Genomic DNA, 60,948 nt, shown 5'->3' with positions numbered 1-60,948 from the left:
TTCAAAATCTGAAAGACATAAGGGGGCGCTAGAGAGCCAACATGCCACGCCCAAGGAAAATTTCACCACTAAAATTAAGTAATTACTAGTTTGGATGTGTGTGTAAAGTTTCATAAATTTTTGTGCATCCTAAAGTCTTCAAATATGCGTTCGTAAATTCTAAAATCACGCAGGAAGTCCAACATGGCTGACTTCCTGTTTGCCGGAGAAATCTCAAAATCATTTAATCCAGGTATGAGGGCGTGAGCAATGACATACTTGAATTTCGTGAAGATCGAAGAAACTTTCTCTGAAAAACTGCGTACTCTAGGGGGCGCTATGGAGCCCCCTGGAGACACCCGAGCCCAGTCACTCCAGAACATTGAATTTCCCACCAGTTCTGACGCATACTCCACTTTTCGTGAGTTTTGGGGATGGCTAAGGTCGTCAAAAACGCGATCTAGTGGCAGAAAAAGAATAACGAGAGCTGCACGCAGCTATGAAAGGGCCCTCGCCCCCGCTCGCGGGTCGGGGTTGCTGGCGGGACGCCGACCGACGCGGCCGGGCACCGCGAAACCGAAACTCTGACGAGCGCCACGACGCCTGCCGCAAGGCTCTACGACAAGCGGTTCACGAGTTATGTAGGGGGGTGTGGCTAATGTGTAGGGGGCGGGCATAACATTCACCAATGAAACAGGCACTCTCTGCTGAGTGATATGACACATCCCACAAGACTCTACGACAAACGGTTCATGAGATATGAAAGGGGGCGGGGCTAATGTGTAGGGGGCGGATATAACATTCACCAATGAAACAGGAACTCTCTGCTGAGTGATATGACACATCCCACAAGACTCTACGACAAACGGTTCATGAGATATGAATGGGGGCGGGGCTAATGTGTAGGGGGCGGGCATAGCATTCACCAATGAAACAGGCACTCTCTGCTGAGTGATATGACACCTCCCGCAAGACTCTACGACAAACGGATCATGAGTTATGAAAGGGGGCGGAGCTAATGTGTAGGGGGCGGGCATAACTTTCACCAATGAAACAGGCACTCTCTGCTGAGTGATATGACACCTCCCGCAAGACTCTACGACAAACGGTTCATGAGTTATGAAAGGGGGCGGGGCTAATGTGTAGGGGGCGGGGCTACCCTTAACCAATAAAACAGGAACTCTCTGCTGAGTGATATGACACTTCCCACAAGACTCTACGACAAACGGTTCATGAGTTATGAAAGGGGGCGGGGCTAACATCTTAGGGCGGGGCTATGAGTATAATTTTTCATATACATGTCCTCAAGACTGTACCACCATCATACCTGAGAAATCTGGGGCAGATCGGACTATGTACAGTTGAGTTACAATAACTCCCTGTTTCGTGGCGAATGGCTCAAAATGGCCACCACGCCACGGTCCGCTCGTTAAGTGAACACTCACCATTTTAATAACTTTTCATCCTCGAGGTCTTGAGATGGTCCTGACCAAATTTCAAATCGATATGATCAAATCTGTAGGAGCAGTTGGTTAAAGTACGCGGCCAATAAAACGCAAAAATGACATAAAAATCCAATATGGCCGACTTCTGGGTGGGCGGAGCTCATTGAGTATGAGTATATTTTTTCATATACATGTCATCAGTACTGGAGCAACATCATACCTGAGAGATTTGGGGCAGATCGGACTATGTACAGTTGAGTTACAATAACTGGCGAATGGCTCAAAATGGCCGCCACGCCACGGTCCGCTCGTTAAGTGAACGCTCACCATTTTAATAACTTTTCATCCTCGAGGTCTTGAGATGGTCCTGACCAAATTTCAAATCGATACGATCAAATCTGTAGGAGGAGTTCGTTAAAGTACGCGGCCAATAAAACGCAAAAATGACATAAAAATCCAATATGGCCGACTTCTGGGTGGGCGGGGCTAATGAAACCCAATGAGGAATATGTTTCAAATGATGAGTGGGATATGCATACCAAATTTCGTGAATATCGGATCAACTTTGACAAAGTTAAAATTTCAACGCGTTAGGGGGCGCTATAGAGCCGTATAAAAACAAACTGAGCCTAATGGCTATGCAGTTACATAAAGTTCACAGGTGTCTATCACGTTGCCAAATTTCATGCGTCTACGAGTATGCCAAGGCATACGAATGGATGTTCAAAGGCAAAAAGGACATAAGGGGGCGCTAGAGAGCCAACATGCCACGCCCAAAAAAAATTTCACCACTGAATCAAAGGGATTACCTGTTTGGATGTGCGTGTAAAGTTTCATGAGATTTGGTGCATCCTAAAGTCCTCAAAAATGTGTTCGTAAATTTTAAAATCACGCAGGAAGTCCAACGTGGCTGACTTCCTGTTGGCCGAAAAAACCTCAAAAATATTTAATGTGCCATTGAAGATGTGAGCAATGACATACTTAAATTTCGTGAAGATCGAAGTAACTTTTTCTGGAAACCTGCTTTCTATAGGGGGCGCTATCGAGCCCGCTGGTGCACCCGAGCCCAATCACTACAGAATATTGCAATTTTCGCCACTTCTGACGCATATTCCAATTCTGGTGAGTTTTGGGGATGGCTAAGGTCGTCAAAAACGCGTTCTTGCAGCAGAAAAAGAATAATAACGAGAGCTGCACGCAGCTATGAAAGGGCCCTCGCCCCTGCTCGCGGGTCGGGGTTGCTGGCGGGACGCCGACCGACGCGAAACCGAAACTCTGACGAGCGCCACGACGCCTGCCGCAAGGCTCTACGACAAGCGGTTCGCGAGTTATGAAGGGGGGCGTGGCTAATGTGTAGGGGGCGGGCATAACATTCACCAATGAAACAGGAACTCTCTGCTGAGTTATATGACACTTCCCACAAGACTCTACGACAAACGGATCATGAGTTATGAAAGGGGGTGGGGCTAATGTGTAGGGGGCGGGCATAACTTTCACCAATGAAACAGGCACTCTCTGCTGAGTGATATGACACCTCCCGCAAGACTCTACGACAAAAGGTTCATGAGTTATGAAAGGGGGCGGAGCTAATGTGTAGGGGGCGGGGCTACCCTTCACCAATGAAACAGGCACTCTCTGCTGAGTGATATGACACATCCCACAAGACTCTACTACAAACGGTTCATGAGATATGAAAGGGGGCGGGGCTAATGTGTAGGGGGCGGGCATAACATTTACCAATGAAACAGGCACTCTCTGCTGAGTGATATGACACCTCCCGCAAGACTCTACGACAAACGGTTCATGAGTTATGAAAGGGGGCGGGGCTAATGTGTAGGGGGCGGGGCTACCCTTAACAAATAAAACAGGAACTCTCTGCTGAGTGATATGACACATCCCACAAGACTCTACTATAAATGGTTCATGAGATATGAAAGGGGGCGGGGCTAACGTCTTGGGGCGGGGCTATGAGTATATTTTTTCATATACATGTCATCAGTACTGGAGCAACATCATACCTGAGAGATTTGGGGCAGATCGGACTATGTACAGTTGAGTTACAATAACTGGCGAATGGCTCAAAATGGCCGCCACGCCACGGTCCGCTCGTTAAGTGAACACTCACCATTTTAATAACTTTTCATCCTCGAGGTCTTGAGATGGTCCTGACCAAATTTCAAATCGATATGATCAAATCTGTAGGAGGAGTTCGTTAAAGTACGCGGCCAATAAAACGAAAAAATTGGGAAAATCGTACATAAAATCCAATATGGCCGACTTCTGGGTGGGCGGGGCTAATGAAACCCAATGAGGAATATGTTTCAAATGATGAGTGGGATATGCATACCAAATTTCGTGAATATCGGATCAACTTTGACAAAGTTAAAATTTCAACGCGTTAGGGGGCGCTATAGAGCCGTATAAAAACAAACTGAGCCTAATGGCTATGCAGTTACATAAAGTTCACAGGTGTCTATCATGTTGCCAAATTTCATGCGTCTACGAGTATGCCAAGGTATACGAATGGATGTTCAAAGGCAAAAAGGACATAAGGGGGCGCTAGAGAGCCAGCATGCCACGCCCAAAAAAAATTTCACCACTGAATCAAAGGGATTACCTGTTTGGATGTGCGTGTAAAGTTTCATGAGATTTGGTGCATCCTAAAGTCCTCAAAAATGTGTTCGTAAATTTTAAAATCACGCAGGAAGTCCAACGTGGCTGACTTCCTGTTGGCCGAAAAAATCTCAAAAATATTTAATGTGCCATTGAAGATGTGAGCAATGACATACTTAAATTTCGTGAAGATCGAAGTAACTTTTTCTGGAAACCTGCTTTCTATAGGGGGCGCTATCGAGCCCGCTCGTGCACCCGAGCCCAATCACTACAGAATATTGCAATTTTCGCCACTTCTGACGCATATTCCAATTTTCATGAGTTTTTGGGGATGGAAAAGGTCCCAAAAACGCGATCTCGCAGCAGAAAAAGAATAATAACGAGAGCTGCACGCAGCTATGAAAGGGCCCTCGCCCCTGCTCGCGGGTCGGGGTTGCTGGCGGGACGCCGACCGACGCGAAACCGAAACTCTGACGAGCGCCACGACGCCTGCCGCAAGGCTCTACGACAAGCGGTTCGCGAGTTATGAAGGGGGGCGTGGCTAATGTGTAGGGGGCGGGCATAACATTCACCAATGAAACAGGAACTCTCTGCTGAGTTATATGACACTTCCCACAAGACTCTACGACAAACGGTTCATGAGATATGAAATGGGGCGGGGCTAATGTGTAGGGGGCGGGCATAACTTTCACCAATGAAACAGGCACTCTCTGCTGAGTGATATGACACCTCCCGCAAGACTCTACGACAAACGGTTCATGAGTTATGAAAGGGGGCGGGGCTAATGTGTAGGGGGCGGGGCTACCCTTAACCAATGAAACAGGAACTCTCTGCTGAGTGATATGACACATCCCACAAGACTCTACTATAAACGGTTCATGAGATATGAAAGGGGGCGGGGCTAACGTCTTAGGGCGGGGCTATGAGTATAATTTTTCATATACATGTCCTCAAGACTGTACCACCATCATACCTGAGAAATCTGGGTCAGATCGGACTATGTACAGTTGAGTTACAATAACTCCCTGTTTCATGGCGAATGGCTCAAAATGGCCGCCACGCCACGGTCCGCTCGTTAACTGAACGCTCACCATTTTAATAACTTTTCATCCTCAAGGTATTAAGATGGTCCTGACCAAATTTCAAATCGTTATGATCAAATCTGTAGGAGGAGTTCGTTAAAGTACGCGGCCAATAAAACGCAAAAATGACATAAAAATCCAATATGGCCGACTTCTGGGTGGGCGGAGCTAATGAAACCCAATTTGGAATATGTTTCAAATGATGAGTGGGATATGCATACCAAATTTCATGAGTATCGGATGAACTTTGACAAAGTTACGATTTCAACGCGCTAGGGGGCGCTATGGAGCCAGCTGGCGACGCCCGTTCCGAAACACTACAGAACATTGCAATTTTCGCCACTCCCGACGCATGTTCCAATTTTCGTGAGTTTTTGGGGATGGGAAAGGCCTCAAAAACGCGATCTCGCAGCAGAAAAATAATAATAACGAGAGCTGCACGCAGCTATGAAAGGGCCCTCGCCCCTGCTCGCGGGTCGGGGTTGCTGGCGGGACGCCGACCGACGCGGCCGGGCACCGCGAAACCGAAACTCTGACGAGCGCCACGACGCCTGCCGCAAGGCTCTACGACAAGCGGTTCACGAGTTATGAAGGGGGGCGTGGCTAATGTGTAGGGGGCGGGCATAACATTCACCAATGAAACAGGAACTCTCTGCTGAGTTATATGACACTTCCCACAAGACTCTACGACAAACGGATCATGAGTTATGAAAGGGGGCGGGGCTAATGTGTAGGGGGCGGGCATAACCTTCACCAATGAAACAGGCACTCTCTGCTGAGTGATATGACACCTCCCATAAGCCTGTACGACAAACGGTTCATGAGATATGAAAGGGGGCGGGGCTAATGTGTAGGGGGCGGGCATAACATTTACCAATGAAACATGAACTCTCTGCTGAGTGATATGACACTTCCCACAAGACTCTACGACAAACGATTCATGAGATGTGAAAGGGGGCGGGGCTAATGTGTAGGGGGCGGGCATAACCTTCACCAATGAAACAGGAACTCTCTGCTGAGTGATATGACACTTCCCATAAGCCTGTACGACAAATGGTTCATGAGTTATGAAAGGGGGCGGGGCTAATGTGTAGGGGGCGGGGCTACCCTTAACCAATAAAACAGGAACTCTCTGCTGAGTGATATAACACCTCCCGCAAGACTCTACTACAAACGGATCATGAGATATGAAAGGGGGCGGGGCTAATGTGTAGGGGGCGGGCATAACATTTACCAATGAAACATGAACTCTCTGCTGAGTGATATGACACTTCCCACAAGACTCTACTACAAACGGATCATGAGTTATGAAAGGGGGCGGGGCTAATGTGTAGGGGGCGGGCATAACATTTACCAATGAAACAGGCACTCTCTGCTGAGTGATATGACACCTCCCGCAAGACTCTACGACAAACGGTTCATGAGTTATGAAAGGGGGCGGGGCTAATGTGTAGGGGGCGGGCATAACCTTCACCAATGAAACAGGAACTCTCTGCTGAGTGATATGACACTTCCCATAAGCCTGTACGACAAATGGTTCATGAGTTATGAAAGGGGGCGGGGCTAATGTGTAGGGGGCGGGGCTACCCTTAACCAATAAAACAGGAACTCTCTGCTGAGTGATATAACACCTCCCGCAAGACTCTACTACAAACGGATCATGAGATATGAAAGGGGGCGGGGCTAATGTGTAGGGGGCGGGCATAACATTTACCAATGAAACATGAACTCTCTGCTGAGTGATATGACACTTCCCACAAGACTCTACTACAAACGGATCATGAGTTATGAAAGGGGGCGGGGCTAATGTGTAGGGGGCGGGCATAACATTTACCAATGAAACAGGCACTCTCTGCTGAGTGATATGACACTTCCCACAAGACTCTACTATAAACGGTTCATGAGATATGAAAGGGGGCGGGGCTAACGTCTTAGGGCGGGGCTATGAGTATAATTTTTCATATACATGTCCTCAAGACTGTACCACCATCATACCTGAGAAATCTGGGGCAGATCGGACTATGTACAGTTGAGTTAGGGTTAACCCACTCTCTGCTGAGTGATATGACACATCCCACAAGACTCTACTATAAACGGTTCATGAGATATGAAAGGGGGCGGGGCTAACGTCTTAGGGCGGGGCTATGAGTATAATTTTTCATATACATGTCCTCAAGACTGTACCACCATCATACCTGAGAAATCTGGGGCAGATCGGACTATGAACAGTTGAGTTACAATAACTGGCGAATGGCTCAAAATGGCCGCCACGCCACGGTCCGCTCGTTAAGTGAACACTCACCATTTTAATAACTTTTCATCTTCAAGGTCTTGAGATGGTCCTGACCAAATTTCAAATCGATATGATCAAATCTGTAGGAGGAGTTCGTTAAAGTACGCGGCCAATAAAACGCAAAAATGACATCAAAATCCAATATGGCCGACTTCTGGGTGGGCGGAGCTCATTGAGTATGAGTATATTTTTTCATATACATGTCATCAGTACTGGAGCAACATCATACCTGAGAGATTTGGGGCAGATCGGACTATGTACAGTTGAGTTACAATAACTGGCGAATGGCTCAAAATGGCCGCCACGCCACGGTCCGCTCGTTAAGTGAACGCTCACCATTTTAATAACTTTTCATCCTCGAGGTCTTGAGATGGTCCTGACCAAATATCAACTCGATATGATCAAATCTGTAGGAGGAGTTCGTTAAAGTAGGCGGCCAATAAAACGCAAAAATGACATAAAAATCCAATATGGCCGACTTCTGGGTGGGCGGGGCTAATGAAACCCAATGAGGAATATGTTTCAAATGATGAGTGGGATATGCATACCAAATTTCATGAATATCGGATCAACTTTGACAAAGTTAAAATTTCAACGCGTTAGGGGGCGCTATAGAGCCGAATAAAAACACACTGAGCCTAATGGCTATGCAGTTACATAAAGTTCACAGGTGTCTATCATTTTGCCAAATTTTATGAGATTCCGAGTACCTAAAGGTATGTTCAAAATCTGAAAGACATAAGGGGGCGCTAGAGAGCCAACATGCCACGCCCAAGCAAAATTTCACCACTAAAATTAAGTAATTACTAGTTTGGATGTGTGTGTAAAGTTTCATAAATTTTTGTGCATCCTAAAGTCTTCAAATATGCGTTCGTAAATTCTAAAATCACGCAGGAAGTCCAACATGGCTGACTTCCTGTTTGCCGGAGAAATCTCAAAATCATTTAATCCAGGTATGAGGGCGCGAGCAACGACATACTTGAATTTCGTGAAGATCGAAGAAACTTTCTCGGAAAAACTGCGTACGTTAGGGGGCGCTATGGAGCCCCCTGGAGACACCCGAGCCCAGTCACTCCAGAACATTGAATTTCCCACCAGTTCTGACGCATACTCCACTTTTCGTGAGTTTTGGGGATGGCTAAGGTCGTCAAAAACGCGATCTTGCAGCGGAAAAATAATAATAATAATACTGACAAAAACAATAGGTTCCTTGCACTTCGTGCCAGGACACCGTTGGGTCCTGGCACTTTCGTGCTCGGGCCCTAATAATCTGCAGAAAAACAATAGGTTCCTTGCACTTCGTGCCAGGACACCGTTGGGTCCTGGCACTTTCGTGCTCGGGCCCTAACGAGAGCTGCACGCAGCTATGAAAGGGCCCTCGCCCCTGCTCGCGGGTCGGGGTTGCTGGCGGGACGCCGACCGACGCGAAACCGAAACTCTGACGAGCGCCACGACGCCTGCCGCAAGGCTCTACGACAAGCGGTTCGCGAGTTATGAAGGGGGGCGTGGCTAATGTGTAGGGGGCGGGCATAACATTCACCAATGAAACAGGCACTCTCTGCTGAGTGATATGACACATCCCGCAAGACTCTACGACAAACGGTTCATGAGATATGAAAGGGGGCGGGGCTAATGTGTAGGGGGCGGGCATAACATTTACCAATGAAACAGGCACTCTCTGCTGAGTGATATGACACTTCCCACAAGACTCTACGACAAACGGATCATGAGATATGAAAGGGGGCGGGGCTAATGTGTAGGGGGCGGGGCTACCCTTAACCAATGAAACAGGAACTCTCTGCTGAGTGATATGACACATCCCACAAGACTCTACTATAAACGGTTCATGAGATATGAAAGGGGGCGGGGCTAACGTCTTAGGGCGGGGCTATGAGTATAATTTTTCATATACATGTCCTCAAGACTGTACCACCATCATACCTGAGAAATCTGGGTCAGATCGGACTATGTACAGTTGAGTTACAATAACTCCCTGTTTCATGGCGAATGGCTCAAAATGGCCGCCACGCCACGGTCCGCTCGTTAACTGAACGCTCACCATTTTAATAACTTTTCATCCTCAAGGTATTAAGATGGTCCTGACCAAATTTCAAATCGTTATGATCAAATCTGTAGGAGGAGTTCGTTAAAGTACGCGGCCAATAAAACGCAAAAATGACATAAAAATCCAATATGGCCGACTTCTGGGTGGGCGGAGCTAATGAAACCCAATTTGGAATATGTTTCAAATGATGAGTGGGATATGCATACCAAATTTCATGAGTATCGGATGAACTTTGACAAAGTTACGATTTCAACGCGCTAGGGGGCGCTATGGAGCCAGCTGGCGACGCCCGTTCCGAAACACTACAGAACATTGCAATTTTCGCCACTCCCGACGCATGTTCCAATTTTCGGGAGTTTTTGGGGATGGGAAAGGCCTCAAAAACGCGATCTCGCAGCAGAAAAATAATAATAACGAGAGCTGCACGCAGCTATGAAAGGGCCCTCGCCCCTGCTCGCGGGTCGGGGTTGCTGGCGGGACGCCGACCGACGCGAAACCGAAACCCTGACGAGCGCCACGACGCCTGCCGCAAGGCTCTACGACAAGCGGTTCACAAGTTATGAAGGGGGGCGTGGCTAATGTGTAGGGGGCGGGCATAACATTCACCAATGAAACAGGAACTCTCTGCTGAGTTATATGACACTTCCCACAAGACTCTACGACAAACGGATCATGAGTTATGAAAGGGGGCGGGGCTAATGTGTAGGGGGCGGGCATAACATTTACCAATGAAACAGGCACTCTCTGCTGAGTGATATGACACCTCCCGCAAGACTCTACGACAAACGGTTCATGAGTTATGAAAGGGGGCGGGGCTAATGTGTAGGGGGCGGGGCTACCCTTAACAAATAAAACAGGAACTCTCTGCTGAGTGATATGACACATCCCACAAGACTCTACTATAAACGGTTCATGAGATATGAAAGGGGGCGGGGCTAACGTCTTAGGGCGGGGCTATGAGTATAATTTTTCATATACATGTCCTCAAGACTGTACCACCATCATACCTGAGAAATCTGGGGCAGATCGGACTATGTACAGTTGAGTTAGGGTTTACCCACTCTCTGCTGAGTGATATGACACATTCCACAAGACTCTACTATAAACGGTTCATTAGATATGAAAGGGGGCGGGGCTAACGTCTTGGGGCGGGGCTATGAGTATATTTTTTCATATACATGTCATCAGTACTGGAGCAACATCATACCTGAGAGATTTGGGGCAGATCGGACTATGTACAGTTGAGTTACAATAACTGGCGAATGGCTCAAAATGGCCGCCACGCCACGGTCCGCTCGTTAAGTGAACACTCACCATTTTAATAACTTTTCATCCTCGAGGTCTTGAGATGGTCCTGACCAAATTTCAAATCGATATGATCAAATCTGTAGGAGGAGTTCGTTAAAGTACGCGGCCAATAAAACGAAAAAATTGGGAAAATCGTACATAAAATCCAATATGGCCGACTTCTGGGTGGGCGGGGCTAATGAAACCCAATGAGGAATATGTTTCAAATGATGAGTGGGATATGCATACCAAATTTCATGAATATCGGATCAACTTTGACAAAGTTAAAATTTCAACGCGTTAGGGGGCGCTATAGAGCCGAATAAAAACACACCGAGCCTAATGGCTATGCAGTTACATAAAGTTCACAGGTGTCTATCATTTTGCCAAATTTTATGAGATTCCGAGCACCTAAAGGTATGTTCAAAATCTGAAAGACATAAGGGGGCGCTAGAGAGCCAACATGCCACGCCCAAGCAAAATTTCACCACTAAAATTAAGTAATTACTAGTTTGGATGTGTGTGTAAAGTTTCATAAATTTTTGTGCATCCTAAAGTCTTCAAATATGCGTTCGTAAATTCAAAAATCACGCAGGAAGTCCAACATGGCTGACTTCCTGTTTGCCGAAGAAATCTCAAAATCATTTAATCCAGGTATGAGGGCGTGAGCAACGACATACTTGAATTTCGTGAAGATCGAAGAAACTTTCTCGGAAAAACTGCGTACGTTAGGGGGCGCTATGGAGCCCCCTGGAGACACCCGAGCCCAGTCACTCCAGAACATTGAATTTCCCACCAGTTCTGACGCATACTCCACTTTTCGTGAGTTTTGGGGATGGCTAAGGTCGTCAAAAACGCGTTCTTGCAGCGGAAAAATAATAATAATAATAATAATCTGCAGAAAAACAATAGGTTCCTTGCACTTCGTGCCAGGACACCGTTGGGTCCTGGCACTTTCGTGCTCGGGCCCTAACGAGAGCTGCACGCAGCTATGAAAGGGCCCTCGCCCCTGCTCGCGGGTCGGGGTTGCTGGCGGGACGCCGACCGACGCGAAACCGAAACTCTGACGAGCGCCACGACGCCTGCCGCAAGGCTCTACGACAAGCGGTTCACGAGTTATGAAGGGGGGCGTGGCTAATGTGTAGGGGGCGGGCATAACATTCACCAATGAAACAGGAACTCTCTGCTGAGTTATATGACACTTCCCACAAGACTCTACTACAAACGGATCATGAGTTATGAAAGGGGGCGGGGCTAATGTGTAGGGGGCGGGCATAACATTTACCAATGAAACAGGCACTCTCTGCTGAGTGATATGACACCTCCCGCAAGACTCTACGACAAACGGTTCATGAGTTATGAAAGGGGGCGGGGCTAATGTGTAGGGGGCGGGCATAACTTTTACCAATGAAACAGGCACTCTCTGCTGAGTGATATGACACCTCCCGCAAGACTCTACGACAAACAGTTCATGAGTTATGAAAGGGGGCGGGGCTAATGTGTAGGGGGCGGGGCTGCCCTTAACGAATAAAACAGGAACTCTCTGCTGAGTGATATGACACCTCCCATAAGCCTGTACGACAAACGGTTCATGAGATATGAAAGGGGGCGGGGCTACCGTCTTAGGGCGGGGCTATGAGTATAATTTTTCATATACATGTCCTCAAGACTGTACCACCATCATACCTGAGAAATCTGGGGCAGATCGGACTATGTACAGTTGAGTTACAATAACTCCCTGTTTCATGGCGAATGGCTCAAAATGGCCGCCACGCCACGGTCCGCTCGTTAAGTGAACACTCACCATTTTAATAACTTTTCATCCTCAAGGTCTTGAGATGGTCCTGACCAAATTTCAAATCGATATGATCAAATCTGTAGGAGGAGTTCGTTAGAGTACGCGGCCAATAAAACGCAAAAATTGGGAAAATCGTACATAAAATCCAATATGGCCGACTTCTGGGTGGGCGGAGCTCATTGAGTATGAGTATATTTTTTCATATACATGTCATCAGTACTGGAGCAACATCATACCTGAGAGATTTGGGGCAGATCGGACTATGTACAGTTGAGTTACAATAACTGGCGAATGGCTCAAAATGGCCGCCACGCCACGGTCCGCTCGTTAAGTGAACGCTCACCATTTTAATAACTTTTCATCCTCAAGGTCTTGAGATGGTCCTGACCAAATATCAACTCGATCTGATCAAATCTGTAGGAGGAGTTCGTTAAAGTACGCGGCCAATAAAACGCAAAAATGACATAAAAATCCAATATGGCCGACTTCTGGGTGGGCGGGGCTAATGAAACCCAATGAGGAATATGTTTCAAATGATGAGTGGGATATGCATACCAAATTTCATGAATATCGGATCAACTTTGACAAAGTTAAAATTTCAACGCGTTAGGGGGCGCTAGAGAGCCGAATAAAAACACACTGATCCTAATGGCTATGCAGTTACATAAAGTTCACAGGTGTCTATCATTTTGCCAAATTTTATGAGATTCCGAGTACCTAAAGGTATGTTCAAAATCTGAAAGACATAAGGGGGCGCTAGAGAGCCAACATGCCACGCCCAAGCAAAATTTCACCACTAAAATTAAGTAATTACTAGTTTGGATGTGTGTGTAAAGTTTCATAAATTTTTGTGCATCCTAAAGTCTTCAAATATGCGTTCGTAAATTCTAAAATCACGCAGGAAGTCCAACATGGCTGACTTCCTGTTTGCCGGAGAAATCTCAAAATCATTTAATCCAGGTATGAGGGCGCGAGCAACGACATACTTGAATTTCGTGAAGATCGAAGAAACTTTCTCGGAAAAACTGCGTACGTTAGGGGGCGCTATGGAGCCCCCTGGAGACACCCGAGCCCGGTCACTCCAGAACATTGAATTTCCCACCAGTTCTGACGCATACTCCACTTTTCGTGAGTTTTGGGGATGGCTAAGGTCGTCAAAAACGCGATCTTGCAGCGGAAAAATAATAATAACGAGAGCTGCACGCAGCTATGAAAGGGCCCTCGCCCCTGCTCGCGGGTCGGGGTTGCTGGCGGGACGCCGACCGACGCGAAACCGAAACTCTGACGAGCGCCACGACGCCTGCCGCAAGGCTCTACGACAAGCGGTTCGCGAGTTATGAAGGGGGGCGTGGCTAATGTGTAGGGGGCGGGCATAACATTCACCAATGAAACAGGAACTCTCTGCTGAGTTATATGACACTTCCCACAAGACTCTACGACAAACGGATCATGAGTTATGAAAGGGGGCGGGGCTAATGTGTAGGGGGCGGGCATAACCTTCACCAATGAAACAGGCACTCTCTGCTGAGTGATATGACACATCCCACAAGACTCTACTACAAACGGTTCATGAGATATGAAAGGGGGCGGGGCTAATGTGTAGGGGGCGGGCATAACATTTACCAATGAAACATGAACTCTCTGCTGAGTGATATGACACTTCCCACAAGACTCTACTACAAACGGTTCATGAGATATGAAAGGGGGCGGGGCTAATGTGTAGGGGGCGGGGCTACCCTTAACGAATAAAACAGGAACTCTCTGCTGAGTGATATGACACCTCCCATAAGCCTGTACGACAAACGGTTCATGAGATATGAAAGGGGGCGGGGCTAATGTGTAGGGGGCGGGCATAACATTTACCAATGAATCATGAACTCTCTGCTGAGTGATATGACACTTCCCACAAGACTCTACTATAAACGGTTCATGAGATATAAAAGGGGGCGGGGCTAACGTCTTAGGGTGGGGCTATGAGTATAATTTTTCATATACATGCCATCAGTACTGGAGCACCATCATACCTGAGAAATCTGGGGCAGATCGAACTATGTACAGTTGAGTTAGGGTTAACCCACTCTCTGCTGAGTGATATGACACATCCCACAAGACTCTACTATAAACGGTTCATGAGATATGAAAGGGGGCGGGGCTAACGTCTTAGGGCGGGGCTATGAGTATAATTTTTCATATACATGTCCTCAAGACTGTACCACCATCATACCTGAGAAATCTGGGGCAGATCGGACTATGTACAGTTGAGTTACAATAACTGGCGAATGGCTCAAAATGGCCGCCACGCCACGGTCCGCTCGTTAAGTGAACGCTCACCATTTTAATAACTTTTCATCCTCGAGGTCTTGAGATGGTCCTGACCAAATATCAACTCGATCTGATCAAATCTGTAGGAGGAGTTCGTTAAAGTACGCGGCCAATAAAACGCAAAAATGACATCAAAATCCAATATGGCCGACTTCTGGGTGGGCGGGGCTAATGAAACCCAATGAGGAATATGTTTCAAATGATGAGTGGGATATGCATACCAAATTTCATGAATATCGGATCAACTTTGACAAAGTTAAAATTTCAACACGTTAGGGGGCGCTATAGAGCCGTATAAAAACAAACTGAGCCTAATGGCTATGCAGTTACATAAAGTTCACAGGTGTCTATCATTTTGCCAAATTTTATGAGATTCCGAGTACCTAAAGGTATGTTCAAAATCTGAAAGACATAAGGGGGCGCTAGAGAGCCAACATGCCACGCCCAAGCAAAATTTCACCACTAAAATTAAGTAATTACTAGTTTGGATGTGTGTGTAAAGTTTCATACATTTTTGTGCATCCTAAAGTCTTCAAATATGCGTTCGTACATTTTAAAAAAACGCAGGAAGTCCAACATGGCTGACTTCCTGTTTGCCGGAGAAATCTCAAAATCATTTAATCCAGGTATGAGGGCGTGAGCAACGACATACTTGAATTTCGTGAAGATCGAAGAAACTTTCTCGGAAAAACTGCGTACGTTAGGGGGCGCTATGGAGCCCCCTGGAGACACCCGAGCCCAGTCACTCCAGAACATTGAATTTCCCACCAGTTCTGACGCATACTCCACTTTTCGTGAGTTTTGGGGATGGCTAAGGTCGTCAAAAACGCGATCTTGCAGCGGAAAAATAATAATAATAATCTGCAGAAAAACAATAGGTTCCTTGCACTTCGTGCCAGGACACCGTTGGGTCCTGGCACTTTCGTGCTCGGGCCCTAATAATACTGACAAAAACAATAGGTTCCTTGCACTTCGTGCCAGGACACCGTTGGGTCCTGGCACTTTCGTGCTCGGGCCCTAATAATCTGCAGAAAAACAATAGGTTCCTTGCACTTCGTGCCAGGACACCGTTGGGTCCTGGCACTTTCGTGCTCGGGCCCTAATAATAATAATAATCTGCAGAAAAACAATAGGTTCCTTGCACTTCGTGCCAGGACACCGTTGGGTCCTGGCACTTTCGTGCTCGGGCCCTAACGAGAGCTGCACGCAGCTATGAAAGGGCCCTCGCCCCTGCTCGCGGGTCGGGGTTGCTGGCGGGACGCCGACCGACGCGAAACCGAAACTCTGACGAGCGCCACGACGCCTGCCGCAAGGCTCTACGACAAGCGGTTCACGAGTTATGAAGGGGGGCGTGGCTAATGTGTAGGGGGCGGGCATAACATTCACCAATGAAACAGGAACTCTCTGCTGAGTTATATGACACTTCCCACAAGACTCTACTACAAACGGATCATGAGTTATGAAAGGGGGCGGGGCTAATGTGTAGGGGGCGGGCATAACATTTACCAATGAAACAGGCACTCTCTGCTGAGTGATATGACACCTCCCGCAAGACTCTACGACAAACGGTTCATGAGTTATGAAAGGGGGCGGGGCTAATGTGTAGGGGGCGGGCATAACTTTTACCAATGAAACAGGCACTCTCTGCTGAGTGATATGACACCTCCCGCAAGACTCTACGACAAACGGTTCATGAGTTATGAAAGGGGGCGGGGCTAATGTGTAGGGGGCGGGGCTGCCCTTAACGAATAAAACAGGAACTCTCTGCTGAGTGATATGACACCTCCCATAAGCCTGTACGACAAACGGTTCATGAGATATGAAAGGGGGCGGGGCTACCGTCTTAGGGCGGGGCTATGAGTATAATTTTTCATATACATGTCCTCAAGACTGTACCACCATCATACCTGAGAAATCTGGGGCAGATCGGACTATGTACAGTTGAGTTACAATAACTCCCTGTTTCATGGCGAATGGCTCAAAATGGCCGCCACGCCACGGTCCGCTCGTTAAGTGAACACTCACCATTTTAATAACTTTTCATCCTCAAGGTCTTGAGATGGTCCTGACCAAATTTCAAATCGATATGATCAAATCTGTAGGAGGAGTTCGTTAGAGTACGCGGCCAATAAAACGCAAAAATTGGGAAAATCGTACATAAAATCCAATATGGCCGACTTCTGGGTGGGCGGAGCTCATTGAGTATGAGTATATTTTTTCATATACATGTCATCAGTACTGGAGCAACATCATACCTGAGAGATTTGGGGCAGATCGGACTATGTACAGTTGAGTTACAATAACTGGCGAATGGCTCAAAATGGCCGCCACGCCACGGTCCGCTCGTTAAGTGAACGCTCACCATTTTAATAACTTTTCATCCTCAAGGTCTTGAGATGGTCCTGACCAAATATCAACTCGATCTGATCAAATCTGTAGGAGGAGTTCGTTAAAGTACGCGGCCAATAAAACGCAAAAATGACATAAAAATCCAATATGGCCGACTTCTGGGTGGGCGGGGCTAATGAAACCCAATGAGGAATATGTTTCAAATGATGAGTGGGATATGCATACCAAATTTCATGAATATCGGATCAACTTTGACAAAGTTAAAATTTCAACGCGTTAGGGGGCGCTAGAGAGCCGAATAAAAACACACTGATCCTAATGGCTATGCAGTTACATAAAGTTCACAGGTGTCTATCATTTTGCCAAATTTTATGAGATTCCGAGTACCTAAAGGTATGTTCAAAATCTGAAAGACATAAGGGGGCGCTAGAGAGCCAACATGCCACGCCCAAGCAAAATTTCACCACTAAAATTAAGTAATTACTAGTTTGGATGTGTGTGTAAAGTTTCATAAATTTTTGTGCATCCTAAAGTCTTCAAATATGCGTTCGTAAATTCTAAAATCACGCAGGAAGTCCAACATGGCTGACTTCCTGTTTGCCGGAGAAATCTCAAAATCATTTAATCCAGGTATGAGGGCGCGAGCAACGACATACTTGAATTTCGTGAAGATCGAAGAAACTTTCTCGGAAAAACTGCGTACGTTAGGGGGCGCTATGGAGCCCCCTGGAGACACCCGAGCCCGGTCACTCCAGAACATTGAATTTCCCACCAGTTCTGACGCATACTCCACTTTTCGTGAGTTTTGGGGATGGCTAAGGTCGTCAAAAACGCGATCTTGCAGCGGAAAAATAATAATAACGAGAGCTGCACGCAGCTATGAAAGGGCCCTCGCCCCTGCTCGCGGGTCGGGGTTGCTGGCGGGACGCCGACCGACGCGAAACCGAAACTCTGACGAGCGCCACGACGCCTGCCGCAAGGCTCTACGACAAGCGGTTCGCGAGTTATGAAGGGGGGCGTGGCTAATGTTGGGGAATTTGGGGAAGATTGGACAATGTATCGTCAATTTACAACAACTTCCTGTTTTCTGTGGGCGCTATGTCAGTAGTATCTTAAGTCCTTTGTGATGAAAAGTTATCCAAAGAAATGTGTTGTTTGGGAAGTGTAGGATGAGCCTTAACAATAAACAAGGACACTGTAGGGAGTCGAACCCCATCCCTGTAAACAGAGAGTCCATCACTAGTGTCTTTTGCTTTTTGTGGCTAAATTGTTAGAAAAAGCAAAACCTGCATTACATTTATCAATGTTTAGCGTTTTTACAATTCTTTTTAGAATGCACAATAGGCATGGGATCGAAAATAATTTGACTTATAGACAAGCTATTGTAATGCAGGACAATACATAAAGTAGATGTGTTAATTTGTTAGAATACTAACTATGTGATTGTAGTTGGACTAGCTCTATTTGTTATGTTTGTAAGTGAACATATGTGTAAAGTGCTTTACAGAAACATTGGGACAAAATGCAAAAGAACATTAAGAAATAATTAACAGTTATAAAAACATTAAAGATTAGAAAATAAAAACATGCTAAAAATAAAAGCTAGGATAGTAGCTAAAACAGATCATTATCTGGTTTAATTAAAGGTTTCTGGGAGCTTGTTCCAGATATTGAACATTCATGAGTCATAGAAACTGAATGTATTCATTATGTAAATCCTATAATATGTTGCGGATTAGAAATCCAGACAACAGTTGTGCATCAACTCGACAGGGATGAAGGCAACATTTGCATGTCACCTCTTCCTATTTCAACTGTCAATACACAACCAAAATTACCTCTCCCTTTCTCAACCGTCTAAATATAACCCAAATTATTGGACACCATCTTACTCCTATAATATGTTGCGGATTAGAAATCCAGACAACAGTTATGCATCAACTCGACAGGGATGAAGGCAACATTTGCATGTCACCTCTTCCTATTTCAACTGTCAATACACAACTAAAATTACCTCTCCCTTTCTCAACCGTCTAAATATAACCCAAATTATTGGACACCATCTTACTCCTATAATATGTTGCGGATTAGAAATCCAGACAACAGTTATGCATCAACTCGACAGGGATGAAGGCACAAATTCCTCAGATCAAAGCATTTGTTCATAAAGTCAAAATTAATAATTCTACCTTCTTGTCTGGAGACTTGGCTGGAATGACCAATTTGTGCTTCCGCCCAGTGAAGGGGGAAATTGGCCAATCGAGCACAGTGTGACGGTAACCTGTACCGCGGCCTATTTATAAACAGACAAAGACACCAAGATAAAAGTTAATGGACCTTTAAAAATCATAAATTATCATGTAACGACAATAGACACCTTAAACATTTAACGAAAAAATGTTTGGCTACTTACGTGCTGAACTGGCGGTGCCAGACTGCTGAGGTGGGAAAGCCACAGTGCGTCGCTCGGCCATCCGCATCTTGGCAGCCTCAGAACGCCGGTACGACTTGCCGCGAGGCATCTAAAAGTATGTAGGCACAACTGATTAATAATGACATTACAAGAAACTTTTAGCCTACAATTATATCTTTAGATACCAACTATAGCTAAGCAATAAATCATTTTTGAACACAAGTATACTCAAATTTGATGCATCAACCAAGAAAACCGTATTGCAGGCTGAAAAAAGCAAATATACACAACCAGGCCTTCACAGCTAACAACACAGGCAGCACAGTGGCTGCTAAGCTAGCGGTAGCTTAGCATCACATTCTGAATGCAACAGCTTACAAAAAGCAAATATACACAACCAGGCCTTCAACACAACCAGGCCTTCAGTTAACAACACAGGCAGCGCCGTGTCTGCTAAGCTAACGCTAAGCTAGCGGTAGCTTAGCATCACATTCTGAATGCAACAGCTTACAAAAAGCAAATATACACAACCAGGCCTTCAGTTAACAACACAGGCAGCGCCGTGTCTGCTAAGCTAACGCTAAGCTAGCGGTAGCTTAGCATCACATTCTGAATGCAACAGCTTACAAAAAGCAAATATACACAACCAGGCCTTCACAGCTAACAACACAGATGCTAACGTAGCACAGATGCTAACGTAGCACAAACACTGTAGAAAAAACGCAGAACCGTGGCTGCTAAGCGCTAAGCTAACGCTAAGCTAACGCTAAGCTAGCGAGGCAAAACTGTCGGTTAAGTTGAGAAAACTTTTCTTTTAACTCTAAACTATGAAAGAAGTACTTTAACCGCTTTAACTCTACATGTTGACTGTAATAATGCATTACTCTGAATAAAAACTCTGTTGTAAGTCTCCATACAGGTTCAGGTTTGAAAGCTGAGAGCAGCAGCCAACGGCGGGAAAACGCTCGTCCAATCAGGAGCCGAGTTCTTTGTTTAGCTAAGTTAGCTCTTAGCTCCGTTTAGCAAACAGGCCTCCTGGCTAACAGCTAACTAACGTTATAGTAACAGCACGACGAGACGTGCGAAGCAATAGTTGTTTACATACATACATACATACATATACAACTTTACATAACTTTACATGCACATTTTGTTACAGAAATACAGAAGTTAGCATGCTAACAAGCTAGCCACGGCATCATAACTTACCGTAGTACAGACGTCGGAAAGGAGCTAAATTAGCTCAGGGGTCAGTCGGTCAAAAGTCGGTCAAAAGTCGGTCTCTCACTTTCACTCGTTCAGTCTTTCACTCGTTCACTCTTTCAGTCTTACACTCGTGTAGTCTCAGTCTCTCTCTGTGTCTCTCGTTCTCTCTCTGTCTCGATAGATAGCTGTTTCTGGAAGTATGTCTCTGTCTCTGTCTCTGTCTCTCTCTCTCTGGTCTCTGGTCTCTGCACTGAGCAAATGGGACGAAGCAAATTCCGCGGCCTCTTTTTATACTAGAGCCGGATTCTGCCCGCAAGCGGAAGTTGTCAAAATAAAAGTCATTTCCGGTTGCGGTTCAGTACATGGAATCCTGTGATTTATTAATGGATTTAATTATAAAGGATTAACTGCATTTGAATGTATGTAATAACTCGTAAATAACTCAAAGGCAGTGATTACAGACAAAAATACTAAAATAAACAAGACCTAGCTCTTAAACCTACGTACCCCTCTTAGTGTCAGGCTGCTTCACTGACGGTGTGAGAAGGAGAGATACTGCAGGTCCCTTCTGCTGCTGCTCAGAGCTACAGTTAACACAGATTATAACTAGATGGTGAATCAGAAGACAACTAAACTATAAAACCTTTAATCTGTGATCTGTTTTCACTCCGGTATAAAACTCCAGTGATGCTGAGAGGTAAAGTTATCAGATCAGTCTGATCGGCAGCAGCGTCCAATCAGTAACTGATATCCAATAAGGGGGCGTGTCGGTCGGCAAGATAGACTTCCCAGGAGTGCCCACTGTTTTTACTGTCTACTCGGTTTGTAGCTTAGTATTTGGAGCTACAGAGAGCGCACCTATAGTTGTTGACAATGTTCACATTATTGCAGCAACACTTTGTTTTATGAGTCAAAAGGAAACCACACCCTCAAAAGTCCAGTCTCCAGAGTAATCAATGCTAAATACTGCCACCTAGTGACATTAAAAAAACACAACAGCACATAAAATTAGCTGCCTAAGGATGCAAATACATTTCAGTCTAAACTGACAATAAAGTTGTATAGTATCATTTAAGATGAACAGCCTGAACCCTGCCACTGAGGTAAAATTTAACTCATAAAATCATTTTTTTGTGGCTGTCACAGTACTGTCAATAAAATCATCACTGAAATTAGATAAGTTTATTACCGTTGGTGTACCAAAGCCAGCGATCATGTCGTATTAACTCTAGATGGAGAACATCAATACATGATATGAAATCATACTTTTTGTCTGCGTGTATGCTGTTTACTGTGCAACTGTCTGACTCTTGCAGCCAAAATCACTATCTGCTGATATTTCTGAAGATGTAGAGAAATAGCATCTCAAATGTGTGGTAGACGATTTCTGGACATACAGCATGATGCTAGCTTTGGGAAGAAATCCATCTGTTATTTACAATATATAATGTACATAATGTTCAATAACTATTACTTCTCTCTGTATCTTCCTCCTCCCTTTTATTATAAAGTATGGAAACGCTTAATCCATGGAGAAATACACCCAGCCTGCATTCAGAAACTGTGCCTTTGAAGAAAACAAAAAAAACACATGAAACAAATGAACAACATAAAAAATTTATTTACAAATATAGAAAAAAACAATTTAAAATTTATTCTCCTTCTTCTCCTTCATCTCCTCCTCCTCCTCCTTCTCCTCCTCCTCCTCCTTCTCCTCCTCCTCCTTCTCCTCCTCCTCCTCCATCTGTACAGACGCATCTGCCACTTCTGCACAAACGTAGACAAAAATACAAACACATTAAATGTGACATTGCCTTTTTTTCAAATTATTTGATAACACAATCAAACACAAAATATATTGACACTTTTTCTGGGGTGCAGCTCAAAAACAAATCAGATTAACACTGTAATATTATTACACAACCATAACGTTAGTTATATCTTTGACAACATGCAAACTAAAACTAAACATCAACTTACTAAACATCTATTTACTTACCGTCGCGCTCGAAGCAGGCCGAGGCCTGCGCCACCTCTGACTCCAGGAGGGAGCTCGCCAGTTTGGCCTTCGTGGCCTTGAGCTCCCTCTGGAGCAGCGACGCCTTGCGGTCCGCCGACCGCAACCGACGGACTTTCCGCACCAGGACCTCCATGGTCTGCGCATTGATGCGCAGGCTCTCCCTACGGAGGTCCTGGCGCGTCACCGCCGGATCTCCACATTTGTACTGTAAACAAAAGAATAAATGTACATATCAATCACATGAACAACTATTAGGCTTAAAATGCAAATTTCCTGCTTAAAAAGGTCAGAACAAATCATCATTACCACTCCTACATTAGTTAAAATTACCACAAATTAAATAGTGACATTCTTATACATGTGACATAAACGTATAAAAGACGAGTAATAACAACACAAATACCACTACATGTAATACTTACTGTGAAAAGTTGGAGGGCCTGCCTCACGGCCTCCACCTCTGGGTCATTTATTGTTGGGAATTTTGTGGGGCTGTCCATTTTCTGAAGAACAAAATTACACAGTACACAGTCAATCAACTAAACACAACCTTCAGCCAGGTCAGCCATCAGGAATTATGGGCAGGGAGACAGACTTTCCAAATTGGGCTAATGCTACTATTCCATCATACACTGATCTTAATTATTGTGTATTTGAATGAGTTTGCCTGCCTGATTTTAAACATGTAGCTAGTGAATTCTTGTAAAGTAGAATCAGGCTTCTAGTGTGTTATAGCCCACACAGTCTGTAATAGTTATTAATATTTAAAACCACGTCTATTCCTGACAGATCAGAACTTTTCTAATTTAGAGTCATAGACTTTATTTATTTTCTATTTATTGACACCTTCACTGTGGTTTATCAAGACATGCCACAATGATGGTTGCACTTTAGCTAGCTAATCCTAAAAGTGCAATGTCATCCTTTGTCATAATGGCATTATAGCAGATGAATAGATGTCTGACCCACGGTGAAATATAGTCTGGTCCGTGGGATAAAACACAGGACCGCGTGTAAAAACACACGCTATAAAACACTATAGAAAAAAATTGCTAGCTAGCTAGCTAACTAGCTAGCTAACTAGTGTGTTTTTCACAGGACCTTATGTAAAAAACCCACTAGTTAGCTAGCACGGTGCTTCGTGTGTTGTTAGCATCTGTGCTACGTTAGCATCTGTGCTACGTTAGCATCTGTGCTACGTTAGCATCTGTGTTGTTGACTGTGAAGGCCTGTTTGTGTATATTTGCTTTTTTTAAGCTGGTGCTAGCGTGCTAGCTAGTGTGTTTTTCGCAGGACCGCATGTAAAAAAAACACTAGCTAGCTAGCTAGCTAGTTAATCCTAAAAGTGCAATGTCATTTGACCAAATTCCCCATTATCTGTATGTGCATCCCTAATAAATGCATTCCTGAAACTGGCAGTAACACAGTGGGAAAACAAAGCCACAATCTCTTAACAACAACAACAACAAACACATAATAAAAATATAAACTAGTATAAAAACAATATACTCACGAATTCTGTGAAGCTCCTTCTCCTGCAGTCCGTCATCTGCTATGATCTGTCTGGACATAACTCGCCACACCCAACCTTGACTGACGTCAGCTGCAGCGCCCCTTGTGGATTGCAGTCGATATGACTGATATTGCTGTTTTGAACAACTATTTGATTAAGTCTATATAAATATGTATTTCATTTAAAAAAAATAATCTGATCTGTCATGTTTGTTTTGTATCATAATGTCATTGGTGTCACTGCAGTGTAATTGCATAGCTAACTTGCATCTTTATATCCTGAAATCAACTGTATTTCTTTCTGGATGATGCATCATTTTTGGCTGTTGTATCAGTTTTCATCAGTTACCATAACTATCTATAACGGAGCTTATAGCACATTTATGTTTAGTTTAACTTTCATATATTACACATCCTACAACCACCAGCAATCTACAGTTGTAAACTTCAGGGTTACTAACCAATTCCAAAGTTGAGCCTATCTACCCATCTGAGTGCTTAAGATTCTGTAGAAAGTCTGTGTTGTGCCACGCCCCCTTTCATAACTCATGAACGGTTAATCCTACAGTCTTCTGGGAGGTGTCATATCACTCAGCAGAGAGTCCCTGTTTCATTGGTGAAGGTTATCACCGCTCCCGAATTATGAAGGGGGGCGGGGCTACCCGTAAGCAATGAAACAGGCACTCTCTGCTGAGTGATATGACACCTCCCGCAAGACTCTACGACAAACGGTTCATGAGTTATGAAAGGGGGCGGGGCTAATGTGTAGGGGGCGGGGCTACCCTTAACCAATGAAACAGGCACTCTCTGCTGAGTGATATGACACCTCCCGCAAGACTCTACGACAAACGGTTCATGAGTTATGAAAGGGGGCGGGGCTAATGTGTAGGGGGCGGGGCTACCCTTAACCAATGAAACAGGCACTCTCTGCTGAGTGATATGACACCTCCCGCAAGACTCTACGACAAACGGTTCATGAGTTATGAAAGGGGGCGGGGCTAATGTGTAGGGGGCGGGGCTACCCTTAACCAATGAAACAGGCACTCTCTGCTAAGTGATATGACACCTCCCGCAAGACTCTACGACAAACGGTTCATGAGTTATGAAAGGGGGCGGGGCTAATGTGTAGGGGGCGGGGCTACCCTTAACCAATGAAACAGGCACTCTCTGCTGAGTGATATGACACCTCCCGCAAGACTCTACGACAAACGGTTCATGAGTTATGAAAGGGGGCGGGGCTCATGTGTAGGGGGCGGGGCTACCCTTAACCAATGAAACAGGAACTCTCTGCTGAGTGATATGACACATCCCACAAGACTCTACTATAAACGGTTCATGAGATATGAAAGGGGGCGGGGCTAACGTCTTAGGGCGGGGCTATGAGTATAATTTTTCATATACATGTCCTCAAGACTGTACCACCATCATACCTGAGAAATCTGGGTCAGATCGGACTATGTACAGTTGAGTTACAATAACTCCCTGTTTCATGGCGAATGGCTCAAAATGGCCGCCACGCCACGGTCCGCTCGTTAACTGAACGCTCACCATTTTAATAACTTTTCATCCTCAAGGTATTAAGATGGTCCTGACCAAATTTCAAATCGTTATGATCAAATCTGTAGGAGGAGTTCGTTAAAGTACGCGGCCAATAAAACGCAAAAATGACATAAAAATCCAATATGGCCGACTTCTGGGTGGGCGGAGCTAATGAAACCCAATTTGGAATATGTTTCAAATGATGAGTGGGATATGCATACCAAATTTCATGAGTATCGGATGAACTTTGACAAAGTTACGATTTCAACGCGCTAGGGGGCGCTATGGAGCCAGCTGGCGACGCCCGTTCCGAAACACTACAGAACATTGCAATTTTCGCCACTCCCGACGCATGTTCCAATTTTCGTGAGTTTTTGGGGATGGGAAAGGCCTCAAAAACGCGATCTCGCAGCAGAAAAATAATAATAACGAGAGCTGCACGCAGCTATGAAAGGGCCCTCGCCCCTGCTCGCGGGTCGGGGTTGCTGGCGGGACGCCGACCGACGCGAAACCGAAACTCTGACGAGCGCCACGACGCCTGCCGCAAGGCTCTACGACAAGCGGTTCGCGAGTTATGAAGGGGGGCGTGGCTAATGTGTAGGGGGCGGGCATAACATTCACCAATGAAACAGGAACTCTCTGCTGAGTTATATGACACTTCCCACAAGACTCTACGACAAACGGATCATGAGTTATGAAAGGGGGCGGGGCTAATGTGTAGGGGGCGGGCATAACCTTCACCAATGAAACAGGCACTCTCTGCTGAGTGATATGACACATCCCACAAGACTCTACTACAAACGGTTCATGAGATATGAAAGGGGGCGGGGCTAATGTGTAGGGGGCGGGCATAACATTTACCAATGAAACATGAACTCTCCGCTGAGTGATATGACACTTCCCACAAGACTCTACGACAAACGGTTCATGAGTTATGAAAGGGGGCGGGGCTCATGTGTAGGGGGCGGGGCTACCCTTAACCAATGAAACAGGAACTCTCTGCTGAGTGATATGACACATCCCACAAGACTCTACTATAAACGGTTCATGAGATATGAAAGGGGGCGGGGCTAACGTCTTAGGGCGGGGCTATGAGTATAATTTTTCATATACATGTCCTCAAGACTGTACCACCATCATACCTGAGAAATCTGGGTCAGATCGGACTATGTACAGTTGAGTTACAATAACTCCCTGTTTCATGGCGAATGGCTCAAAATGGCCGCCACGCCACGGTCCGCTCGTTAACTGAACGCTCACCATTTTAATAACTTTTCATCCTCAAGGTATTAAGATGGTCCTGACCAAATTTCAAATCGTTATGATCAAATCTGTAGGAGGAGTTCGTTAAAGTACGCGGCCAATAAAACGCAAAAATGACATAAAAATCCAATATGGCCGACTTCTGGGTGGGCGGAGCTAATGAAACCCAATTTGGAATATGTTTCAAATGATGAGTGGGATATGCATACCAAATTTCATGAGTATCGGATGAACTTTGACAAAGTTACGATTTCAACGCGCTAGGGGGCGCTATGGAGCCAGCTGGCGACGCCCGTTCCGAAACACTACAGAACATTGCAATTTTCGCCACTCCCGACGCATGTTCCAATTTTCGTGAGTTTTTGGGGATGGGAAAGGCCTCAAAAACGCGATCTCGCAGCAGAAAAATAATAATAACGAGAGCTGCACGCAGCTATGAAAGGGCCCTCGCCCCTGCTCGCGGGTCGGGGTTGCTGGCGGGACGCCGACCGACGCGAAACCGAAACTCTGACGAGCGCCACGACGCCTGCCGCAAGGCTCTACGACAAGCGGTTCGCGAGTTATGAAGGGGGGCGTGGCTAATGTGTAGGGGGCGGGCATAACATTCACCAATGAAACAGGAACTCTCTGCTGAGTTATATGACACTTCCCACAAGACTCTACGACAAACGGATCATGAGTTATGAAAGGGGGCGGGGCTAATGTGTAGGGGGCGGGCATAACCTTCACCAATGAAACAGGCACTCTCTGCTGAGTGATATGACACATCCCACAAGACTCTACTACAAACGGTTCATGAGATATGAAAGGGGGCGGGGCTAATGTGTAGGGGGCGGGCATAACATTTACCAATGAAACATGAACTCTCTGCTGAGTGATATGACACTTCCCACAAGACTCTACTACAAACGGTTCATGAGATATGAAAGGGGGCGGGGCTAATGTGTAGGGGGCGGGGCTACCCTTAACGAATAAAACAGGAACTCTCTGCTGAGTGATATGACACCTCCCATAAGCCTGTACGACAAACGGTTCATGAGATATGAAAGGGGGCGGGGCTAATGTGTAGGGGGCGGGCATAACATTTACCAATGAATCATGAACTCTCTGCTGAGTGATATGACACTTCCCACAAGACTCTACTATAAACGGTTCATGAGATATAAAAGGGGGCGGGGCTAACGTCTTAGGGTGGGGCTATGAGTATAATTTTTCATATACATGCCATCAGTACTGGAGCACCATCATACCTGAGAAATCTGGGGCAGATCGAACTATGTACAGTTGAGTTAGGGTTAACCCACTCTCTGCTGAGTGATATGACACATCCCACAAGACTCTACTATAAACGGTTCATGAGATATGAAAGGGGGCGGGGCTAACGTCTTAGGGCGGGGCTATGAGTATAATTTTTCATATACATGTCCTCAAGACTGTACCACCATCATACCTGAGAAATCTGGGGCAGATCGGACTATGTACAGTTGAGTTACAATAACTGGCGAATGGCTCAAAATGGCCGCCACGCCACGGTCCGCTCGTTAAGTGAACGCTCACCATTTTAATAACTTTTCATCCTCGAGGTCTTGAGATGGTCCTGACCAAATATCAACTCGATCTGATCAAATCTGTAGGAGGAGTTCGTTAAAGTACGCGGCCAATAAAACGCAAAAATGACATCAAAATCCAATATGGCCGACTTCTGGGTGGGCGGGGCTAATTAAACCCAATGAGGAATATGTTTCAAATGATGAGTGGGATATGCATACCAAATTTCATGAATATCGGATCAACTTTGACAAAGTTAAAATTTCAACACGTTAGGGGGCGCTATAGAGCCGTATAAAAACAAACTGAGCCTAATGGCTATGCAGTTACATAAAGTTCACAGGTGTCTATCATTTTGCCAAATTTTATGAGATTCCGAGTACCTAAAGGTATGTTCAAAATCTGAAAGACATAAGGGGGCGCTAGAGAGCCAACATGCCACGCCCAAGCAAAATTTCACCACTAAAATTAAGTAATTACTAGTTTGGATGTGTGTGTAAAGTTTCATACATTTTTGTGCATCCTAAAGTCTTCAAATATGCGTTCGTACATTTTAAAAAAACGCAGGAAGTCCAACATGGCTGACTTCCTGTTTGCCGGAGAAATCTCAAAATCATTTAATCCAGGTATGAGGGCGTGAGCAACGACATACTTGAATTTCGTGAAGATCGAAGAAACTTTCTCGGAAAAACTGCGTACGTTAGGGGGCGCTATGGAGCCCCCTGGAGACACCCGAGCCCAGTCACTCCAGAACATTGAATTTCCCACCAGTTCTGACGCATACTCCACTTTTCGTGAGTTTTGGGGATGGCTAAGGTCGTCAAAAACGCGATCTTGCAGCGGAAAAATAATAATAATAATCTGCAGAAAAACAATAGGTTCCTTGCACTTCGTGCCAGGACACCGTTGGGTCCTGGCACTTTCGTGCTCGGGCCCTAACGAGAGCTGCACGCAGCTATGAAAGGGCCCTCGCCCCTGCTCGCGGGTCGGGGTTGCTGGCGGGACGCCGACCGACGCGAAACCGAAACTCTGACGAGCGCCACGACGCCTGCCGCAAGGCTCTACGACAAGCGGTTCGCGAGTTATGAAGGGGGGCGTGGCTAATGTTGGGGAATTTGGGGAAGATTGGACAATGTATCGTCAATTTACAACAACTTCCTGTTTTCTGTGGGCGCTATGTCAGTAGTATCTTAAGTCCTTTGTGATGAAAAGTTATCCAAAGAAATGTGTTGTTTGGGAAGTGTAGGATGAGCCTTAACAATAAACAAGGACACTGTAGGGAGTCGAACCCCATCCCTGTAAACAGAGAGTCCATCACCAGTGTCTTTTGCTTTTTGTGGCTAAATTGTTAGAAAAAGCAAAACCTGCATTACATTTATCAATGTTTAGCGTTTTTACAATTCTTTTTAGAATGCACAATAGGCATGGGATCGAAAATAATTTGACTTATAGACAAGCTATTGTAATGCAGGACAATACATAAAGTAGATGTGTTAATTTGTTAGAATACTAACTATGTGATTGTAGTTGGACTAGCTCTATTTGTTATGTTTGTAAGTGAACATATGTGTAAAGTGCTTTACAGAAACATTGGGACAAAATGCAAAAGAACATTAAGAAATAATTAACAGTTATAAAAACATTAAAGATTAGAAAATAAAAACATGCTAAAAATAAAAGCTAGGATAGTAGCTAAAACAGATCATTATCTGGTTTAATTAAAGGTTTCTGGGAGCTTGTTCCAGATATTGAACATTCATGAGTCATAGAAACTGAATGTATTCATTATGTAAATCCTATAATATGTTGCGGATTAGAAATCCAGACAACAGTTGTGCATCAACTCGACAGGGATGAAGGCAACATTTGCATGTCACCTCTTCCTATTTCAACTGTCAATACACAACCAAAATTACCTCTCCCTTTCTCAACCGTCTAAATATAACCCAAATTATTGGACACCATCTTACTCCTATAATATGTTGCGGATTAGAAATCCAGACAACAGTTATGCATCAACTCGACAGGGATGAAGGCAACATTTGCATGTCACCTCTTCCTATTTCAACTGTCAATACACAACTAAAATTACCTCTCCCTTTCTCAACCGTCTAAATATAACCCAAATTATTGGACACCATCTTACTCCTATAATATGTTGCGGATTAGAAATCCAGACAACAGTTATGCATCAACTCGACAGGGATGAAGGCAACATTTGCATGTCACCTCTTCCTATTTCAACTGTCAATACACAACTAAAATTACCTCTCCCTTTCTCAACCGTCTAAATATAACCCAAATTATTGGACACCATCTTACTCCTGTAATATGTTGCGGATTAGAAATCCAGACAACAGTTATGCATCAACTCGACAGGGATGAAGGCAACATTTACATGTCACCTCTTCCTATTTCAACTGTCAATACACAACCAAAATTACCTCTCCCTTTCTCAACCGTCTAAATATAACCCAAATTATTGGACACCATCTTACTCCTGTAATATGTTGCGGATTAGAAATCCAGACAACAGTTGTGCATCAACTCGACAGGGATGAAGGCAACATTTGCATGTCACCTCTTCCTATTTCAACTGTCAATACACAACCAAAATTACCTCTCCCTATCCTAAGTTAAAGGTCAGTCATGTTTGTGAAATGTACAATGAATGGCTTCATGTGTACTGAAATAAATAGGCACAACCTGTGTGTCACTATTATAATGGCTTGTGAATTTTATGTAGACATGATCAATCAATGTTCCACATTCTGTAGTGGGTTCTGTGACTGTCTGCATGTATCCTAAACTTGCCATGAAAGTTGACATTGACAATGACTTCAGTTCGTCGTGGTTGAAGTCTCCCAAAATTACAACATTGTCAGATGTCGAATGCAGAATGTCGCACAGCTGTTTCACATTCTTTTTGAATAAAGACAGCGGATATGTGGGTGGCCGGTAAAGCACCGCTACAATCATGTCTTCTCTGATGAAATGACAGCATATGCATTCTAGATTAACATTTGGTGTAGCAATGATTTTGTACTCCAAATGTTCCAGACAATAAATGCCAACACCTCCATGTTGCATTTCTTTGAATGATTTCAAAGTAGTGTCGTCTGTGTTGTATGCATAGCAACGTGGAGCGCTATGGAAAGTATACTTTTCAATAACAGTTTGGCTATCTGGTACACTTGCAGGTAGCCAAGTTTCTGTCACTGCAATACAACTGACACTACACGGCTGGACTGAAACTCTTAAGTCAGGCAAATGTCCACGTAAACTTTGCACATTGACTAGGAATGCTGTCAATAATTGACCTTTGTTTGCTAGCGTATTAGCTGAGGAAACAAATTTTGGCATTTGTGTAACGGAACTGTGAATGTTGTCTCTGCAATAAATTGCTTTCGCTGCAAAATCTTGGATGGTCAACCCAGTTAGTGTTTTGACACGGCTTAAAGCAACATATGCCTGACCTGCAGCAAAAATCTTCTTAAGCGAAACCACAGCTTCATCAACAGTTAAACCCTGCACTTTGTGTACTGTGCAAGCCCATGCTAATTTTAATGGGAATTGCCTACGTGACCCTCCCTTACTGCTAACCCTTTCTGTCTCCATATAAATTGGAGTAGCCAACCTATTTTCACTAGGTACTCGTTTAGACTGCCTTCTTTTTCGGCCTACATTTTCCTCATCAAAGTGCACTAACACAGCGCTGGCAACGGCATTGTTAACATTTGTGACAAGGTCGACTACAACCCCACAAACTCCATTAACCAATCCGTCAGACACATCGATGTTCTTCACCAACATCACACGTGCACCCTTTCCTAACATCAATTTGTGGGGTAAACAAGAATTGTACACCTTTGAGAAGTGCCCCCTTTTCAGCTCGAGACGTCCCGACGATTTATTCTTCTCAAAGTCCTGAGCCTCTAGACAAATGAGGTCTGGGCAGCACACATCCAACTGTTTGATATTGTGCTCATCCACTTGTGCATTTGTGGGGAAAATATGCAATGCAGAAGAGCCAACCCCAGTTTCACATTTTCTCAGCAAGTCAACATCACTAGCTTCAAGCAATGTGCCCTTAGCATGTGTACGCAACCTGTTGAGAAGTTCTGCGAAAGTAGAATTTTGCTGACGAACAATAGTCGTCAACTCAACGACAGCAAAATTGCCATTCCACAAATCAGTGGGAGTATTCTCCAAATACAATGGCTTTCCCCTTACTGGGCTCAGTTGGAAGAAGTCTCCTACTGCTATGATGCATACCTTACCAAAAGGCGAATGGTCACCAGTCTGCTTAATCTGTCTAAGCCTACCGTGAACATAAGCCAGCAAGTTATGGTCTACCATGGAAATCTCGTCAATTACCAATATCTGCAAATCAGATAAAGAAGCACGTATGGTATTGACTTTTTCCTCCCCTAAAGGCGTGTACGGTAGCTTCACATCTATTCCTATCGAGAAAGTGCTGTGGATTGTGCCAGCTCCTAAATTATATGCAGCAATCCCAGTTGGAGCAGTCAACAACATAGTGACTCTGTCTGGTGCACTCGCTACTTGCGACAGCAACCTAGTTGCTTCATAGTGAATAGCCCTAATCAGATGCGTCTTGCCTGTCCCAGCACCTCCTGTAATAAATACACGGAAAGGTTCTGGCTTCTGGCCACTGACTTTCTGAAGGCACCACTGTCTGACTTGATAAAAAACATCCCGTTGCTCGTCATTGAGAGATCGGAGTAGATTTAGTGCATCAGATCTGGGCATAACACAAACATGTGCCTCATACTGATTGAACTTATCACTACTCACGGCCAAGTCTGGAATAACATCAACATGTTCATTATCCACTTCTGGTTGCTCTCGAATTTCCTGTGCACACTCCAACTGCTCTAGCTGTTGCTCAGGGCACATTTCACACCACGCATCCTCAAGACCACCTGTGCCATTGAATACATTCTCAGCATGTGCAATGTCTTCGCCTTCCTTTTCGTACTTTTGCCTGTTGACATCAACTACAGCCTTAACATTTTCAACAATGCCATTGAATGTACACTGACCATTGTGATAATATTGTTCAAAAGTTTGATAGGCTGTTGGTTTCAAGTCAACATCCAAACGATAAGGTAGGAAAAGTTGCAAAATGTTTTGGAAGTATTTCTCAGAGTCGGAGTCTGGTTTGAAGCGCGCATATCGCACAACTGCAGGCTGCGTCTTCGTCCTCTTCCTAACAAAACCTAAATCCTTCCCCAGCTGGATTTTTTCTGTCGCCTTCTCCGTCTTGGCTAAAACCCGATACTCTGACACAAAAGTAGCCAAACACATCTCATTGAAGACGTTCTCCTCCGGCCTGGCTTTATAACGATCAACATGACTCGTCATCCACATATCCTGCTCACTGAGGTCCTTTGTCTGTGCTTTCTGCTGAAGTACCTTCAGGGGCAAACTCAAACGCGTAGAATTGTCTCCCGTAGGTATAAACATAACCTTACGAGAACATTCCTTGAGATGCATATTTGTCACCCTGTATACTGCCTCTTGTGCACACACATCGCGGTTGTGTAAATACACACTGCCCAACTTTTTCAAAGTGGCTTTGGCATCTGTATTACCTCGCTTAACCTCATTCTGAGCATTACTTAACAGTAAGCCCATCTGACATTCAGCTTTGGATATGTACGAAATAATGTACACAATGCAAGCATATGCGTCTACAATATATTGTATGTCCATGTTTGCATTCCAAGCCTTAAGCAGGTCTCTGTTGTATGGATTTACCCACACATCGGTAACTTCGCGTTTCAACACAACCTCAGATTTCTTAACTATGCATTCATATGCCGATTCAAACTTCTGCTGGTCAATACCCAGACTGTCAAACAACTGTGACACTGTAGTAAAGGCAGACTTTTCATCCGTTAATGCACATTTAACTGATGACATTAGTTTACGAGCCTGCTCTTTGGTCAATTTCTCATGTTGTACAGAACAAGAACATGCATTGTCTGTACAATCACAAGTTTTCCCTGCAACATCTGCATCACTGACTCTGGGAATAAATGTGCGCTCACTAGGTGGTCTTGGGAAATTGAATCGGCATACCGTATTCTTCTTCCTGCACGTCTTTGAATGTCTCCTGCTATGCATTTGTACAGTTGAGACTATTTCAAGAAGTTCCTCATCATCATGTGGTAGTTCACATGTGATATATTTGTCAACAAATGTAACTACATCCTCATCACTCTGTCTATCAACTTGAGGGCTGTTTTCTATCCAGAAAATGGCGTGAATGTGAGGACTCCCTCTCTGCTGAAACTCAACACGATAGAAATAATCTACCACTTTCCCTATTGGTTGACTAGGTGAAAATATGACATCCTTCAAAAAGGTATGCCATCTGTAGTCAAACATGCGAGCAGCAGTAACAGGGTTGCGTCGCAAAAGATCACATTTGGCTGCCCAGTCTAAATCTGCAGGATTCTCAATTCTACCCTCTTGATGCAACATACAACTTAACAAATTCCCCCATCTCATATCAGCTGATGAGAAAGAACAGAAGAAAGTAGGCAGACCGATCTGTCTTACCATTGCAAACAAATCCTTTTGGATCCCAGACCAAAAAGCAGGGGTGCCTCGAATTGGCTTCATAAACCTATATCCCTCATCATTCTTAAAGAATTGTTGCAAAGACTGGTTGTTATTCAGCATGGCAGCTGAGACTTTAGATGTACTATTCAAACTATGCCCCTTGCGCAAAGCTATTGAAATGTTGGATGAAACCTGATCCACTTCACTCATGTATTGGGCGTAGAAAATATATTCCAAATTTGTACCAAACCTGCCATCGGCATTCAAGATGCGATTATTAACATAGCGCGACAAAGTCAATCTATTGTTACGGAAGTCATGATACGTAGGACTTCCCAACGGGAATAAAGTTGGGAAACTTTTTGCCTCGTTAGTTTTATCTTGGAGGACTTGAACAGGGTTGTTACCCTCAGCAGGTGCAACATTTAAATTGTTGTCAAAGTGATCTAATATCTCCTGCCCTATGTCTATTGGCTGAAGGCATGTATCCATGAACATGCCATGTGATTGGCGATCATGTAAATTGTCTGCTTCAGCACTTGCCTCCCCTTCAGCATCCACATGCACAGCTTCATCGTTGTCTTGTTCAAAATCATTTAGCCAATCATTATTGAATGCTATATCTGCATAATATGGATTGGTCTTCTGCAAGTACAGCAAAGCTTGCCTAACATGATCTATATTGACATATTGATATTCGTAGTGTCCTTTATATGTCAATTTGCGTTTCAACTTCACACGCAAGAGAGAAACATCTGCGTCAGTTCTTGGTAAAACATCCGTTGTGCTAACAATATTGGATGGAACACAAGTGACTGGTCCATGAACGCCATTTTGTGCACCTTTAGGCAAGGCCAACATCTTCATAAAAGGAATATGTAACGCAATCAAATGCTGTTCTAAACTATTAAGACAACTCAGCTCTGGAGGAATAGGATACAAATGCAAGTTATTAGCAATGCTCTCTGCTGGCATTGCACCTCGACGCAACTTAACATTGCAACAATGACAAATCCATAACTGACCTCTTGATGATTCTAACCACTTGCAAGGTACCTCACAATTAGTACACTTGTGCAAATAATCTTCTGTAATACACCTCTTGGCTACCGAAGAGCTCTCCTTCTGCTGCAAGTAACTATCCTTGATACAAAGTCGTACTTGGTGCTGGAAAAGCAACCTATGACAAACGCAACATACATAGTCCGGACCACTTCTTACCTTCTCCTGAAACTCTCGCAACACAAAATCAAAGCTTTTCTTTCTCTCTTTGATTTCAATCGATTTCCGCCTATTAGCTGTTTTCAATGACAATCTATGTTGCTCATCTACAGCATATTTGTTAATGCTGGCTTTACGAAGAGACAACCTGTGTTGCTCATCTACAGCATATTTGTTAATGCTGGCTTTACGAAGAGACAACCTGTGTTGCTCATCTACAGCATATTTCTTAATGCTGGCTTTACGAATATCCAGTCTGTGTTGCTCATCTACAGCATATTTCTTAATGCTGGCTTTACGAAGAGACAACCTGTGCTTCTCATTAACAGCATATTTTTGTATACTTTTTTCCCTCAACTTCAAACCGTATGCTTCATTATCACAATATCTTTTACGAGATGCCCTTTGTTTCTCCTCCTTCTTAGATGCGTCATCTTCATATTGCTGTTGTAAAGACAATCGTTTCCGTTTAAGAATATAAGTAGAATCCTGTCCATAAGTACATCTTTTTGGTTCAGAAGGAATACTACTTCTGTCTACAACGGTGTCATCGCATTCATCTGAATCAGCAACATGCTTCCGTTTTGATGACATTACACTGCCCTGATCAGCAACTGAACCTTCAGATTCACTGAGGTCAATCATTTCAACACAACTGCTTCTATCACTCCTGGTTTGCATTGGAGTTGTATTGAGCTGTTCTCGAATCGTACACAGATTATAGCAACCGGAATGCTGTTTTACACACACAACTGAATCATAATGATTCTGATTCTGATGCAGTAAATAAATTCCCTGCTCAGAAACTTGCTTGCCCATACATCTGTACTTCAACCACTTGCCACTAGAGTGTGTGTAGATATTTACACCCAGAAGGTTTGCTGCAGCCTGGATTTCCACCTCAGTTGCCCAGCTACCAACAAAATTCATTCTGGACTTGTTGATATAATCTGTCAACGAGCTGTAGTCCCTTCTTATCAAACTACCAAACAACAATTCGTTTTGCACCATGTGCTTCACGATTGCAAGCCTAAACTTGCGATGGGGTTTCTGGTTGCCACACACCACTTGTGACAGAGCCCTAAAAAAACAATTGCCATCACCAACAATTTTGTCTGTAGTGCATGGCTCACCCAAAGCACCGTATGATCCAGAGGGTACTTCACCTTGTTTCTCAAACACAACATTTAACTGTTTGCACAATGTCTGAGAAACGTCTTTGGATAACACATTAAATTGAAAGCCTGTCATTGGGAATCCAATAACAGAACTGTCAACACAACAGACATCATCATCATCATCACTGACATCAACACTGACATCAACTACACCAGCATCAGATTCAGACTTGAATGTAAATGTGCTGTTAGATGAGGCCAATTGCTGCCTGTCCACCATGTCATCACTGACATCAACTACACCAGCATCAGATTCAAACTTGAATGTAAATGTGCTGTTAGATGAGGCCAATTGCTGCCTGTCCACCATGTCATCACTGACATCAACTACACCAGCATCAGATTCAAACTTGAATGTAAATGTGTTGCTAGATGAGGCCAATTGCTGCCTGTCCACCATGTCATCACTGACATCAAGTACACCAGCATCAGATTCAAACTCCACCATTGGATTCACAACAAGTCCTGTAATTTCAAATGGCCTCATGTCTGTGACTGCTTGTTTGCAAGGAGTCCAACTGTAGATAAGGGCACACACAGCATCTACTGTGGGGCGGTAGAAAACACTACTTTTGCCAGAATCGGTGGCCATGCCGAATGTGTTTCGTGCATGCGAGTCAAAAACAATATACTGTCCATCTTGACAAAAAATAGCACACGTCTTCCCATGTGCTGTAAAGAAACAGCGATCGTGTGATGCAAATACTTTCTTCAGGCCATCACTTAAGCTATAAGCAAATCCCTGGGTGAGAAGACTTCCTTCGTGAACATTCAAGTCTCCAGCTATAGGTTCACTGTATCGCAAGCCATATGGACGTCCTCTGTATGTGCATTTTTCTGGCAAGTCAGTTATCATGAGATATCCATCATCTGACTTGTCAGATATCATGTCTTGTGTGTCAAGGAAAGAGTACAAATAGTTCCCTGCAATAACGACTTTGTCCAGCAGTTGAGAAGTCCATGTCACAACATTTTTCCCTTCATGCATGATCATAGCCGCCAAAGACATTGCTACACATTGCGTTCCTGCATTTTTACCAAAGCGAACATCTCCTTGATGGAAAGACCCTTTAACAAAACGATAATGATCTGTTTTTGCGTTTTCAACACCATCGCTCTTACCTTTGACGGATCTTGGTGTGCGCCGCATACGAACACCCGTCTCCGGCATCTACAATAAATGGGAAAAGATATATTCAGCAAAATAACATTGAAGTGTTGTTTTAAATTAGAATTTAAAGTACATTAACAATGACAAAGAAATAGCTTTGCATGGACCATTAAAAAAATAAAAATTAAATTAAAAAAATTTGAAATTTTTTATATTATTATTATTTATTATTCACACAAAGAGCATCTACCTCCTCAGGCTCAGGCTCAGGCTCAGGCTCAGGCACGGCAGGGGATCGCCTTGCAGACACCTCCACGCTGGGTGTTGCCTTCACCTAGAAAAATACAGCAAAAGAAAAACAATTAAAGAATTGAATTTATACTACATTAACAATGGCAATGACATAGCTTTGAATGCACCATTAAAAACAAAAACATTTGTGATATACCTCGTCCGGAACCACCGCTTGGAGAGAACTGGTAGATGCGATCCTGGAAGGCACCTCCACAAAACTCGTTGCTGCCTCAACCTAGGCAAAAAAAAAAATTCAATGAACTTCACAAACAAAATATAACCATGTACCATTCATTGTTTCACAGTTTACTATATACTACAAACGTATGCAAAAACATTGTCGCTGTTCTGCGACTCAAATTGTACAAGAAACAATTCCAAACAACACATACTGTATATGCATAGCAAAAAACACAAACCTGACGCTTTGCCAGGGTTCTCTGGGAGGCAGCAGCCCTCTGCTGATGTCCCACAGTCGGTTTCTAATGTAAGAAAAACAAAATTAGCTTTATGAAGCCATATTTGGGGCATAGCTCCATTTACACAACATAAACAGTCTTGACTCTTATTAATTTAGAGTGTGTCAGGAACAAGGAAACACTTTATAATTAGGCCTCAACCAACTGACAGAATTTGCATGCAAATTACCTTTTTGGGTTGTGGAACAGTACCCTCCACAGGGCTGGGAAGATGCGATGGAACAAGTTTGTCCATCGCATCCAACATGGCACTGCTAAACCTGACGGGTGTTAGCGGGATGAAACAGTCCCTCAGAACTGCCTGTGAAATAAAAATGCAGAAAGACTACTGTAGACAATTTGTCTTGTCAAAAAGCAACAATCAAACATATCCTAATCATTTAAGTTAAAGCATAATACAAATGTAACAAACCTGCTGCTGGACCATCCTCTTTCTGGGTGCACCATGTGATGGCTCAAGAAGCCCAGGTTGGCTCCTCTGTAATGACAAATAGCATAGATTGTATTAAAACAGGTACCCTTTGATCATTACTACGGTAAACTCTTTAGGAAATATCACTCCTTTCAAAAAGTCTCAACCTACCTTCCCGCCCTGTCCAACAAGTGTCCAATCGTAAGGGTTCAGTCGACGTGGAACCTTGACCTCCCCCTTCACGACGACAGTTGGAGTGAACCTTGGCGGCGATGGTCTGGGAGAAACCTGTGGTGCGGGTGCTGGTGCTGGGCAGCACAGTTGCTGATAACAAAAATAATAATTGTATTTATGTAGCAGGTATTAAAAACATTTACAATGTGCTTCACATATACAAGAAAACACACATACAATAAAACTGTACCTACATAACACAAGATACATAGACAAGAATAAAAGCACACTATCAAGATATACAAAAGGAGAGGCAAATAGAGAGCATTTATAAAAAGGCTAACCTTGTAAGCAGCACCCCACAGTACATCCACAAGGATCTCCATTCCACCACGATCACTCAGGTGAATCTACAAAAACAAGCGCCAATTAATTTACAAAATAGATATTTTGCTCTCAATATGTATCTGCCATGAACTGAACTTGTAATATCAACTACAAAGAAGTGTACATAAAACTTTTACATTCGCCATGTCACAACAACATATTCTACTTACGCCATCTCCAGCCCACAGGTCAAGGCGGTGTAACGGAAAGTACTCGACCATGGAATAGTACTTCATGCCTAAAAAAAAAGAAAACATCAGGAATTATTGAAATATCCGTACACAAATCTTAACTCTGTTTTTTGTAAATTACAAAACCACAATGACTTTTATGGAAATCATATGTATTCCATCAGTTTTTCTAAGAAGATATAACCCCTTACACATGTAACTGTACTTAAACTAAAATCTTTCATTAACATACCCATCCGTGCCGCCACGCGACGAAACTCCTGACGCATGAAGTCCTGCTGGGCCACCTCGACGTTAAGACGTGGAGGGAAGTCCAGAACAAAAACCTGGTACAAAGCAATCATTACATTATTATTATTTTTGACCAAATGTCAAACCCATTAAAACAAATAAACATTATTCTACAACAGCTCATACAACCACATTAATCCTAGTATCAGAGATACAATAATAATAAATGCAATGAAAAATAAGCCTACGTTAGGACAGCGCTCGGAGACAGTGGCCAGGAGCTTGCCAAAGTCTGCCCCTGCCTCCTCGATAGTCCGGCTCGAGGTGAGGTTGTTGCTAGGAGCCATGACACAGACTGCGTCGGGTGTCCGAGGCAGAACAGTATGCACCACCTCGGTCCTCAACACAGCCGCACAGGCCCCGGGCGTGGACATGGCACCGAAGGAGAGCCCTCCCTCCGGCATCTTCACAAACCCATCTACGATGGCACGTAGATGGGATGCTCCAACAAGCAGAACAAACTGGAACAACAGAAGGGATTTGTTTAGAATGAAAATCACAAATTCCTCAGATCAAAGCATTTGTTCATAAAGTCAAAATTAATATTTCTACCTTCTTGTCTGGAGACTTGGCTGGAATGACCAATTTGTGCTTCCGCCCAGTGAAGGGGGAAATTGGCCAATCGAGCACAGTGTGACGGTAACCTGTACCGCGGCCTATTTATAAACAGACAAAGACACCAAGATAAAAGTTAATGGACCTTTAAAAATCATAAATTATCATGCAACGACAATAGACACCTTAAACATTTAACGAAAAAATGTTTGGCTACTTACGTGCTGAACTGGCGGTGCCAGACTGCTGAGGTGGGAAAGCCACAGTGCGTCGCTCGGCCATCCGCATCTTGGCAGCCTCAGAACGCCGGTACGACTTGCCGCGAGGCATCTAAAAGTATGTAGGCACAACTGATTAATAATGACATTACAAGAAACTTTTAGCCTACAATTATATCTTTAGACACCAACTATAGCTAAGCAATAAATCATTTTTGAACACAAGTATACTCAAATTTGATGCATCAACCAAGAAAACCGTATTGCAGGCTGAAAAAAGCAAATATACACAACCAGGCCTTCACAGCTAACAACACAGGCAGCACAGTGGCTGCTAAGCTAGCGGTAGCTTAGCATCACATTCTGAATGCAACAGCTTACAAAAAGCAAATATACACAACCAGGCCTTCAACACAACCAGGCCTTCAGTTAACAACACAGGCAGCGCCGTGTCTGCTAAGCTAACGCTAAGCTAGCGGTAGCTTAGCATCACATTCTGAATGCAACAGCTTACAAAAAGCAAATACACAACCAGGCCTTCAACACAACCAGGCCTTCAGTTAACAACACAGGCAGCGCCGTGTCTGCTAAGCTAACGCTAAGCTAGCGGTAGCTTAGCATCACATTCTGAATGCAACAGCTTACAAAAAGCAAATATACACAACCAGGCCTTCAACACAACCAGGCCTTCAGTTAACAACACAGGCAGCGCCGTGTCTGCTAAGCTAACGCTAAGCTAGCGGTAGCTTAGCATCACATTCTGAATGCAACAGCTTACAAAAAGCAAATATACACAACCAGGCCTTCACAGCTAACACAGATGCTAACGTAGCACAGATGCTAACGTAGCACAAACACTGTAGAAAAAACGCAGAACCGTGGCTGCTAAGCGCTAAGCTAACGCTAAGCTAACGCTAAGCTAACGCTAAGCTAGCGAGGCAAAACTGTCGGTTAAGTTGAGAAAACTTTTCTTTTAACTCTAAACTATGAAAGAAGTACTTTAACCGCTTTAACTCTACATGTTGACTGTAATAATGCATTACTCTGAATAAAAACTCTGTTGTAAGTCTCCATACAGGTTCAGGTTTGAAAGCTGAGAGCAGCAGCCAACGGCGGGAAAACGCTCGTCCAATCAGGAGCCGAGTTCTTTGTTTAGCTAAGTTAGCTCTTAGCTCCGTTTAGCAAACAGGCCTCCTGGCTAACAGCTAACTAACGTTATAGTAACAGCACGACGAGACGTGCGAAGCAATAGTTGTTTACATACATACATACATACATATACAACTTTACATAACTTTACATGCACATTTTGTTACAGAAATACAGAAGTTAGCATGCTAACAAGCTAGCCACGGCATCATAACTTACCGTAGTACAGACGTCGGAAAGGAGCTAAATTAGCTCAGGGGTCAGTCGGTCAAAAGTCGGTCAAAAGTCGGTCTCTCACTTTCACTCGTTCAGTCTTTCACTCGTTCACTCTTTCAGTCTTACACTCGTGTAGTCTCAGTCTCTCTCTGTGTCTCTCGTTCTCTCTCTGTCTCGATAGATAGCTGTTTCTGGAAGTATGTCTCTGTCTCTCTCTCTCTGGTCTCTGGTCTCTGCACTGAGCAAATGGGACGAAGCAAATTCCGCGGCCTCTTTTTATACTAGAGCCGGATTCTGCCCGCAAGCGGAAGTTGTCAAAATAAAAGTCATTTCCGGTTGCGGTTCAGTACATGGAATCCTGTGATTTATTAATGGATTTAATTATAAAGGATTAACTGCATTTGAATGTATGTAATAACTCGTAAATAACTCAAAGGCAGTGATTACAGACAAAAATACTAAAATAAACAAAACCTAGCTCTTAAACCTATGTACCCCTCTTAGTGTCAGGCTGCTTCACTGACGGTGTGAGAAGGAGAGATACTGCAGGTCCCTTCTGCTGCTGCTCAGAGCTACAGTTAACACAGATTATAACTAGATGGTGAATCAGAAGACAACTAAACTATAAAACCTTTAATCTGTGATCTGTTTTCACTCCGGTATAAAACTCCAGTGATGCTGAGAGGTAAAGTTATCAGATCAGTCTGATCGGCAGCAGCGTCCAATCAGTAACTGATATCCAATAAGGGGGCGTGTCGGTCGGCAAGATAGACTTCCCAGGAGTGCCCACTGTTTTTACTGTCTACTCGGTTTGTAGCTTAGTATTTGGAGCTACAGAGAGCGCACCTATAGTTGTTGACAATGTTCACATTATTGCAGCAACACTTTGTTTTATGAGTCAAAAGGAAACCACACCCTCAAAAGTCCAGTCTCCAGAGTAATCAATGCTAAATACTGCCACCTAGTGACATTAAAAAAACACAACAGCACATAAAATTTGCTGCCTAAGGATGCAAATACATTTCAGTCTAAACTGACAATAAAGTTGTATAGTATCATTTAAGATGAACAGCCTGAACCCTGCCACTGAGGTAAAATTTAACTCATAAAATCATTTTTTTGTGGCTGTCACAGTACTGTCAATAAAATCATCACTGAAATTAGATAAGTTTATTACCGTTGGTGTACCAAAGCCAGCGATCATGTCGTATTAACTCTAGATGGAGAACATCAATACATGATATGAAATCATACTTTTTGTCTGCGTGTATGCTGTTTACTGATCAACTGTCTGACTCTTGCAGCCAAAATCACTATCTGCTGATATTTCTGAAGATGTAGAGAAATAGCATCTCAAATGTGTGGTAGACGATTTCTGGACATACAGCATGATGCTAGCTTTGGGAAGAAATCCATCTGTTATTTACAATATATAATGTACATAATGTTCAATAACTATTACTTCTCTCTGTATCTTCCTCCTCCCTTTTATTATAAAGTATGGAAACGCTTAATCCATGGAGAAATACACCCAGCCTGCATTCAGAAACTGTGCCTTTGAAGACAACAAAAAAAACACATGAAACAAATGAACAACATAAAAAATTTATTAACAAATATAGAAAAAAACAATTTAAAATTTATTCTCCTTCTTCTCCTTCTTCTCCTCCTCCTCCTCCTTCTCCTCCTTCTCCTCCTCTTCCTCCTCCTTCTCCTCCTCCTCCTCCTCTTCCTCCTCCTCCTCCATCCGTACAGACGCATCTGCCACTTCTGCACAAACGTAGACAAAAATACAAACACATTAAATGTGACATTGCCTTTTTTTCAAATTATTTGATAACACAATCAAACACAAAATATATTGACACTTTTTCTGGGGTGCAGCTCAAAAACAAATCAGATTAACACTGTAATATTATTACACAACCATAACGTTAGTTATATCTTTGACAACATGCAAACTAAAACTAAACATCAACTTACTAAACATCTATTTACTTACCGTCGCGCTCGAAGCAGGCCGAGGCCTGCGCCACCTCTGACTCCAGGAGGGAGCTCGCCAGTTTGGCCTTCGTGGCCTTGAGCTCCCTCTGGAGCAGCGACGCCTTGCGGTCCGCCGACCGCAACCGACGGACTTTCCGCACCAGGACCTCCATGGTCTGCGCATTGATGCGCAGGCTCTCCCTACGGAGGTCCTGGCGCGTCACCGCCGGATCTCCACATTTGTACTGTAAACAAAAGAATAAATGTACATATCAATCACATGAACAACTATTAGGCTTAAAATGCAAATTTCCTGCTTAAAAAGGTCAGAACAAATCATCATTACCACTCCTACATTAGTTAAAATTACCACAAATTAAATAGTGACATTCTTATACATGTGACATAAACGTATAAAAGACGAGTAATAACAACACAAATACCACTACATGTAATACTTACTGTGAAAAGTTGGAGGGCCTGCCTCACGGCCTCCACCTCTGGGTCATTTATTGTTGGGAATTTTGTGGGGCTGTCCATTTTCTGAAGAACAAAATTACACAGTACACAGTCAATCAACTAAACACAACCTTCAGCCAGGTCAGCCATCAGGAATTATGGGCAGGGAGACAGACTTTCCAAATTGGGCTAATGCTACTATTCCATCATACACTGATCTTAATTATTGTGTATTTGAATGAGTTTGCCTGCCTGATTTTAAACATGTAGCTAGTGAATTCTTGTAAAGTAGAATCAGGCTTCTAGTGTGTTATAGCCCACACAGTCTGTAATAGTTATTAATATTTAAAACCACGTCTATTCCTGACAGATCAGAACTTTTCTAATTTAGAGTCATAGACTTTATTTATTTTCTATTTATTGACACCTTCACTGTGGTTTATCAAGACATGCCACAATGATGGTTGCACTTTAGCTAGCTAATCCTAAAAGTGCAATGTCATCCTTTGTCATAATGGCATTATAGCAGATGAATAGATGTCTGACCCACGGTGAAATATAGTCTGGTCCGTGGGATAAAACACAGGACCGCGTGTAAAAACACACGCTATAAAACACTATAGAAAAAAATTGCTAGCTAGCTAGCTAACTAGCTAGCTAACTAGTGTGTTTTTCACAGGACCTTATGTAAAAAACCCACTAGTTAGCTAGCACGGTGCTTCGTGTGTTGTTAGCATCTGTGCTACGTTAGCATCTGTGCTACGTTAGCATCTGTGCTACGTTAGCATCTGTGTTGTTGACTGTGAAGGCCTGTTTGTGTATATTTGCTTTTTTTAAGCTGGTGCTAGCGTGCTAGCTAGTGTGTTTTTCGCAGGACCGCATGTAAAAAAAACACTAGCTAGCTAGCTAGCTAGTTAATCCTAAAAGTGCAATGTCATTTGACCAAATTCCCCATTATCTGTATGTGCATCCCTAATAAATGCATTCCTGAAACTGGCAGTAACACAGTGGGAAAACAAAGCCACAATCTCTTAACAACAACAACAACAAACACATAATAAAAATATAAACTAGTATAAAAACAATATACTCACGAATTCTGTGAAGCTCCTTCTCCTGCAGTCCGTCATCTGCTATGATCTGTCTGGACATAACTCGCCACACCCAACCTTGACTGACGTCAGCTGCAGCGCCCCTTGTGGATTGCAGTCGATATGACTGATATTGCTGTTTTGAACAACTATTTGATTAAGTCTATATAAATATGTATTTCATTTAAAAAAAATAATCTGATCTGTCATGTTTGTTTTGTATCATAATGTCATTGGTGTCACTGCAGTGTAATTGCATAGCTAACTTGCATCTTTATATCCTGAAATCAACTGTATTTCTTTCTGGATGATGCATCATTTTTGGCTGTTGTATCAGTTTTCATCAGTTACCATAACTATCTATAACGGAGCTTATAGCACATTTATGTTTAGTTTAACTTTCATATATTACACATCCTACAACCACCAGCAATCTACAGTTGTAAACTTCAGGGTTACTAACCAATTCCAAAGTTGAGCCTATCTACCCATCTGAGTGCTTAAGATTCTGTAGAAAGTCTGTGTTGTGCCACGCCCCCTTTCATAACTCATGAACGGTTAATCCTACAGTCTTCTGGGAGGTGTCATATCACTCAGCAGAGAGTCCCTGTTTCATTGGTGAAGGTTATCACCGCTCCCGAATTATGAAGGGGGGCGGGGCTACCCGTAAGCAATGAAACAGGCACTCTCTGCTGAGTGATATGACACTTCCCGCAAGACTCTACGACAAACGGTTCATGAGTTATGAAAGGGGGCGGGGCTAATGTGTAGGGGGCGGGGCTACCCTTAACCAATGAAACAGGCACTCTCTGCTGAGTGATATGACACCTCCCGCAAGACTCTACGACAAACGGTTCATGAGTTATGAAAGGGGGCGGGGCTAATGTGTAGGGGGCGGGGCTACCCTTAACCAATGAAACAGGCACTCTCTGCTGAGTGATATGACACCTCCCGCAAGACTCTACGACAAACGGTTCATGAGTTATGAAAGGGGGCGGGGCTAATGTGTAGGGGGCGGGGCTACCCTTAACCAATGAAACAGGCACTCTCTGCTGAGTGATATGACACCTCCCGCAAGACTCTACGACAAACGGTTCATGAGTTATGAAAGGGGGCGGGGCTAATGTGTAGGGGGCGGGGCTACCCTTAACCAATGAAACAGGCACTCTCTGCTGAGTGATATGACACCTCCCGCAAGACTCTACGACAAACGGTTCATGAGTTATGAAAGGGGGCGGGGCTAATGTGTAGGGGGCGGGGCTACCCTTAACGAATAAAACAGGAACTCTCTGCTGAGTGATATGACACCTCCCATAAGCCTGTACGACAAACGGTTCATGAGTTATGAAAGGGGGCGGGGCTAATGTGTAGGGGGCGGGGCTACCCTTAACCAATGAAACAGGAACTCTCTGCTGAGTGATATGACACATCCCACAAGACTCTACTATAAACGGTTCATGAGATATGAAAGGGGGCGGGGCTAATGTGTAGGGGGCGGGCATAACATTTACCAATGAAACAGGCACTCTCTGCTGAGTGATATGACACTTCCCACAAGACTCTACGACAAACGGATCATGAGATATGAAAGGGGGCGGGGCTAATGTGTAGGGGGCGGGGCTACCCTTAACCAATGAAACAGGAACTCTCTGCTGAGTGATATGACACATCCCACAAGACTCTACTATAAACGGTTCATGAGATATGAAAGGGGGCGGGGCTAACGTCTTAGGGCGGGGCTATGAGTATAATTTTTCATATACATGTCCTCAAGACTGTACCACCATCATACCTGAGAAATCTGGGTCAGATCGGACTATGTACAGTTGAGTTACAATAACTCCCTGTTTCATGGCGAATGGCTCAAAATGGCCGCCACGCCACGGTCCGCTCGTTAACTGAACGCTCACCATTTTAATAACTTTTCATCCTCAAGGTATTAAGATGGTCCTGACCAAATTTCAAATCGTTATGATCAAATCTGTAGGAGGAGTTCGTTAAAGTACGCGGCCAATAAAACGCAAAAATGACATAAAAATCCAATATGGCCGACTTCTGGGTGGGCGGAGCTAATGAAACCCAATTTGGAATATGTTTCAAATGATGAGTGGGATATGCATACCAAATTTCATGAGTATCGGATGAACTTTGACAAAGTTACGATTTCAACGCGCTAGGGGGCGCTATGGAGCCAGCTGGCGACGCCCGTTCCGAAACACTACAGAACATTGCAATTTTCGCCACTCCCGACGCATGTTCCAATTTTCGGGAGTTTTTGGGGATGGGAAAGGCCTCAAAAACGCGATCTCGCAGCAGAAAAATAATAATAATAATAATCTGCAGAAAAACAATAGGTTCCTTGCACTTCGTGCCAGGACACCGTTGGGTCCTGGCACTTTCGTGCTCGGGCCCTAATAATCTGCAGAAAAACAATAGGTTCCTTGCACTTCGTGCCAGGACACCGTTGGGTCCTGGCACTTTCGTGCTCGGGCCCTAATAATCTGCAGAAAAACAATAGGTTCCTTGCACTTCGTGCCAGGACACCGTTGGGTCCTGGCACTTTCGTGCTCGGGCCCTAATAATACTGACAAAAACAATAGGTTCCTTGCACTTCGTGCCAGGACACCGTTGGGTCCTGGCACTTTCGTGCTCGGGCCCTAATAATAATAATCTGCAGAAAAACAATAGGTTCCTTGCACTTCGTGCCAGGACACCGTTGGGTCCTGGCACTTTCGTGCTCGGGCCCTAATAATAATAATAATAATAATAATCTGCAGAAAAACAATAGGTTCCTTGCACTTCGTGCCAGGACACCGTTGGGTCCTGGCACTTTCGTGCTCGGGCCCTAATAATCTGCAGAAAAACAATAGGTTCCTTGCACTTCGTGCCAGGACACCGTTGGGTCCTGGCACTTTCGTGCTCGGGCCCTAATAATAATAATCTGCAGAAAAACAATAGGTTCCTTGCACTTCGTGCCAGGACACCGTTGGGTCCTGGCACTTTCGTGCTCGGGCCCTAATAATAATAATCTGCAGAAAAACAATAGGTTCCTTGCACTTCGTGCCAGGACACCGTTGGGTCCTGGCACTTTCGTGCTCGGGCCCTAATAATAATAATAATAATCTGCAGAAAAACAATAGGTTCCTTGCACTTCGTGCCAGGACACCGTTGGGTCCTGGCACTTTCGTGCTCGGGCCCTAATAATAACGAGAGCTGCACGCAGCTATGAAAGGGCCCTCGCCCCTGCTCGCGGGTCGGGGTTGCTGGCGGGACGCCGACCGACGCGAAACCGAAACTCTGACGAGCGCCACGACGCCTGCCGCAAGGCTCTACGACAAGCGGTTCGCGAGTTATGAAGGGGGGCGTGGCTAATGTGTAGGGGGCGGGCATAACATTCACCAATGAAACAGGCACTCTCTGCTGAGTGATATGACACATCCCGCAAGACTCTACGACAAACGGTTCATGAGATATGAAAGGGGGCGGGGCTAATGTGTAGGGGGCGGGCATAACATTTACCAATGAAACATGAACTCTCTGCTGAGTGATATGACACTTCCCTCAAGACTCTACTACAAACGGTTCATGAGATATGAAAGGGGGCGGGGCTAATGTGTAGGGGGCGGGCATAACATTTACCAATGAAACAGGCACTCTCTGCTGAGTGATATGACACCTCCCGCAAGACTCTACGACAAACGGTTCATGAGTTATGAAAGGGGGCGGGGCTAATGTGTAGGGGGCGGGGCTGCCCTTAACGAATAAAACAGGAACTCTCTGCTGAGTGATATGACACCTCCCATAAGCCTGTACGACAAACGGTTCATGAGTTATGAAAGGGGGCGGGGCTAACGTCTTAGGGCGGGGCTATGAGTATAATTTTTCATATACATGTCCTCAAGACTGTACCACCATCATACCTGAGAAATCTGGGGCAGATCGGACTATGTACAGTTGAGTTACAATAACTCCCTGTTTCATGGCGAATGGCTCAAAATGGCCGCCACGCCACGGTCCGCTCGTTAAGTGAACACTCACCATTTTAATAACTTTTCATCTTCAAGGTCTTGAGATGGTCCTGACCAAATTTCAAATCGATATGATCAAATCTGTAGGAGGAGTTCGTTAAAGTACGCGGCCAATAAAACGCAAAAATGACATCAAAATCCAATATGGCCGACTTCTGGGTGGGCGGGGCTAATGAAACCCAATGAGGAATATGTTTCAAATGATGAGTGGGATATGCATACCAAATTTCATGAATATCGGATCAACTTTGACAAAGTTAAAATTTCAACGCGTTAGGGGGCGCTATAGAGCCGTATAAAAACAAACTGAGCCTAATGGCTATGCAGTTACATAAAGTTCACAGGTGTCTATCATTTTGCCAAATTTTATGAGATTCCGAGTACCTAAAGGTATGTTCAAAATCTGAAAGACATAAGGGGGCGCTAGAGAGCCAACATGCCACGCCCAAGGAAAATTTCACCACTAAAATTAAGTAATTACTAGTTTGGATGTGTGTGTAAAGTTTCATAAATTTTTGTGCATCCTAAAGTCTTCAAATATGCGTTCGTAAATTCTAAAATCACGCAGGAAGTCCAACATGGCTGACTTCCTGTTTGCCGGAGAAATCTCAAAATCATTTAATCCAGGTATGAGGGCGTGAGCAATGACATACTTGAATTTCGTGAAGATCGAAGAAACTTTCTCTGAAAAACTGCGTACTCTAGGGGGCGCTATGGAGCCCCCTGGAGACACCCGAGCCCAGTCACTCCAGAACATTGAATTTCCCACCAGTTCTGACGCATACTCCACTTTTCGTGAGTTTTGGGGATGGCTAAGGTCGTCAAAAACGCGATCTAGTGGCAGAAAAAGAATAATAACGAGAGCTGCACGCAGCTATGAAAGGGCCCTCGCCCCTGCTCGCGGGTCGGGGTTGCTGGCGGGACGCCGACCGACGCGAAACCGAAACTCTGACGAGCGCCACGACGCCTGCCGCAAGGCTCTACGACAAGCGGTTCGCGAGTTATGAAGGGGGGCGTGGCTAATGTGTAGGGGGCGGGCATAACATTCACCAATGAAACAGGAACTCTCTGCTGAGTTATATGACACTTCCCACAAGACTCTACGACAAACGGATCATGAGTTATGAAAGGGGGCGGGGCTAATGTGTAGGGGGCGGGCATAACATTTACCAATGAAACATGAACTCTCTGCTGAGTGATATGACACTTCCCACAAGACTCTACTACAAACGGTTCATGAGATATGAAAGGGGGCGGGGCTAATGTGTAGGGGGCGGGCATAACATTTACCAATGAAACATGAACTCTCTGCTGAGTGATATGACACTTCCCACAAGACTCTACGACAAACGGATCATGAGTTATGAAAGGGGGCGGGGCGAATGTGTAGGGGGCGGGGCTACCCTTAACCAATAAAACAGGAACTCTCTGCTGAGTGATATGACACCTCCCATAAGCCTGTACGACAAACGGTTCATGAGATATGAAAGGGGGCGGGGCTAACGTCTTAGGGCGGGGCTATGAGTATAATTTTTCATATACATGTCCTCAAGACTGTACCACCATCATACCTGAGAAATCTGGGGCAGATCGGACTATGTACAGTTGAGTTACAATAACTCCCTGTTTCATGGCGAATGGCTCAAAATGGCCGCCACACCACGGTCCGCTCGTTAAGTGAACACTCACCATTTTAATAACTTTTCATCCTCAAGGTCTTGAGATGGTCCTGACCAAATTTCAAATCGATATGATCAAATCTGTAGGAGGAGTTCGTTAGAGTACGCGGCCAATAAAACGCAAAAATTGGGAAAATCGTACATAAAATCCAATATGGCCGACTTCTGGGTGGGCGGAGCTCATTGAGTATGAGTATATTTTTTCATATACATGTCATCAGTACTGGAGCAACATCATACCTGAGAGATTTGGGGCAGATCGGACTATGTACAGTTGAGTTACAATAACTGGCGAATGGCTCAAAATGGCCGCCACGCCACGGTCCGCTCGTTAAGTGAACACTCACCATTTTAATAACTTTTCATCTTCAAGGTCTTGAGATGGTCCTGACCAAATTTCAAATCGATATGATCAAATCTGTAGGAGGAGTTCGTTAAAGTACGCGGCCAATAAAACGCAAAAATGACATCAAAATCCAATATGGCCGACTTCTGGGTGGGCGGGGCTAATGAAACCCAATGAGGAATATGTTTCAAATGATGAGTGGGATATGCATACCAAATTTCATGAATATCGGATCAACTTTGACAAAGTTAAAATTTCAACGCGTTAGGGGGCGCTATAGAGCCGTATAAAAACAAACTGAGCCTAATGGCTATGCAGTTACATAAAGTTCACAGGTGTCTATCATTTTGCCAAATTTTATGAGATTCCGAGTACCTAAAGGTATGTTCAAAATCTGAAAGACATAAGGGGGCGCTAGAGAGCCAACATGCCACGCCCAAGGAAAATTTCACCACTAAAATTAAGTAATTACTAGTTTGGATGTGTGTGTAAAGTTTCATAAATTTTTGTGCATCCTAAAGTCTTCAAATATGCGTTCGTAAATTCTAAAATCACGCAGGAAGTCCAACATGGCTGACTTCCTGTTTGCCGGAGAAATCTCAAAATCATTTAATCCAGGTATGAGGGCGTGAGCAATGACATACTTGAATTTCGTGAAGATCGAAGAAACTTTCTCTGAAAAACTGCGTACTCTAGGGGGCGCTATGGAGCCCCCTGGAGACACCCGAGCCCAGTCACTCCAGAACATTGAATTTCCCACCAGTTCTGACGCATACTCCACTTTTCGTGAGTTTTGGGGATGGCTAAGGTCGTCAAAAACGCGATCTAGTGGCAGAAAAAGAATAATAACGAGAGCTGCACGCAGCTATGAAAGGGCCCTCGCCCCTGCTCGCGGGTCGGGGTTGCTGGCGGGACGCCGACCGACGCGAAACCGAAACTCTGACGAGCGCCACGACGCCTGCCGCAAGGCTCTACGACAAGCGGTTCGCGAGTTATGAAGGGGGGCGTGGCTAATGTGTAGGGGGCGGGCATAACATTCACCAATGAAACAGGAACTCTCTGCTGAGTTATATGACACTTCCCACAAGACTCTACGACAAACGGATCACGAGTTATGAAAGGGGGCGGGGCTAATGTGTAGGGGGCGGGCATAACCTTCACCAATGAAACAGGCACTCTCTGCTGAGTGATATGACACATCCCACAAGACTCTACTACAAACGGTTCATGAGATATGAAAGGGGGCGGGGCTAATGTGTAGGGGGCGGGCATAACATTTACCAATGAAACATGAACTCTCTGCTGAGTGATATGACACTTCCCACAAGACTCTACGACAAACGGATCATGAGTTATGAAAGGGGGCGGGGCTAATGTGTAGGGGGCGTGCATAACATTCACCAATGAAACAGGAACTCTCTGCTGAGTGATATGACACTTCCCACAAGACTCTACTACAAATGGTTCATGAGATATGAAAGGGGGCGGGGCTAATGTGTAGGGGGCGGGCATAACATTTACCAATGAAACATGAACTCTCTGCTGAGTGATATGACACTTCCCTCAAGACTCTACTACAAACGGTTCATGAGATATGAAAGGGGGCGGGGCTAATGTGTAGGGGGCGGGCATAACATTTACCAATGAAACAGGCACTCTCTGCTGAGTGATATGACACCTCCCGCAAGACTCTACGACAAACGGTTCATGAGTTATGAAAGGGGGCGGGGCTAATGTGTAGGGGGCGGGGCTGCCCTTAACGAATAAAACAGGAACTCTCTGCTGAGTGATATGACACCTCCCATAAGCCTGTACGACAAACGGTTCATGAGTTATGAAAGGGGGCGGGGCTAACGTCTTAGGGCGGGGCTATGAGTATAATTTTTCATATACATGTCCTCAAGACTGTACCACCATCATACCTGAGAAATCTGGGGCAGATCGGACTATGTACAGTTGAGTTACAATAACTCCCTGTTTCATGGCGAATGGCTCAAAATGGCCGCCACGCCACGGTCCGCTCGTTAAGTGAACACTCACCATTTTAATAACTTTTCATCTTCAAGGTCTTGAGATGGTCCTGACCAAATTTCAAATCGATATGATCAAATCTGTAGGAGGAGTTCGTTAAAGTACGCGGCCAATAAAACGCAAAAATGACATCAAAATCCAATATGGCCGACTTCTGGGTGGGCGGGGCTAATGAAACCCAATGAGGAATATGTTTCAAATGATGAGTGGGATATGCATACCAAATTTCATGAATATCGGATCAACTTTGACAAAGTTAAAATTTCAACGCGTTAGGGGGCGCTATAGAGCCGTATAAAAACAAACTGAGCCTAATGGCTATGCAGTTACATAAAGTTCACAGGTGTCTATCATTTTGCCAAATTTTATGAGATTCCGAGTACCTAAAGGTATGTTCAAAATCTGAAAGACATAAGGGGGCGCTAGAGAGCCAACATGCCACGCCCAAGGAAAATTTCACCACTAAAATTAAGTAATTACTAGTTTGGATGTGTGTGTAAAGTTTCATAAATTTTTGTGCATCCTAAAGTCTTCAAATATGCGTTCGTAAATTCTAAAATCACGCAGGAAGTCCAACATGGCTGACTTCCTGTTTGCCGGAGAAATCTCAAAATCATTTAATCCAGGTATGAGGGCGTGAGCAATGACATACTTGAATTTCGTGAAGATCGAAGAAACTTTCTCTGAAAAACTGCGTACTCTAGGGGGCGCTATGGAGCCCCCTGGAGACACCCGAGCCCAGTCACTCCAGAACATTGAATTTCCCACCAGTTCTGACGCATACTCCACTTTTCGTGAGTTTTGGGGATGGCTAAGGTCGTCAAAAACGCGATCTAGTGGCAGAAAAAGAATAATAATAATAACGAGAGCTGCACGCAGCTATGAAAGGGCCCTCGCCCCTGCTCGCGGGTCGGGGTTGCTGGCGGGACGCCGACCGACGCGAAACCGAAACTCTGACGAGCGCCACGACGCCTGCCGCAAGGCTCTACGACAAGCGGTTCGCGAGTTATGAAGGGGGGCGTGGCTAATGTGTAGGGGGCGGGCATAACATTTACCAATGAAACATGAACTCTCTGCTGAGTGATATGACACTTCCCTCAAGACTCTACTACAAACGGTTCATGAGATATGAAAGGGGGCGGGGCTAATGTGTAGGGGGCGGGCATAACATTTACCAATGAAACAGGCACTCTCTGCTGAGTGATATGACACCTCCCGCAAGACTCTACGACAAACGGTTCATGAGTTATGAAAGGGGGCGGGGCTAATGTGTAGGGGGCGGGGCTGCCCTTAACGAATAAAACAGGAACTCTCTGCTGAGTGATATGACACCTCCCATAAGCCTGTACGACAAACGGTTCATGAGTTATGAAAGGGGGCGGGGCTAACGTCTTAGGGCGGGGCTATGAGTATAATTTTTCATATACATGTCCTCAAGACTGTACCACCATCATACCTGAGAAATCTGGGGCAGATCGGACTATGTACAGTTGAGTTACAATAACTCCCTGTTTCATGGCGAATGGCTCAAAATGGCCGCCACGCCACGGTCCGCTCGTTAAGTGAACACTCACCATTTTAATAACTTTTCATCTTCAAGGTCTTGAGATGGTCCTGACCAAATTTCAAATCGATATGATCAAATCTGTAGGAGGAGTTCGTTAAAGTACGCGGCCAATAAAACGCAAAAATGACATCAAAATCCAATATGGCCGACTTCTGGGTGGGCGGGGCTAATGAAACCCAATGAGGAATATGTTTCAAATGATGAGTGGGATATGCATACCAAATTTCATGAATATCGGATCAACTTTGACAAAGTTAAAATTTCAACGCGTTAGGGGGCGCTATAGAGCCGTATAAAAACAAACTGAGCCTAATGGCTATGCAGTTACATAAAGTTCACAGGTGTCTATCATTTTGCCAAATTTTATGAGATTCCGAGTACCTAAAGGTATGTTCAAAATCTGAAAGACATAAGGGGGCGCTAGAGAGCCAACATGCCACGCCCAAGGAAAATTTCACCACTAAAATTAAGTAATTACTAGTTTGGATGTGTGTGTAAAGTTTCATAAATTTTTGTGCATCCTAAAGTCTTCAAATATGCGTTCGTAAATTCTAAAATCACGCAGGAAGTCCAACATGGCTGACTTCCTGTTTGCCGGAGAAATCTCAAAATCATTTAATCCAGGTATGAGGGCGTGAGCAATGACATACTTGAATTTCGTGAAGATCGAAGAAACTTTCTCTGAAAAACTGCGTACTCTAGGGGGCGCTATGGAGCCCCCTGGAGACACCCGAGCCCAGTCACTCCAGAACATTGAATTTCCCACAAGTTCTGACGCATACTCCACTTTTCGTGAGTTTTGGGGATGGCTAAGGTCGTCAAAAACGCGATCTAGTGGCAGAAAAAGAATAATAATAATAACGAGAGCTGCACGCAGCTATGAAAGGGCCCTCGCCCCTGCTCGCGGGTCGGGGTTGCTGGCGGGACGCCGACCGACGCGAAACCGAAACTCTGACGAGCGCCACGACGCCTGCCGCAAGGCTCTACGACAAGCGGTTCACGAGTTATGAAGGGGGGCGTGGCTAATGTGTAGGGGGCGGGCATAACATTCACCAATGAAACAGGAACTCTCTGCTGAGTTATATGACACTTCCCACAAGACTCTACTACAAACGGATCATGAGTTATGAAAGGGGGCGGGGCTAATGTGTAGGGGGCGGGCATAACATTTACCAATGAAACAGGCACTCTCTGCTGAGTGATATGACACCTCCCGCAAGACTCTACGACAAACGGTTCATGAGTTATGAAAGGGGGCGGGGCTAATGTGTAGGGGGCGGGCATAACTTTTACCAATGAAACAGGCACTCTCTGCTGAGTGATATGACACCTCCCGCAAGACTCTACGACAAACGGTTCATGAGTTATGAAAGGGGGCGGGGCTAATGTGTAGGGGGCGGGGCTGCCCTTAACGAATAAAACAGGAACTCTCTGCTGAGTGATATGACACCTCCCATAAGCCTGTACGACAAACGGTTCATGAGATATGAAAGGGGGCGGGGCTACCGTCTTAGGGCGGGGCTATGAGTATAATTTTTCATATACATGTCCTCAAGACTGTACCACCATCATACCTGAGAAATCTGGGGCAGATCGGACTATGTACAGTTGAGTTACAATAACTCCCTGTTTCATGGCGAATGGCTCAAAATGGCCGCCACGCCACGGTCCGCTCGTTAAGTGAACACTCACCATTTTAATAACTTTTCATCCTCAAGGTCTTGAGATGGTCCTGACCAAATTTCAAATCGATATGATCAAATCTGTAGGAGGAGTTCGTTAGAGTACGCGGCCAATAAAACGCAAAAATTGGGAAAATCGTACATAAAATCCAATATGGCCGACTTCTGGGTGGGCGGAGCTCATTGAGTATGAGTATATTTTTTCATATACATGTCATCAGTACTGGAGCAACATCATACCTGAGAGATTTGGGGCAGATCGGACTATGTACAGTTGAGTTACAATAACTGGCGAATGGCTCAAAATGGCCGCCACGCCACGGTCCGCTCGTTAAGTGAACGCTCACCATTTTAATAACTTTTCATCCTCAAGGTCTTGAGATGGTCCTGACCAAATATCAACTCGATCTGATCAAATCTGTAGGAGGAGTTCGTTAAAGTACGCGGCCAATAAAACGCAAAAATGACATAAAAATCCAATGTGGCCGACTTCTGGGTGGGCGGGGCTAATGAAACCCAATGAGGAATATGTTTCAAATGATGAGTGGGATATGCATACCAAATTTCATGAATATCGGATCAACTTTGACAAAGTTAAAATTTCAACGCGTTAGGGGGCGCTAGAGAGCCGAATAAAAACACACTGATCCTAATGGCTATGCAGTTACATAAAGTTCACAGGTGTCTATCATTTTGCCAAATTTTATGAGATTCCGAGTACCTAAAGGTATGTTCAAAATCTGAAAGACATAAGGGGGCGCTAGAGAGCCAACATGCCACGCCCAAGCAAAATTTCACCACTAAAATTAAGTAATTACTAGTTTGGATGTGTGTGTAAAGTTTCATAAATTTTTGTGCATCCTAAAGTCTTCAAATATGCGTTCGTAAATTCTAAAATCACGCAGGAAGTCCAACATGGCTGACTTCCTGTTTGCCGGAGAAATCTCAAAATCATTTAATCCAGGTATGAGGGCGCGAGCAACGACATACTTGAATTTCGTGAAGATCGAAGAAACTTTCTCGGAAAAACTGCGTACGTTAGGGGGCGCTATGGAGCCCCCTGGAGACACCCGAGCCCGGTCACTCCAGAACATTGAATTTCCCACCAGTTCTGACGCATACTCCACTTTTCGTGAGTTTTGGGGATGGCTAAGGTCGTCAAAAACGCGATCTTGCAGCGGAAAAATAATAATAACGAGAGCTGCACGCAGCTATGAAAGGGCCCTCGCCCCTGCACGCGGGTCGGGGTTGCTGGCGGGACGCCGACCGACGCGGCCGGGCACCGCGAAACCGAAACTCTGACGAGCGCCACGACACCTCCCGCAAGACTCTACTACAAACGGTTCATGAGATATGAAAGGGGGCGGAGCTAATGTGTAGGGGGCGGGCATAACATTCACCAATGAAACAGGAACTCTCTGCTGAGTGATATGACACTTCCCACAAGACTCTACTACAAACGGTTCATGAGATATGAAAGGGGGCGGGGCTAATGTGTAGGGGGCGGGCATAACATTCACCAATGAAACAGGCACTCTCTGCTGAGTGATATGACACTTCCCACAAGACTCTACTACAAACGGATCATGAGTTATGAAAGGGGGCGGGGCTAATGTGTAGGGGGCGGGCATAACATTTACCAATGAAACAGGCACTCTCTGCTGAGTGATATGACACCTCCCGCAAGACTCTACGACAAACGGTTCATGAGTTATGAAAGGGGGCGGGGCTAATGTGTAGGGGGCGGGCATAACATTTACCAATGAAACAGGCACTCTCTGCTGAGTGATATGACACCTCCCGCAAGACTCTACGACAAACGGTTCATGAGTTATGAAAGGGGGCGGGGCTAATGTGTAGGGGGCGGGCATAACATTTACCAATGAAACAGGCACTCTCTGCTGAGTGATATGACACCTCCCGTAAGCCTGTACGACAAACGGTTCATGAGATATGAAAGGGGGCGGGGCTAACATCTTAGGGCGGGGCTATGAGTATAATTTTTCATATACATGTCCTCAAGACTGTACCACCATCGGACTATGTACAGTTGAGTTACAATAACTCCCTGTTTCATGGCGAATGGCTCAAAATGGCCGCCACGCCACGGTCCGCTCGTTAAGTGAACACTCACCATTTTAATAACTTTTCATCCTCAAGGTCTTGAGATGGTCCTGACCAAATTTCAAATCGATATGATCAAATCTGTAGGAGGAGTTCGTTAGAGTACGCGGCCAATAAAACGCAAAAATTGGGAAAATCGTACATAAAATCCAATATGGCCGACTTCTGGGTGGGCGGAGCTCATTCAGTATGAGTATATTTTTTCATATACATGTCATCAGTACTGGAGCAACATCATACCTGAGAGATTTGGGGCAGATCGGACTATGTACAGTTGAGTTACAATAACTGGCGAATGGCTCAAAATGGCCGCCACGCCACGGTCCGCTCGTTAAGTGAACGCTCACCATTTTAATAACTTTTCATCCTCGAGGTCTTGAGATGGTCCTGACCAAATTTCAAATCGATATGATCAAATCTGTAGGAGGAGTTCGTTAAAGTACGCGGCCAATAAAACGCAAAAATGACATAAAAATCCAATATGGCCGACTTCTGGGTGGGCGGGGCTAATGAAACCCAATGAGGAATATGTTTCAAATGATGAGTGGGATATGCATACCAAATTTCATGAATATCGGATCAACTTTGACAAAGTTAAAATTTCAACGCGTTAGGGGGCGCTAGAGAGCCGAATAAAAACACACTGAGCCTAATGGCTATGCAGTTACATAAAGTTCACAGGTGTCTATCATTTTGCCAAATTTTATGAGATTCCGAGTACCTAAAGGTATGTTCAAAATCTGAAAGACATAAG

General features: G+C 44.5%; 1 protein-coding gene and 1 long non-coding RNA gene across 2 annotated transcripts; both read right to left on the bottom strand.

The window, feature by feature from the left end:
- Window positions 1-19,359: 19,359 nt before the first annotated feature.
- On the bottom strand, window positions 19,360-21,050 carry LOC141774781 (uncharacterized). The gene is made up of 3 exons (XR_012595452.1): window positions 20,856-21,050; window positions 19,647-19,755; window positions 19,360-19,526 (listed from the first exon to the last, which is right to left on the bottom strand). It is a non-coding gene; the product is annotated as an uncharacterized LOC141774781 (long non-coding RNA).
- Window positions 21,051-22,523: 1,473 nt separating this feature from the next.
- LOC141775891 (uncharacterized) lies at window positions 22,524-42,136 on the bottom strand. The gene is made up of 7 exons (XM_074649632.1): window positions 41,843-42,136; window positions 41,619-41,722; window positions 41,255-41,527; window positions 41,008-41,101; window positions 40,755-40,822; window positions 40,542-40,607; window positions 22,524-22,610 (listed from the first exon to the last, which is right to left on the bottom strand). Exons 1-7 carry the CDS (start codon window positions 41,949-41,951, stop codon window positions 22,524-22,526), a joined length of 801 nt encoding a protein of 266 aa, XP_074505733.1. The 5' UTR covers window positions 41,952-42,136.
- Window positions 42,137-60,948: the final 18,812 nt, after the last annotated feature.

The sequence above is a fragment of the Sebastes fasciatus genome, chromosome 10 (genome assembly GCF_043250625.1).
Source record: "Sebastes fasciatus isolate fSebFas1 chromosome 10, fSebFas1.pri, whole genome shotgun sequence".
NCBI classification, from domain to species: domain Eukaryota; kingdom Metazoa; phylum Chordata; class Actinopteri; order Perciformes; family Sebastidae; genus Sebastes; species Sebastes fasciatus.
The sequence above is the reverse complement of the archived record's forward strand: the minus strand, read 5'-3'. Positions and strand labels throughout refer to the sequence as shown.

Coding starts and splice junctions, on each gene's coding strand:
- LOC141775891 (XM_074649632.1), bottom strand. CDS start 41,951: ATGCCTCGCGGCAAGTCGTACCGGCGTTCTGAGGCTGCCAAGATGCGG. Junction 41,102..41,254: donor TCTCCGAGCGCTGTCCTAAC/GTAGGCTTATTT, acceptor GCTTTGTACCAG/GTTTTTGTTCTGGACTTCCC. Junction 22,611..40,541: donor TGTGGGGTGCTGCTTACAAG/GTTAGCCTTTTT, acceptor CAGAAGTGGCAG/ATGCGTCTGTACAGATGGAG.